This window comes from Filicampus tigris, chromosome 7 (assembly GCF_054856515.1).
Source record: "Filicampus tigris isolate MCC_2025a chromosome 7, RoL_Ftig_1.0, whole genome shotgun sequence".
NCBI classification, from domain to species: Eukaryota; Metazoa; Chordata; class Actinopteri; order Syngnathiformes; family Syngnathidae; genus Filicampus; species Filicampus tigris.
This window is the reverse complement of record NC_141223.1, coordinates 11,171,517-11,243,235: the sequence shown is the minus strand read 5'-3', so window position 1 is coordinate 11,243,235 and position 71,719 is coordinate 11,171,517. Positions and strand designations below refer to the sequence as shown.

The following is a 71,719-nucleotide window of genomic DNA, read 5'->3' as shown; positions in this document are numbered from 1 at the left end:
AGTCCTGCTCACCATTATTGGCACCCATGAAGTCAAAGTACATATTGTGGGATAACTTCAGAAAAGATGAATCAAGTGAAACATTTGATTTTCTATAGAGAACCCATGTTTTATACACAAATGATAAACAACAATTTTAAACAATTAACAATGAAGAGAAGAAAATGGAAAACTTCAAATATGCTGTGTCACTGGTATTGGCACCCTTTCCTGTAAATCACCATGGGAACACATTGTGACTCACCCTTGGTAAATCACAAACGAGAATCATTTCTTTCTAAATTGTCTCTGCCCATGTGACATGAATTAACCAACGAATGATGACTTTCATGTTTTATAAAGCCACCGGTTATCCCCATTTTCTTTTGCCACAATGGTAAAGACAAAGGAGCTGTCTCAGGACAACAGAAGTAGGACAATTTGCAAACACAAGACCTCCAAAGGTCTTAAGTCATCTTCAAAGACCTTGGTATCCCGGTTTCAAAGGTGCATAATGTGTTTAAGAGGCTTGACAAGCATGGAACTGTCAAGAACCTCCCTGGATGTGAAGTGACACGAAACATTTATGAGAGAAGTATTCGAAGGTTGGTGTGAATGGTGGAAAAAAAAAAAACACCACATCAAACATCCAAAGACCTAAAGGCCAACCTGCTGGACAAACCACAATCTTCCTGGTAAAATGTTCTGAGGACAGATGAAACAAAAATAGTGCTTTCAAAAAGTCAAAAGGGGTCTTTACAATAACGTGTTCTATACAACCCCACTCGTCTAAACACGGTATTGTGACTAATATTGCGTTTGTGGGAAATGAATTAAGGAGAAAAATCCACCCGTATTTTTTTTCGAGGTATCTTGGGGGGCGGGCATTTGATTTGCTCCTAAATTCATACAGCACAAACGCAATAGGCAAGGTAAGGCAAGGTAAGGCAAGGCAGTTTTATTTATATAGTACATTTCATACACAAGACAGCTCAATGTGCTTCACACAAGCAAAGACACAACACCTACAAGCATTTACAAACAACAGTTAACAACATTCAAAAGCAAAGCAGAGAAACTAAAGTAGCTTAAAAAAAATTACTAGAATGCACTTTGACATTTAAACACATTAACAGAAAACTTTAAAAACATTTAAAAGTAAAGAAATAAAAGAGGGTTTCTAAAATAAAAAAGAAAAAAAAATGATTCAGAATTGTTTAGAGGACCTACAAATCAGAATGCAGTGAATAGACCAGTGCGCCGCAAATGACAACTTTTGATTTGACTTTCGCTTTAACACATCTAGATGTTAATACCATGAAATAAAAATTGGACTACTGAACTTTTTTCTCATACTCATCTTGATGATTGATCTGAAACCCAAATGTCCTCAATATACAACAAAAACAAAGTAATTTGACCTTGCCGTTCCAATACATTTGGAGTGGACTATATGAAGGTGGGGTCAGATGTATGCTCCCTTCACACTGGCATACAGGAGGTCCTCTAATTGCAGGCTACATGTTGTGTAAAGTTTTTAAGAAATGAAAGAGAGGAACATGATTGACGTCTCCAATGACCAGTATGAGGACGTCAGGATGCTGAAACTGTAATCTTGAGATCCCAGCATGCATGACGTAAGTGACGTCATTGGCTGCATTAAGTGAAGGTTGAATGTAAACAAACGACTGCAGTTTTCTAAAAGCCGTTATTTTGTCTATTGAAGTCTAAGCTCACATTGCCCATAATGATCAGTGGCAGCAACAATTCAAGGAGGAGATGTATTCAAATTGGTCTACAGCAGTGTTTTTCAAACCTTTTGGAGTCAAGGCACATTTATTTGATTGAAAAAAAATCCCGCGGCACACCACCAGCTGAAATAGTGAAAAAAAAGCTTATTTTAACAATATAAGTGTTATATTGTTTATATAAGCATTTTTTTAACATTGAAGAATGACGATATATTATAACGATCCCGAGTAGGAATTGAATAAAACACAAAGAAAAAGTATTTTATAATGTTTCATATTGATACTTACTCAGAAACATGGGCCTATTTGAATAAACATAATATTTAATAGAATATTTACAATATTTCGCGGAACACTCACACAGTTTGAAAAACACTGGTCTACGGTACTTTAGCCAATCAGGATGCAGAATACAATGCGGGGGAGGGGGATTGTATGCTGTAAAAAACAGCATGCTGAATTGTTCTGTAAAAAATACAGGCAGTAAATTAGGACACAATACGAGTTTGCTCTATGTATGCTGTACAAAACAACATACGAAATAGCACTGAAAAAAAAAGGGATGTAGCGATATAGCGAGTCTGCCAAAGGTGAACCGCCATATAGCGAGGGACTACTGTAATCTCTTAGATGGAAATGCCACATTTACAATACTAACAACTTCATTCATATTGTAAAATGACAAGAAAACCATTTCATCACACCGTCTTTTTGAGAATTGAGCCATACGTTATCACATCGCAATCCCATTGAATGGAACCGAAACATTTTATATACATTACATATATATATATATATATACACGGTGTATATACATATACGGTGTATATATACATATATATATATATATATATATATATATATATATATATATATATATGGTGTATATATAATATATATATATTATATATACACCATATATATATACAGTATATATATATATATATATATATATATATATATATATATATATATATATATATATATATATATATATATATATATAAATACATGGTATATATATATATATATGGTGTATATATATATATCCATCCATTATCTGTACCGCTTATCCTCACAAGGGTCGCGGGGCGTGCTGGAGCCTATCCCAGCTGTCTTTGGGCAGTAGGCGGGGGACACCCTGAATTGGTTGCCAGCCAATCGCAGGGCGCACAGAGACAAACATCCGCACTCACAATCACACCTAGGGGCAATTTAGACAGTCCAATCAACTTACCATGCATGTTTTTGGAATGTGGGAGGAAACCGGAGTACCCGGAGAAAACCCACGCAGGCACGGGGAGAACATGCAAACTCCACACAGGGAGGCCGGAGCCGGGATCGAACCCACGACCTCTGAACTGTGAGGCGGACGTGCTAACCAGTCGACCACCGTGCCGCCCCATATATATATATATATATATATATATATATATATATATATATACAGTATATATATATATATATATATATATATATATAGATATATATATAGATACGGTGTATATATATATATATATATGTATATATATATATTTTCTTTTTATATCATTTTCTACTGTGGTTCGAGCCTGTTTGTTCTTTTCTCTGAAGGGAGTAGTACACACCATTTTAGGAAGTCATCAGTTTCTTGGCAATTTCACGCATGGCATAGCCTTAATTTCTCAGAACAAGAATAGGCTGTTGAGTTTATCATGGAAATTCATTTTTTCTGGCCATTTTGAGCTTTTAATGGACCCCACAAATGTGATGCCCCAGACAGTCAACCTACTCAAAGGAAGGTCAGTTTTATAGCTTCTCTAACAAGCTAACTATTTTCAACAGTGCTAATATGATTGCACAAGGGTTTTCTAAAATCCAGTGTATATATATATATATATATATATATATATATATATATATATATGCCAAATTCACTTTGATATGTCACCATCTTTTGACTTGTATGCACACAAAACCCATAAATCCATGATTAATGTAATGAGGCCAGGTTTGATGGGCTATTTAATGCTGTGCACTTTTAGTCACATGGAGTAATGGGGGCCATTCATCATGTTGTTATACATGAGATTCTCATTAAAATAAATGGTGGTGCTTTGTGAGAGATGATCGTAAGTAGAACTGGACTCAAACATTCAAGGCAACGCTCAATCATCAGAAATATCTTTTTCTGCATGTAGCCTGCATTTCGACCTACAGTTCATGTAGCGTGAGACAGCCAATGTTCGCACACAAGCAAGCAGCGGTACGCAAAAAAATTGCCGTTTGCTTTTTCCTCAGATCTGAAAATTAATGAGAGATGAACGGAGGAAGAAAAGAACAAAGGAAAGTCTTTTGCTAGAGGAACACAAGCAGAGAGGAAGACTACAACAAACTTATGTCGTATGACTACTGAATTGTACGTGTGCGTGTTTAACATCAAGGAAGCACATGCGTAAAGATATGCCAAGTCAGCATTGGATGCACATGCTTAGAAAGACGTCCAGTACCTTACATATAGCCCAGAGTCATTCATACTGTTAACATTGCATACAGTACATTAAGTGTAAATATGTTATGTTTGCCAAAATGAACCACACATATTGTATTAGCCTCTTGTTCATCTTATCCATTTTACGATATTCATTGCACTCCCATTTGTTGTGTTCTGTTTACTTTTGGCACGATTAAACATCATACATATTCACAGCCGCACTGAAAACAAAACAGAAGAAAGAAAAACAAAGCATATGTGAGTCATGGGGTTGCCCATGCATGCATGGACATTTTGTGGCATTTTCTACACTGTTGATTTATCTAATTTTTCTTCCCTGGTTCTCATCGGGATGAACAGTGGCCAAGAAGTGACAGTGTGTCGCCCTCCATCCTGAAATTGGTGTTTTCCGTTTTCTCTCCCGGTGAAGAGTACCCACAAGCCTCCGCAGTTGCCTCCCCTGATTGTTCGACCTTTATTCTGAGTTTTTTTTTTCCCATTCATATGCTTGGGCTATTTCTTTCAGAGCTACTTGTGTCCAAACTGTTTCGACAAAGCGGTTGGGGAGTAGGTCACGAGTCAGTCAAGATCTTCTTTGTTGACTCTAGTACACTGCCTTCCATTGCAAAGTCACTGTGGTTTAAACACTTTCGTCAGGTGGTGCATTCATCTCCTAGAAATTACAATACCAGAAATCATGCTTGAATGCTCCACCTGTATGTAAATTCCCCCCCCCCCCCCCCTCTAAAAGTAGAAAAATAATTAAACAATCACCTGTGGCTTATTGACAGGGTTGTCTGTCACATATTGCAGAATTATTTTCTGTGTATGAATTCATGTGAATTCTACCCCCACAGGAAAAATAAGTTTCTCTCTTTAGTTTGAAAAAAATCATCAGTAAAGATGGAGCCATATCAGGGAATATACTTCAAAACAATGTAGTGGATAGTGATCCATATGCCAAGCCTGTATGTAGTGCTGTAAGGCTGCTACGGAAATAACTGGAAAACTGAGAAGACACTGCGAAGACACTGAAAATGACTGACGGCGACCATAACAAATTTGTTTAAGTTTGAGTTGATTAAAATAGTTCTGTTCACAATAGACACTGACTTGAAGAAATGATTTACAAAGTCAATGATAAAACTACATTAAAGTAAAAGCATGCCTAAAATATGTCTAGCTTCTCGATAAGACCTCTTTTGTCCTGCCTAGAGGACATCAAAGACTGAATTTCTTAAATTTCAATGAAAGGAACAGAAGTTATGGTGTTCGGTCCCAGTGACTCGTCTACATCCCACCTTGTTGACCTGGCCCCCCTGGCTTCATATCTAAAACCAACAGTCTTAAACTTGGGTTTTAAAATGGACAGTGATCTTAAATTGGACCAGCAAATCAGTGCCGTTGTAAAGTCGAGCTACTTTCACTTTAGACAGCTGGCGAAGGTAAAGCCCCTCCTCTCCCATCAGCACTTAGAAACAGTCATCCATGCCTTTGTCACATCTCGGCGAGATTACTGCATGCACTTTATTTCTCTCCTACTAACTGGGGCTCGGACGATGGAGCACATAACACCAATTCTGGCCTCCCTTCACTGGCCCCCAGTGCATTTTAGGGTTAATTTCAAGATGCTTCTATTTGTCTAAAAATCATTAAATGGCCTCGGCCTGGCGTACCTCTCCGAGCTCCTCCACTCCTACACACCATTGTATATTGTATTATCATACTGTCCTTAGGTTTTGGTTTTTGAATATGATTATCTATACACATGTATGCTAGGGGCATGTCTGTTTGTATTTTCACTTTGTTTCTATTTATAGAGTGTGCAGTGAATAATGGGTCTATACGTCACGCTCATGCATATTTATTTGAACATATGTAAAAAGAAGCATTGTTTTTAGTTTTATATATATATATATATATATATATATATATGAATAACCTACTTGTGTATTAACATAATATGATTTCTAATCACTTATAGAGAACAACGGGTAGGACTTACATTTTCTACTCCCTTTGAACATCTAAACTTTACTGAATTAAGATATGTATTGATCTTTGATTGTGGTTTTTTTCATGTCTTTCATGTTGTGTTTATTTGTTCAATTAATGTATCTCGGACCCACACACCTTTTACAGTCTTCTGTAGCTGATTTTTGTTGTTGATTTTGTTTCTGGGCACACAATGCAGCAATGCAGTCACTGTGGGGACACAGCTGAAATGCTATTGATAATATATATAGGTATATGTATATATATATATATATATATATATATGTATATATGTATATATATATATATATATATATATATATATATATATATATATATATATATATATATATATATATATATATACACTGTATATTTGATGATTCTTTTAAAACATTTACATGTGAATGTATCCTAGGAGAGTTAGAAGGAAGGTGCAACATAGGAAACAAACTAGGAAAACCCTGTCTGCAGTTCATACAACACCCATAAAGATTAGTATTGATGTTGTTGGTCATGGCATGTCAAATAATGATCCAGCAGTGGCATACTGAAATTATTTCCCAATGATTTTCTATTTTCCTTGAAATAAATTAAGCTCCAGATGGTTGATTGTACAGGAAAATCAAGTAAGCCATTGATTTCCTCACTTCTCTGTTTTTCTTTGTTTTTGTTTTGTTCCTTCTCTAGGATCCTGCTGACAGTGGTTGTGATCTTCCGCATCCTGATCGTGGCTATTGTAGGCGAGACGGTGTACGAGGATGAGCAGACCATGTTCATCTGTAACACCCTGCAGCCGGGCTGCAACCAGGCATGCTATGACAAGGCCTTTCCAATTTCCCACATCCGCTACTGGGTATTTCAGATCATACTGGTGTGCACGCCCAGCCTTTGCTTCATTACCTACTCCGTGCACCAGTCGGCCAAACAGAGGGACCGACGCTACTCTTTTCTCTATCCAATAATGGAACGGGACTACGGGGGAAGGGATGGGGCACGAAAGCTCCGCAACATTAATGGAATTTTAGTCCAGCACGGTGGTGACGGCGGCGGCGGGAAGGAAGAGCCTGACTGCCTGGAAGTAAAGGAGATCCCCAATGCTCCGCGAGGCCTCACACACGGGAAGAGCTCCAAAGTACGTCGACAAGAAGGGATCTCGCGTTTTTACATCATTCAAGTGGTGTTCAGAAACGCACTCGAGATTGGATTTTTGGCGGGCCAATACTTCCTCTATGGCTTTAGCGTACCGGGGATTTTCGAATGTGACCGCTACCCATGTCTGAAGGAGGTGGAGTGCTATGTGTCGCGGCCCACGGAAAAAACGGTTTTCCTGGTATTCATGTTCGCGGTGAGCGGCATTTGCGTGGTGCTCAACCTGGCCGAGCTCAACCATCTGGGTTGGCGCAAGATTAAAGCGGCCATTAGGGGCGTCCAGGCCCGCAGGAAATCCATTTGTGAGATCAGGAAGAAAGACATGGCGCATCTGTCCCAACCGCCCAACCTGGGGCGCACACAGTCCAGTGAGTCAGCCTACGTCTGATGATGAAGAGCAGAGGAAGAGGAGTGGGATGAATGTGCGAGTGTGAGAATGAAGTCATTATGATTTGAGTGTAACGAAGATGCCGCAGGGGTCAAACCGAATGAATTACTCTCTGTGATGACGGAATGACAAGCAAGCAGCTATCTTGGTCACTTGAAGAGTGGTGTCAGAAACCTAAGACTGAAAAGATGCATCAAGACAGAAATCGCGATGAACACATTTTAAATCTCATTTTCGAGAGATCTTCTAACTGCCATTTTTTTTACTAAAAGCTCCTCAGCCCTCTTGTCTCTCCTCACCGGGAGAGACAAGTCCTCGCAGGGCTGGACAGGGAACAAGCAAATGCGGCTGCTTTGTGTTATTTGGGGATACCGAGGGAGGGAGGGAGGGAGGGAGGGAGATGATGGCAGTCTTTTGACGCATCCCATGGTGCTTTTCTGGACTATGTCAGCTTCACTGAAAAAAAGGGATGGGACAGAGACGATGAGCGGCAACAGCACAAAAAGAAGGAACGGAAGACCTGTCAGAGGCACGACAGGAGAAAGGAGGCGAGTTTGTGAGAGCGAGAGACTAGGAGGGGGACACGACGCTCTGGCAAAACATGTGAAAGAGGGGAAGAGAAGGAGCGTGGCTCAGTCGCTTCCTCCCGCGGCTGAAAGTGAAGCCAAGCGAGAAGGAGCTGCTCCTGATCATCGTCACCCCCGTCCGAGCCAAAGCCAAGAGAAGAAGAATGATGGTGTTTATGTTTTGTCTCTTGGCAAAATATTATTTTAACACAAACACAGCTAGTACCGTGAACATTTTTTTTTTTTTTTTTTTCTCGTTCCGCTTCTTGCTCGCTCTTACGCCAGAGCTGGCAGCTACGCAGAGCCAAGGGTGCTTCGGATGACAGTAATGACCCTCGCTGCTCTTCTTCTACGTAGATGTTGGAGAGGAACTAATGAACACATGGACGTGGTGTGTAAATGTTTGTCTCTCCCAAAGCACAAACCAAACGTTCCTCTTGGCGGCATTCCAGGGTGCTGAGGGCCGAGGGAGATCCCGTGCAAAAAGACGACGAGTGGGAAAAGGGAACAGAAGGAGAGCCGAGGACTTGAACTCTATTCCAAATATCACAATATGTTATCATTTTCTTTTAAGAACGCAATGGTGCCATCACTGAGAGACCGATTTATCGCTGAAAAGATGAATAGAGTATATGAGTGACATTTATCCATTTAGAGTATATCCAAATAGATTTATTTGTCTTTATGGGTGGAGCGTTTGTGGCATCATGTTTTTCTCCAATTGTATGAACTGTCTTTTTTTTTTTTTTTTTTTTTTTATGTTTTATTTTATTTTTGTCAATCTTTTTCACTGATGAACCTGTTTACCGTCACGGGGAGTTTTGTTTGTTTGTCAGTCTTTTTGAGGATGTGCACCTGATTATTTTTTTTTAAACCTTGCTAATTTGCATTTCAAATGCAGCAGTCAAATTTAACATGTTTGTTTTTTTTTTTTTTTCATAGAGAGCCTTGATTTGCTTTTTCAAAACCAGCTGCACAGCTTCAATCAACCAAGGCCCGGGAGCCATGTGAAAAAGGCATGTTTACACGATGCAATGCTATTTGAGTGATCAAGATGTAGTTTCGATCGTTTTGAGAGTTTTTATTGCGCTTTGATCTTCCGAGCGGATTTCAGCATGCATGCAATGTAAAAGACTAGTAAAAGAGCGCTATGAAAGTATTAGAAAAAAAACATTTGAAAGTGTTGCACCTTGATTTATGAAGACAAGTGGGAGAGTGGTAGACTGAAGGAATTTTGGCTGAGCAGTGTAGTAGTAGGTAGTGGTACCGCCGCACAGGCGAGCGGTTCTGGAATCAAAATCTCAAATTAGGCTTCTTGTGTGGAGTTTTACAATTGATTTCTCCAGCTTCCACCCACATTCCCCAAAACATGCATTTGAGGTTATTTGAAAACCAGAAATGACCCATAGGTGTGAAGGTGCCCTATGGGTGACTACCTGGAGACCAGTCCAGAGTGTACCCAGCCTCTTGCCCAAAGTCAGCTGGCATAGTTCCCAGCTCACCGGCAACTCTAATAAGGACAAGCGGTACAGGAAACCGATTGAACTCCACGTTCTCACTCAGACACACATACACAGGTAACACTGAGCATATGAAACTAAATACAGTGTAGGGGTGGTTCAGTGTTAACCTTGAAAATGTAATTGTAATATATTGCGCTGCTTTACAGGTGTGGAAAGACATCAAATGTACTCAGGTACTTTTGAGCGCTTCATCTGTTAGGAATAAGCTTCAAGAGTGGCTGCAAAGGATGACAAATATAGTTTTACTGATTCTGAGGCAGAGACAAAGAAATCCCTCAACACCATGGTGATTTCGGTTGTAACCAGACAAGTGGAAAAAAAATAAATCCAGATTGCAAATACTTTGTAAGAAAGAGTAGCTGAGGTGAGGCATCAGCTACTATAATTTAGTTTATGAGAATATTGTCTGGTGCTTGTCAGAAGATTTACAAATGAGGTGTGGGCCACACAGACATGACTTTAAATGCCATGAATTGGAATATTGCTTCAAGAGAAATATAAGGACACACACAACAGATTAATAACTACTTGGCACAAATCCACCGGAGGAAATGTGTGACGTGTTATTGCCGTTACGCTCCTGCAACATATATTTTATTCACAATCAGACACATCTGATACAGTGACATGATTTATTAGGACTTCTAATAACATTTCCCATAGGAAATAACAGAAATCCAAGTGTCCGTCTTAAAACATAAAGCACTGCTTTCACTTTGGTAACAAGTGAAGATGTATATGGAGACATTGGAGTGTTGTTGCTTTGAATGACTCAGCTTACTTTTGGAACATAGAATTTGATTTATAGAAGTAAAGCGTCTCAGCGTGTCACGATAAATACGACTTTGTTGGCCTCCTGGAATAAATGTTGCTAAAAAGCCAAAGACAAACCTAAACACGCACATCGTTTTTTTTCATTGATACTCGCCGATGGGAGAAGTATCACACAGTATGCCGTGTCAAATGCCAAGGTTGTGTCGAAATTTTTATGGCCTTAGTGGGCATTCAGCTATTGAAGTTCCACTGTGCTTCTGTTCGCTACCAACAATAGTTGTCCTCAATCCAATAGATCACAAACGTTATATGAAGTCCTTTTTGACAACAACAAATGATAAATTCAACACCCATCGTCCAACGTCCATTAAAATCAAGAGCGCACACTTAGCGCTGTTAGAGTTAGCGTTGTAAATCTGCGTCATAACATAACATAACATAACATGGCCTTCTCATGTCAACAAGCACAAGCTCCAGTCTGTCCTGGAGCGACAAGAACAAAGGATGAAGCTGACAAAAATCCCCATAAAATCTCTGTTCTAAACTCACTCCCACTCTCATAATCTCTCTGATTCTTTCAGGTGATTATCCCCAGATTTAGACTCTCGCAAGCATCTTTGATGCTCCTCATTTGGAATTGATGTGTTCCACTGAATGTGCTGGCCAGATACACTGACACGACACTCCAGCATACCTAATAATAGAGTTTGAGTCTTGGCTTCCTCCTCAGTTAGAGCTTGCACTCGCAGAAAAAAGGCTTATCACTGACCTTGAGCCTTAAAGCCAAGCCAATGTTCTGTACTATCTGCAGCTCCTTCTGCAGTCAATGCCCAGAAGTGCTCTCACCTCCACAACACAGGTCATTGCTGGGGTTGGACTCTATTTTTAGAAGATGGCGGCCACACATGTTGTACTTGCATGCAGCTGCCCAAGATTCTGTCATTGCGTGGATATAGAAGGCCACACCGGGGAAAATGTGTCATTTAGAACACTTGACTCCTCTCTGGCGAACCACTGCAACACAACAGTCAGTGGTCCACCACTACCCAAAGCAGGCAAATTTCTTCCAACATTCCACTACTCTCCACACACAGTCTACTTTTCTATTTGTCAATGTGAAATGTTGCAACTTTTTTTTGGGTTATGTTTTGGACGTGTGGGTTCATTTTGTTGTCTGTTGCTCTTTTTGTGAAGTAACATGTCAAAAAAGGAACGTTTTTGTATGTAAAAGAACAAAAGATACAAACAAGAGTCGAGAGCCTAAAAGAATATAAGTTACATTGCCTCCCTTTGCCAAAGCGATATGCAAAATTTGATTTGTTTTTTTAACTGCATGTGTAATGGATAGATTAAGCATGTTTCTGTTTCCTTCCACAATAACTTTTAAATACCTTTTTTTTTTTTTTTTTTTTTTAGCAAGCTGTTGCGTCTCAATGCCAAGTGTGTATAAAAAAGACCAAGGTGTCCAGACAGTACAGACACAATTCCAACTCAACAGACACCCAGAAGATTTGGATAACCCCAACACAGTCAACTTTTTACCTTCGGATGCATATGAAAATACCTTTAAATATATTGTACAAGAGGTTCAACTTTACGAGCCAATAAGTCCAGCAAAATACAGGGTATACAGGACTATAGGCATGCAAACTAGACCAGAACATTCCAGGGTTCAGATCCCAGCACAATGTCTAATTAAATATACAGTTTTAAAACATTTGTTGAATACAGGTCAATCTTCAGTGAAATCATTTTTCAGACTCAGGAAAAAAAGAGGTTGTGATCTTTTGAAACAAATATCACTTTTATAGAAATACAATTTATTTGTCATCTTATACTTGGGAGTAAAAATAATGACTGATGATTTTTAGTCTACTGGTGCTACTGCGTTTAGACTTCACCAAAATACAGACATCAATGTAGACTCAATCATTTGTTTTTCCCGTTTACAAGTGCTAAGCAGGTGCGCTTATCAATCCAAATCAAGCTCTTTCTCTTGACTGTTAGAAATGACTAACAACACAAAACACTTCACCAATTTTATAATCCACCAAGAAACAATCAGATTCCTCAGGAAAACTGCACGTGTCACTAACATAGAGGTGCACTATCAGTTAACATGTTTTTCTTTATACCACTGCCAGAAGAACCTGAAAGCCGTTTTTCCACCAAGCAGTTCAGCTTTTGTCCATTTTCAAAATTCATGAAGACATCACTGTTTTGATACCCTTCATGGTATCAAAAGGGGTGCGAGTGGGGCCCAATACGTCTGTTGGTTGTACTTATTTGCTAGCTATATTAGATATAGCGTTACGCGACGGGGATGCTAGCTTGTTAACATTCGTGTGCATTTCAGGGACCACTCGGAAAAAATAAACTCAAAGAATGTTACGGTGCATTTAATATTTGCGTTACGCGACGGAGACAACTTGCCTTCACCGTCAGCAGGGGTGCGTTCGCTGCGACCCGGTCCGCGGCCCGGTCGTTGGGGACCCCTGCTTTAGATGATTTTAGGAATTACATTGCCGGTCTTCAGGATCGTCTGCCCATGAGCCCTGCTCTTACACCCAAGGGCTTTTGACTTTGATACAAAATTAATAAAGCCATAGTTTAAGGGGGAAAATTTTTACTTTGGGGTGGTAAGGGTGCTAAGCCAAGGACGAATCACTTTCATGTATAAACCTAGATACCTTGGTTAAGATTTTATTAACTGAATGGGGGGGGGGCTATTTAAAGCACTGTACTGGCGTTTCAACTGTAGGCCAGATTAGATCTATTTCAGAATTCACAGCTCACTAATCTATTAGAGTGACAATAGTGATTACTTTATCTAATTACAGTGAGTGGAAGATTCCAGCACAGGTGGATATGATTGAGGACCCCTATGCCACAGTGACTCAGGCTCATGAACTTGATTGTGACCAGCAGTCCTTTCAATTTCAAGACTTTCATTTGTACAATAAACAAATCCAAGTGAGGAAATGAAACAATTTGTAATCCCCCGTAGTTTAAATCCACTACTTGGACCACCATTGTCTCATTACTATACATACCTGTACACTATGGGAGCGGCTTCTCTTACAGTGAGGGGTATGAATACTTCTCCTTTCGCCAATATTTGGCATCCCACAGGTCATCAATATGTAATAGGATATAGCAAATGACAAAAAGTCAAAACAGTCAAGCCCTTGAAATGTGAGCATAATTTTTGAGACCGTTATGTGCGACACATGTACAGAATTTAAAAAGGTTCAATCAAAACTGTGACCACGAATCCAACATACAAAACACATTCTTTGTGCTCTTGGTGAAAATCTCTTGAACTGCAGATTCTAAGGTGTACTGTATCTGAAGAACCTTGGAGGTTACTGTATATTTCTGACTGATGTTCTGTATGTAAAGACTGAATTAAACCTTGAATGTTACATCATGCCCAGTGCTGTGTCTGATTTATGACTTGTGTGTATCTGTTAGTCACTCTAATGTGTGTATGTGTGTATGCGCCTATGCACCTATGCTTTTGTGTGCGTGTGTATGACTATACCATACCCATATATTATTTATGCAGCGCTTGGATTGATGCCTGCGAAGCAGTGAGGATTGAAAGTTAAATAGAGCAACATTCATAGCTTTTGCCCATAATGTTTCAGATATTTCAAAACGGAATAGGTGACACTAAAACCTTTCACCAGGATTAAACGCCATGGCACTGATGAGACCAGAAGAAATATAGCCTATGTGTTTGATGTCAATCCAACTTTCGTCACATTTACTTCACACACTGCTAAGGTACTATATGTTGCAAAAGTCCATGTGATCTTGTGCAATATTGACACGAATGCATGTATGCATTGTATTCCATTAGCTGTGATATAGTATGTTTGTGTGAGTGCCGAGTCCGACACCGACCCACCATTCCTTCCAAGGTCACATGGTGGCTGTGCTGGGCTGGGATTGAAGGCTCGTTGCCACGGCGATAAGCCAGCCGGTAATATCTCTAAACACAGGCAGGATTAATCTTCTGACAGATGGCTGGCTGCTCAGCGTCACTTCCTGAAAACACACACGTACACACAAACACACAAGTCATATTCAACATCACCATTCTCATATAGTGTATTTTACTGTCTATTACCATCACCTTCAGCCTCCAGCTTCACGCAATGTGCAACTATCTGTGACCGGCAGTTTGTCTTCTGATGGCTCCCTGTCATCATTAGCGGCATAATCTATCGTCTCTCTTCTCATCCATTACCACCATGTGAAGCACCTTGGTCATGACTGAAAACTGCAATGGGTGTCATAGTCTGTCTTTTGAGTTTGGTTTTTGACTTTAGTTTCATGTTTTTCCTTGTGTTCCTTTGTCTGTGTCTCTTTAAGTTATTGAGCCCACCTGTGCTTGTCCTCCCGGTGTCCCTTGTGTTAGCCAACCAGCTCCCTCTTACTCTCTGTTTCTTGTCCAGGTGTTCTTCGTTGTATCATCAACTTGTCTGTATTTAGTTCAGCACTTTCTTTCAGTCCTTGTTGCTTCGTTGTGGTTTGTCATTTGTCAAAGTCAGGTTAAGTCAAGTCCTAGTTTAGTTTGTTTTGGTCCTTGTTGTTTTGGTATTATCCCAGTACCTTGTTTGCCTTTTTATTTTCTTTAAATTAAATACTTTATACTAAACTTTATTTTTGCCTCCTGCTTTTGGGTCCTCCTCCACGTGATTGATGACAATTGGCATCAATAACACAATCAGCTCTGATCGTATCAAATTTCCTCTTCATAGGTTCTGAATTTCATCCCTGTAAACACTGTAGAAACTCTAAATTGGAATTTGAGCAATTTGTAATTCAATCAACAGTTTGAGAAAGAATATGTCTCAAGGGTCAAACAAATGATACAGGTCAAGTAACAGTTTGCATTAAAAGGAAGAAAAAAAAGCATACAGTGGTACCTCTACTTACGAACATCTCTGCATACGAAATTTTCAAGTTACGAAATGCCTCAACAGGAAAATATTGCCTCTTGTTACAAAAGAAATTTCAGGATAGGAAAGGTAAAAATACAGCATGGGCTGCTAGTCATAGCTCCGGAGTTTCCTGAACGCAACAAATACTCATAGCTGCTCTGCTATTGGCTATTACCTAGCATCTTCCTGGCATCCCATTGGCTAAGAGGGGCCTCTACCGTATGTGTGTATGTGTGTAGATAGACAGGTCGAGAGATATATATGTGATAGATATGTCTATGCGGCGTCCTCGTCAGTCGCCCCTCGGGCCATGAGGTGTTTCAATAGAAAATCAGAAAAATAGCAGAAAATCAGTTTTGTTTTTGTCCATACAAACAAAGCAATATATAATAGAAAAGTATTGAAACAGGGATGAGTTGGGTTGATCTCGCCAAAGAATATGACCGTAATGTATCGACAGTTGCCACGTTATTAAATCAGTTCTTTACAAAACGCCAGGCAAAAAACACTTCTGAGAGAGAACATGAACCAAAGAGGGCAAAAAGCGATGAGGACAGCAATTAAGAAGTAAACGACCATCGTTTTTATCCTTTACTCTTTTCTTTGTTTTTTACATTATGCACAACTCTCATTTATTGTGCAATTGTAACATGTGTTTTGATGCATTTTTATGCTTTATAAAACATATATGTCTGAATATTGGGGGGCTTGGAAGGGATTAGGGCATTTACATGGAAAACACGTCTCTACTTACAAAATGTTCTACTTAAGAAATTTCTTCCAAAACCAATTAATTTCGTAAGGAGAGGTACCACTGTATTTTGGCTTTTAGGAAAGTGGAGCACACGCCTCTGTCCAGGTTCAGTGTACAAAAGTCGAGGCAATATCAATGTACACTGGAGCTGTATTTACCTTTACATGAATAAAAATAACTAAGTTAAATAAAGAAATAAGAAATAAGTTAACAATAAATCAGCACACTCTATTTCTCTTTAAACAGTTGATTCAGACTAAAATGAGAATATCAAGTCGTTGGCCACAAGTTAGCCCAATAGAGTCTAATGTGTTCCATCAGCGGACTCGATACCTCTGACGGTGTCAGTAAAAACTGACCGCGATTACTTCATGTGAAATGTGTATGTATGTACTTTATGAGACATTTTTGATAAAGCTCTTATTCAATTGTGCAACTCTCTCTTATGTGGACAGTGATTGCACTTGTTTTTTTGTATGATATGTATTCACAAAAAATTCATTGTGCACTCACTGGACACGTTTTTAGGAACAGTTGCATGTCTGCAAAATATTCTTTATGTATTTACATGGCTCAACCTTGCAGTGACTGCAAAACTAAAGATGCTGTTACAGTGAAAGCTGAACAATGAAGGTGGACCACAAGTCAGAATATATTCTTTATGGTTAAGTGCATAAATTATTCAGCACTAATTATCAATGTTCTTATTTGTTGCATGGTATGCAGGTCACTGCATAAAGCAATGTTTTCAAATATGTTACATGTTAATTATCTCTTGTGTGGCAGCAATATTTACAACAATAATGGTGGAGTGAAACTAATTTGAGAGAGTCAGCCACAGCCAGCTTTGGCCAGCATCTTCACAAACAGGCTACTGGAGGGATAAATATAAATTGTGCAGCTCAGTTCTCCATTTGTTTTTTTTTCATGGTGTAAATCTGTGCATTAATTCCCTAATAGCCTTCATTTTAAAACCCACTTCCATATCACACAAATTCTGTTCTTTTGTGAGTGAGGCGACACATGTGGATAGTGTGCAGAAAAGAGAATTTGGGTAATTATTAACAATGTATTTAATTAGATATATTCCTCCACTTTGTAGATGATGCAAAATATTTGAAACGGCTCAATGCGCAATAATATGATGAAAATAATAATCGTGCTGTGATATGAATACCTCTGAATCAATCTAAATGGAGCAACATTACTTTTGTCAGAGCAAGATTGTCTAGGTGTATGGAAAAAAAAACTAACCACATCCGAACTAAGCAATTTAAAAAATAATAAACCGCTCCCATGTTCCCCATGTGCATGTTGTGGGCATTTAATATAGTGGTAATGACCAGAGGTGAGAGAATAATGAAGCACTAACAGCTTCCCACTACATTTTTTAAATGAAAGCATGTTTGGTTATGTTTAGCCATTTTTCTACGTCTCAAGTGATCCACCGGCTCTAAAAATGCTGCTGAACATGATGTGACAGGGCCGTGGGCAGAGTAAGGTTGCGGGCAAGTCATTACCATATACATCAGCTATTATGTGACACTGCATGTGAGAGGAAGAAGAGAATCACTTAAGACTGTGTAAAAATAAAGAGCACAGAAGTGGTGGATTGTTGGCGATGCTCTGCAGGAAGCTGAAGGAGTTGGGAAGTCTTAACAAGAGGAGATAGGAAAGCTTGAGGAGGGACTACCGGTGGAGAGGGTAATTGATCTGACACACATTGGTCTTCCTGAGTCCAGGCCATATCCTTCTTTTCTGGGGCTCCCGTGGAAATATTTGGAGATCAACTGCTGCCACAGCTAGACTGGGCCCACCGTAGTCCGGCCGCCAAACCTCGACAAGGAGACAAGACCAGGCCGGCGATCATGTGTTTTCACTGGCATCAAATCAAGGAGCTATTTGTCCGGTAGGCCTGCAAATGACCTGAAGTACCGTGACTTGCAGGTTCGTATTTACGAAAATTACTCATCTGACATCTTGGAGCAACCCATGGCCTAATGCAAAGTCATGACTAAGCTATACAACTTTGCTCTATCCATCCAGCTAGACTTCAAATGATAAAGAAAGATGGTGATATAAACGCAGTAAAATGGGTGCCATTTTCAGATTGAATTGAGGTTGGCACACCAAATTTGGACAATGTGAATATGTATTAACCAATTAATCACCTCAGCAGATCTTGTTGTCTTACACGGGATTGCCGCAATAGAGTTCAAAATGTGTTCATTTAATAAATAAAATTTTAATCTGGAACATGGATTTCATAAGCAACACACAATTTTACTATATATATATATATATATATATATATATATATATGCTAACATTTTCATTTCAGGTGTCAAAAAGTGGTTGCGGCTCCCAGTCTTTTCCTTGTAAACCAGGTCAAAATGGCTCTTTGAGTGTTAAAGGTTCCCAACCCCTGGTCTATAACCTGACATTGATCATTATTATTTCATTTGATGCAGGTAAGTTTGCTGCTTGATTCGTGTAGTTTACATCAGGTATGTTTTTTATCAGCTAATGGGTTCCTAATAGCATGCCGGACGAGTGCTGCTATTTTTAGGCCGTGTGACGTCACATCGTGATCCAGAAGAGGGTCAACATAGCAGCGCGCTCGCAGACGACTCCTGTTAGTACTGCTTGTATATTGCCCGTTTATCTCAGAAAGAAACATGCCAAGTAACCAGTGCTGCTATGGAACTTGCAGAAACCACTCCAGACACTACAACCATCCACATACGAAGGATGTATTCTTTATTCATTTCTAAAGCCAAAAACCCAGAGGGATAAATGTGAACGATGCGTCAACTTGTACAGACGTCCAAAAAGCCAGTTTAACGCCAGCAAGGTGAAGCCATTCACCTTTATATGTAGTCAACATTTCATTGAGGGCCATACAGTCCTACAGATGACAATTAATCCTGATGTCTTGCCGGCCATTTCCTGCATCGAAGAGGTAAGCCATTTCGATCATTTTCTTTCTTTTTTGCTTGATGTTTGGCTCTCCTCCTGCCTGACGATAATAAATGATGAGGAAAAATGTTCAAATATCTCTGTTGCTGTTGTTTGAACCTGTCTTGTCAACCATCATTTTTTTCTAGCCTAACACATCAATAGTGATATGCGGTGAGACGCATGAAATGTTATCAGTAGGGGTTAGTAGAGTTTTTCAGGAGATTTGTAAAGAATTATGGTTTCTGGTCTGGACTGTTCTCTACGACTGTGTCCGGCCACGCTCTTTGACTTGAGTGCCTGTGTGGATGAGGTGCTCCAGCGAATTCCCCAAAATTCCCATACAGTCCAAGCTCTCCGCAACAGTGCACAATCTGTTCGACGATTACTTTTGTTTTTTTTCTAATGGGTGATAGACACGATAGCAGAAGAAGGTTAGAGGATTATATTCATGAATGAAATGCATGACATCCACTACTCATATCCGCCGAACACCAATTTGTCTGCCAGCTTCTCGATCAAATACACCAAAATCATGCTTAGACCGCCTGCGTCTCAAATTAGATGTGCTTTTTACGAGTCTAAAATCTCGTCTGCTTCTTGTAACCAAATTTATAACCGATGAACTGCCACCACAAAAAAGGCCACACTATAAAGAAAAATGCTGGGTCCGCCCACAACAGCTCAAACTAAAGGTGTTGCTCCAATTAATATTGCTGAGATTAAATGAATTATTTAGGCGGAAGCAGGCTTTTCACCCTATGCATAATAGCTGCCGTCGAGGTTGTGACCCATATTAAATAGTTTGCTTTCCAGAGCTGATTGTTTCTTCAGTAAGACTTTGGTAAATTTTTTAATGTTGTGATCTGCTCAGATAGCTAAAAGATGCCCTGACCCCCACCACTTTTTTTCTTTTCTCAGTTTGGTTAATAATTATTTGCTACTTTTATTGTATATTCCTTTGTTCAACTAAGTTTTTATACATTACAGGTTTGCATGAATGTTGATGTTTGAGTGGATGTTTAACGCTAGTTAGGAAGTGTTTATTAAATAAGATTTTTTGTTGTTCTTACTATGTCTCTTGCGATGACTGTTTGTTTCTTTGTTATATGAGATGCCCTTGGCTGTTGAGTACTTTGACGATAATGTATGTTTGGTGAAAATTTCAAATAAAAAGAATTATACAAAATGGAGGCTTGAGGAGGATGGAGACAAGGATGGCCTTCAGTAATGTTTAGCAGGGTCGGGTAAGGCTCAGACGCTAACACTAAAATATGAAAACACTGGCCAAGAAATGCAAAGAAGGAGGAGGTGGAGGCGCGTGGCACAAGTAAATTTTGAAAGGAGGATTGCAACCATGGTAATAGAATGAAAGTGGGGCAATATAATGAAGTGATGTTGCTGCATTACAATTACCATAAAGGTAGTTTTTAAAGCATTTTTAAATGATTCATTAAGCGTTGGGACATGATTACAATACTGGATTTGTTAAAGTAGAATGTTAAATATCAAAACAATGCCTCCTTTTACTTTCTTCATAAATCTTGATGGGATGAACTGTAGCTGACTTTGGGCGAGAGGCTGCGTATACACCCTGGACTGGCCATTTGCACGGAGAAAAACAACCATTCACACGCACATTCACACCTATCGACAATTTAGAGTCTTCAGTTAACCTTACGTTCATGTTTTTATACGTGGGTGGAAGCCGGATTACTCAGAGAAACATCACCTAAACATGGGGAAGACGTGTGAACCCCCTCGAGGAAGACCTGCCTTCATACAGTATTTCAAATGAGAGTCTCTCGCCGTGAGGTGGCTGTGCAACCACCATTCCAACACGCTGCTATGCCAAAACCAGTTTACCACTCCGAAATGCGGACTTTCAGACAGACAAGTGGTGACGAGCACAGGGAGTTTAGAAATATTTCTATAATAGCACATCATAGACAACGCCGGGGAAACACGCTGGCCGTTCTGCCTGGCTGCCTCTCCTCTGTCTTCAGGGAGAACAGCTGAGGATGAGGAGAGGACGACGAAGAAGGGAGAAGGAGGAGGGGGTGAATACAGATGGAGAAAGGAAGACACTGGAGAGGCAGTAAAGGGAATTTGGGAGGTCGAAGGGGAGATAAATAAGTAGTGAAAGATGATGAGACTCTTCCTCGAGGATGATGAAGTGGCTGTCAAGCTGTTAAGTCCAAAGTGGCCTTCTGAGAGTTGAGAGGTACAGTGAAGAGATACAAATGGATGGCAACTGTGGAGGAAGCATCACCAAAGTGGAACTAAAAGGGTAAGACAGAAAAATAAGGAGGCATGAGGGTCAAATATTTCCAAGGCAAGCATAAGAGGCACTGTATGACAGAGAGGGTTTCAGGAGAGGAGCAGAGAAAGAGCGAGAAAAGAGTAAAAGGAGGAGAAGGGAAGGGGATCGTGTGAGAGTGATTGTGAGATGGCGAGGCAGTAGCTCAGGGCAGGGTGAGAGGAAGTGATGCGTACACTGAGAGGAAGGAGCAGATCTCGGCGGCACGCGCCAATCAAACACCAGCCTTCCCCTCGTTGACCGCCAGCACACACACACATCGTTACCAGCATGCACATTATGAATCAGTCAAGGGTAACCTCCAATACACATCGCTCGCATGGACACACAGGCGCGCGCACACACAGGTCACTTGGCAGCCTCGCCGTGGCGTGACACTGAGTCCATGTCTGGTCTTGTCTGAGAGCGCCACTGAAACACGACCGCTGTCACTGGAGCCTACATAATACACAACTCAGAAGTGAGAAGTACATGCGGACTTATGAGTTTCACATGAACTTTATATCACTCACCAAGAGTCACAACAACCAGCGCTGACAGCATGAAGTACAGTACTTAACCCATTAAGACCGGGAGCGCATAACCGCGTTTTTACCACTAGAGCCGGGAGCGCTGTTGCGTCTTTCTACCTTTCAAACCGGGAGAGTGGATACGTCACTGTCCTTTTTTAATCCAAGTCTCCGTCTCTTAGCCAACTTAATACATCAGAATATACACGTGACGGTGTCGCGAGACCGCGGAGGATGTCGTGGATTTTTTTCCAGCCGTAGGTAGGCTAATGGTGGACGCCGTCGATCGCCGGGAGCTCTGATTAACGTAAGTAACGGCAGTGATATATAGACGACGTGCACGACCAGTGGAGCCAGTCGAACGTGATATGATATGGTTTGCAGACAATTATGATATTGACGTTTTTGTAACAGAATAGAGAATGGTAATTACCACTCGATTTTAAAAAAAATCGTGCTTCTCTTGCACTGACACATTATTTTTACATCTTCGATTGAAACAGTCAATAATAATAAATTCTGTCGGAGTGAAAGCCACACGTCTAAGCTCTTTAATTTTTGGGGAATTATGTTTCTGTCTGCTACAGGGCTGAGATATTAATCATTTTGTAAGTGTTGAATTTCTGGGAGAACTTCAGGTTTTCAAGGGTAATTCCAAAGATGACCTTAGGTTTTGGGGAGCTGTTGAGAAAGGCGCTTTAGGATTTAATGGGTTAATGTCCTGTATTTGTATCTGAATTGGAAGAGGAACTCACATACTCTCCTGTCTATTATGCCAAAACTGTTGTACAAAGAATGACACAGATGATAGAAAGAAAGAAAAAAAAAAGTACAGTACTTCCAGTTTATTTATTATTATTAAAGGTTTTATTTTGAAAAGTGACCGGATTCTCTCCGTTACATCCATCTATGACTGACTCTTAATGCCAGGGGCGGAGCCAGATTGCAGACTGCCCACACAGTAAGATTCATGAAAAAATATATACTTTTACATTTTTTGTAAATTATTGTTAAATTATTTTGGCATTTTGTTATGTTATTGAATATTAAGAATGGCAATTGTGGTTGTTTAAGGAAGATCTGAACTTCATATTATTCAGTTTGTCATTTTATTTGAATATATGATGTGTCGGGACAGGAAGATTGTGCTCAGTGAGAGAAATATTCAGGCCCACCGTGATTTTTCCAGGCCCACGCAATAGACACGTTCTGGCATGTCAAATTGTCTCCGTCGCGTAAGGGTAAATTAAATGCACAAGCTAGAAAATGAGTACAATAAACAGATGTACAGTATTTGGAACGTTTGTAATCGTAATATTTATGTTCATCCTTAATGCTCATATAATGCACATATTTATGAATCATACACGATGAATTCTTCCTACTTTTTTAATTTAATCCACCAGTATGACCTTCGTGTTGCTAAACAGGCGTCATATGGCTCTTTGTGATGACATAAATATCACATATTCAACCTGACATGCCCTTTAAAGCAGTCTCGTTCTATAAGTGTCTCCAACTGGCTGGTAAAGTACATACAGTAGTAGTAACATCAATGCGCACATTGTTGTTGAGCTGCAGTTTTCTTTTCTGGTTTAGTTAAAAAGAAAAAGAAAAAACGGACCCAAGTATCTTTATCAGTCATCATTATTATTAGGAAGTACGAGGGCGCAAAACGCATTCATTCATTCTCTATCCTCAAACCACTCCGTTTTAAAAAATGTCTCAACGAATTATTGACAATGACTGTCAGGCAGTTCTTTGTTTTGTCTGCAAAGTCAAGTCACCTTAGCATTCCCCCCATGATGGCCAGTGGATAAAAGGGTGTTATAAATGGTAGAAATTATGGTTAAAACTTCATTTCAAACCTGGGTTGAAAATTTTTTTTAGAATGCTCAAAAATCAACATTTGAACAATATTTGCACGTAAGTGACATTTATTCGGGATTCGAACTCTCGCTCTCCAGGAGACGAGCTTCCTCTCGCGAGATACCCGTTTATCGCGATGGTTCGGGCGTGCCCACTATCCGCGGCTGGCCGGAACATGGGGACAGTGGATATTGGACAGGAACTGTGCTTGCTGCTGCTGCACAGTGTCTGGATGCTCTGGTGACGTATCGTGACAAGCACACATATACAAACCTCCACACGGACGTATACTGTATATATCTGTATACTTGTGCATCATCCACTCAACGCTATCTCTTCTTACTTACACGTTTCCAGTCCCAATCACATCCTGTCCACAAACACATATCGCACAAATGTACTATGTATCCCTTTCCTTATGTAATCCCCCAACTAGAGCTCATTACCAAGGCTTTAAAGCTCCTATCCGTCACTTTAACTCCAACCCCTGCCACTTTGTTTTGGGTACACTGACGATGATGCGCAGGTTTGTACCATTGAACGTGCCAGGAAAAGTTGCTGTCACTTTTTCCTTTCGGCATCTACCAAACCAACACGGGAATGTTAGATGTCTTTTCAGCGTGCCAATCATTTTCTATACTGCGTGTCTTCCTTAGGTTCTGAGGGTGAGGCTATTCCAGCTGGTTTTGGGCTAGAGGCAGTGGACACCCGGGACTGCTCATATAGATGAACAACCATTCACACGCCTGTCCTATTACCTTCTTACTCATAGTTTAATCCCTCACGTTTCTTTTTTTAATATAATGTTTCATGTGTACCGTTGTATTTTTCTATAGCCTACTGATATTAATTTTAGTGGTATGATTACTGAACCTATTTTTAGTTTCACATTGCTATTGTTCTGTAAGACTGTATTCTTGATATATGTTTGTTTATATACAGTGTCGTAAAAAAGTATTTGCCCTCTTCACAAATTCATACTTTTTTGCATAGTTCACCTCTTTAATGTTTAAGATTATCAAGCAAATGTAAACATCAGACAAAGATAACCCAAGTAAATATTAGATGCTGTTTTTCCAATTGTGATTTTAATTATTAAGGAGGAAAAACTGTTCAAAGCTATCTGGCCTTGTGTGAAAATGTACTTGGGCCCCTTTGTTAAATGGTGAATTGACTGTAACTAATCACATTTTTTGGAATGCTGAGTTTATTTTCACTGATCACGCCCTTGCCTGACCCTCCAGATCTATTCAGTCAAGGAATCACTCAAATACAACCTTTCTGACAAAATGAAGTCAGCTGAAAGATCTTAGAAATCTGCAAGAAAATTTGTCTATTCAAAGAAATTCAAGAACAGAAGAGAAAGTAATTGACATCTATCCGTCTGGAAAGTGTTACAAAACCACTACTAAAAGCTTTGGGACTCCAACAAACCGCGGTCAAAACCTTGTGGTCAGCCTACAGTCGTGACCCCAAGAGCACAGCAATGACTCATCTGGAATCCAGGACAACATCTAAAGAATTCCAAGCAGAGTTCCATCATCCCAGCAGCCAAATACGGTTGCGGTAGTTTGATGGACTGGGGCTACTTAACTACCTCAGGACCTTCGTGCCGGGGCAATGGTCTAGTTCAGCTTGTTTGTGAATTAGGTAAACGCGCTATGCCTCGCTTGGGTGTTCTGGCGCACCCCCCAGCGCATCTCGTAATTTGGTGGCAAAAAGTAGATTATTTTAGAGTGGCTAAAAGCTACAGCACAGGTGGTCTAATGCAATTTTGGTGTATTTAATTGAGGCGCAGGCTGACAGATTCGGCGCTCTGTGGCCGTGGATGGTCGACCTCGTGGTATTTCCTTCATAAATACGACACCAGCATGTGACAATCCCTCCGATTTTGTTTAGATGCAGACTGGTAGATAGAACTTTAAAAAAAAATCCCTGAAGAAAGTATTTAGAGGTGAAACTAGATAGTACGTCCTGGCAATTGAGTGTAGTTTACATACACTGCGTGATCAACACTATGCTCAAAAGCTACAACAAAACACACAATGCTTAAAAGCTATGACGGAAATCACACGCCAAAAGTATTTTTGAGGCAATGAAGAAGTAAAAAAAAGACTCAATAAAAATGAAAATAGTAAGTACTCACCACTTTTAACCGAACGTACGACAGGTAGGATAAAAAGTTACAAAATTGCCACGAAAACACTTATCGGCGATGTACGCAAGTGTGATGGTAGGACGTCTCGACGGGTAGAAAGGAATTTCAGAACACTGGTCTACCGCCTCAGCCCATTTGATAGCATGACATGACTTATAAAGACAGCTGATTGAAAATAGACGGCCAGTGTGCTAAATGAGGGACTGCCCACCAGCACTCACCCTGGCACTGAAAAACACCCCAAAACAACCTGAGATCAGAGACATGACATTCCCCTTAATCTTCACCACGCTAACACTCCATCCAATCTATTTCCTCCTTTTTTGCCACTACCTACTTGAACCCATTCGGTCACCATTTCATCTTCTTCTGATAATCTGCAGCTTCTTTCTGCCATCGTGATGCAGTCACAGATCAGTCATGGCAAAAATCTGCTTTATTTGTAATAAGAACTTCACCCCCTATCTGACCAAATGCTTATAGGCTCGTGTCAGCATCATGTCACTTCCTCTGGGTGACAATGTCCAAAGATAGACAAGTTATTAAAACAACAAAGCCCCTGCTGGTGACTTGAGGTTTTTTTGCACTGTGTTCTATTGTATAAAATGTAGTCCATTTGAGTTTTCGCTGTATGACTAGAAAGAAAGTCTGCGTGTCAGCAGTCATTTCGCATAGAATGTTGTCATAAGACACATGCCCATGAATAATTCTTCCCCTTTAGGGTGATGGAGTGAAAAGGCATGTAGATGGACATATTCGGAAGGTAAATGGGAATGTCAGAAAGAAGTGCGAAAAAGCATAAATGACGTGTGAGGGTTTGGTCGGATCGCTGAGATTGTACGAAACAACCGAGAGGTATTTAATAAATTAAACTAGTTCCATACATTGCATGACCATTAAAGCAATATGCCTGTTATTTGCTTCGTCAAGTTAAAATAAAGCCATCCATTTTCTGGACAGGATAAGTATCCTGTTCAATGGTCATGGGGAGCTGGAGCCAAGACAGACTCTCTCATTTAATTTATCAAGGCTCTCATTTTGATGCAGTGCAGTTCTACACCTCTGCAAACGAAAACGTCAATTCTAAACATGTTACCCCCTGATCAAAACTGTACTTAATTATTTTAGTCATGACACATATTTCATACAGTTCTCTTGGATCCCATTAGATTGTGCAAGTGGTCATAATGTTGTGGCTGTTTGTTGTACACTGGTTCCTGTGCTTATAAATGGGACATGTGTTTACTGATGCATGTGCACAGATTGCCTGATAGGTGGAGATCAAATAATGTTTGGGCCGCATGAGGTTTGGGGAGTCTTTTCACAGTCTCCAGCTACTGAGAGATTCCAAACGAGTTGTTCACTGTGTTTGCGCTCGTGTGTTGGCTTGGCTGAAAGAAAAAAACTGGGACAGATTTCTGACAGAATTGCTTCTCTCTAAAATGAGTGCACATAATGAATACTAAGTTTGCTAAATATAATTTATGATAACCTTGTCATCTTCATCCCTCCTCTCTATTGGCGTTATAAAGGTCGAATCCCTAATAAGTATATTTAATATAGTTTAAGCCACTGTAGCAATATGCACGGTTTGAGCATTAACTGTGCACAGTTATCTGCCTCATGTCAGAGAAGCCCAACCACAAACAATTCTATGCTTCCAATTTTTTTCAACAGTTTGGGGTAGGCGGCTTTTCTGTTGTAGCCTGACACTTTCACTTGCAATTTCCATAAAACAATGTTTGGATGAGTGTTGTGTGGAAGAACATGAGGGCCCTTACCTCAACAACATCAAACATCCTGGGCGGAGAAAATGGAACAGGAATTTTGCCTTAAGTCCAACATCATTGGCAGCAGTAGATTATGAGTAAAAGAGAGAACTATTCAGAGATGTTTGGAATAATCAGAGTTGAATTAATTAATTGTTGAAAACCAGTCATCTAATTTTTGCAAGCAACCAAGCAAAATAAATGTTTGGGTGACAGCATAATAACATGTCTAAGCCTGGAAGGACGGTGCGAGGTGAGTGAAAAATTAGTGAAGCAAGCGATGAGAGTGGTGGGGCAGAAATTACTGATGGCTGCAGTATGCGCTTCCATCGAACTCCTGACTGGTGCTCGCGTGGCATGAAAAACAGCACTGAGCACTTATTAAGCATGACTCTCGTTAATTAGCTCTCAGCCCACATATTTCAACATCAAGTATGAAGTGTCCTCGCTGACGGCACGCATGGTTTGGAGCAACAGCTGCGGGAAGGAGGGTGGTTTGGGTAAGAAAGATAAGCTCTGATCTGATCCTGAATTCACACGCAATGTGTGTTTTTAGATCGATTCTGTTCTCCACAAAATTGTGTGAAGCACATCAAGAAAGCGATGGAGTGAAGCGGGAAGTCAATGAATATGGTTGAAATGCATGGATGGACGGGTGAAGGGTGAAAGAGCAAACTGAGGAGACTTTATGGGTAATTCAGAAGGAATGAATAAGCAGAGGTAGATGAGTAGAAGACAGATGAAGCTGTGTGGCGAGTTGAAGGATAATGTTTCTCCCGACCTCCATTAAGATGAAGAGTTGTTTTCACAGTCAGAGCAACATGCTTTGTACAATCTAATCTAAGATTTACATTAAATATTCAATTTGTAGTTGCGCCAGAAATACAAGTAGCAACCAAATTACGAGTAGTAAGCAAGTAACAAATGTCAATTTGGTCTCTTATTGGCAGATGTGTTCTGGCCCTCATAATCTTTTTTTTTTTTTTGCATTAAAATCTAAAGCATCAGCAGTAGTACCCTTAATGGCAGGAGAAACGCACTCCAACTCAAGTAGATCAGATGAAGTCTCAAAGTTTTTATAAAGATCCATTAGCGTCCCTTTACTGATGCCTTAGCGTAAGATCAAATTCAGTGAAAAAAACATCATGAGCTGTGTCTTAATTTGGCTTCAAAGTGACTTTCTAAGTTGCATCAAAATAGACCAACTATTTTAAGCGCATTGATATGGAACTTTGCTGCTATCTTGGCAAATAGCTTATTCACACAGTAGATGTGAGTGACTGGTTGCAGCTTTTAAAATCAGAATCTTAAAGGCCTAGATACACCAAACCGATGATGGAGGTCAGGAGGCATCTGATTGGTGTAATGACCACCGTCGTAGCGTCGCAGCCCGTCAGGAAGCGTCTGGTGGGCGTTTACGCATGTTAAATCGGCGTCACCAGTCGAGACATTTGGTCACTCTGATTGGCTGTTAGCTAGCTAATCAGGGCTCGGCCTCAGGTTTCTTAGGTCACTACAGTATTATTTTTAACTACCGGTAGTCTGTCTGCGAGCGTGTGTTTGTGTGTGTTTGTGTGTGTGTGTTGCGTGGGGGTGTGTTTGTGTATGTGTCGATCGATCACTACAGGATCATTTTTGAATCCTGTCGTGTGTTCATGTCTGTGTCCTTGTGGCCAGGTGGTCGGAGGGGTTGATGTTAAATCATGTGAAGCACTTTGTGTTGCCTTTTTTTTGTATAAGAAGTGTTTGATTGATTGACTTATTGATTTATGGCATCGCATCTGTGTGCACCTTATTGTGATTCAAAGGACAAATCAAGGTTCAACTTGGTCTCTAAAAGTCTATGGCTGTCACCTCCAATTGTGGCGCTTCAAAATCCCACCTCTCCTTAATAGCTGATGAGCTCATATCACATGATGGGCTCATTTGTCAATCCTGTCGAGACTGCAAGGTGAATGAAAAACATTAAAGATGTTGAGTGTGTTAGTGTACTGTGGTTTAAAATATATTTCCCTTTAAGAGCAGTTAAATGTAAAAATAAAATTCTCATGTGTTGCAGTGGAATAGAGGTTAGCAGTTCGAAGCTAAATAATATGGCCAATGAGCATTTGAGACCACGTAAGCTACAGTAGAACTTAATGAGACCAGCCAGAATAACAGGCTTCTTTAGAAGCATCTTAATGAGAATGCTTAGTTAGCTAGCGTGAATGTGTGTGCGTGCTTGTGCGTGTGCATGCGTGTGCACACGCATGTGTGTGTGTGCGTTTTGAAAAATGTAAAGGAGAGGATTTTGAGATATTGTCAGCTTTAAAAAACAAAAAAGATTTTTATGGGTTTGATTTAATCATTGATGATAGGTGGGTATATTTCACACCATCGATTCCCCTCGCCCCCAAAAAGGAATTTTCAGAATTATTGAAGCTAACCCAAAAATTTCAATCAGTAGAGTTTGGCTGATCTCCATCAGACTCCAGTTGTGTCTGTGACAGGAGGAAGTTAAGGCAGTAATCAGCTTATCACGTGAAAGAGCAAAGGATTCCTGATTTAGTAGGTGAGATGGAGGGCGGGTGGGGTTTACAGGAGGAGACAGAAAGATTTGGTAGGTTACATAACAACTCTCACTTTCTACCCCTGACTGGATTCCTCCAATTTATAGAGTTTTTTTTAATGAATTGTTGAAATTTGACACATTTTAGACCTATTAATGACTTATACTGCATTATTTATTGACATATTTGACCACTAGGGTAGGGGGTAGACCAGCAATGTTTTAAGGAGACCCTTTCAATTTCAATGAGCTCTTGATGTTTTAGCATTTTGAACAAGAGTGAAAAATTTACAAATTAATTAATTTACGTATCCAAATCCAAGTCAAATCCTATGAGAAATCAATCATTCAGTCAACAAATACAATCAGTCAATCATAATAGGCTAAACAAATGCATTAATTAATGAACATTATTATTAATAATTAATTATGATGCCCCATGAGATAAAACAAATCAGTGAGCTCTGGTTCAACATGTTAGAATTAAACCTAAAAATGAATAAAATAAAAGAAATAACATATCATACCAATACCATAACATGCTGTATATGGTTCTATCTTTCAGGAAAGGTGCATTTTTGTCCATACAAGCCGCTTGTCCTCACGTGTCAAAAAGTGTTTGCAGCTCCCAGTGTTTTCTTTTCCGTGGAAACCGCCGGGTCAAATGGCTCTTTGAGTGTTAAAAGTTTCCGACCCCTGGTCTAGGGTGTCCAATCAACCTACCATGCATGTTTTTTTGGAATGTGGGAGGAAACCGGAGTACCCGGAGAAAACCCATGCAGGCACGGGGAGAACATGCAAACCCCACACAGGAAGGCCGGGCCCGTAGTTGAACCGATGACCTGTGCACTGTGATGTGAGGCGGACGTGCATTTTCAATGTGCTAAAAAAACAAAAGGTAAAAAAAATATCACAGTTTATTTACCCAGTGAGCAAAAACAATGGAAACACATTACACAGTCAAACTGCCATTATCAAATGAAGCCACAGTGGCATGATAGACTGAGAATTGTTCTACACTATGATTGATGATACCAAGAAGAAGAGAAATGTGAACATGTTCACTTATTCATGATTTGCAGCTGTTTCGTGGTGCCATTATGAATTTGCTGTCATCTTGCCATTTTCTCCACCTCTTCTATTTTGGGCTTATTGAAAAGCTCAGATGTATTTTTGCAGTGACTTGTCTCAGTAGTGCTGACAATGGGGACAAGAGGGTAGATAGGGAAAAAAACGTCGATGGAAACCGTCACGACAGCTGAATTTTTAAATTTGAAATCTAACTTGCATGTGCTTTTACATAAGTAGGCTGTTAAATATTGCTGACGTAGGGAAAACAAGGCTTTGAGAATAAAGAAGAGGGAGAACCAAGGAAAAGACTTGCGAACAAAGGTTGATGAGGCAAATGAGAAGTAATGAGAAATGAGAGGATCTTTAATAATCAATAATCATCATGTGGAATGCTACTACGGACATTATTGAAACACTCTCATACACACTACAGGAAAAATTTGCTCTTTGACTTATGTCAAGAGAATTTGTGTAAAATGTAATTCTGAATCCTGTCCCTGACCACACCTCATTCAAAAAAGCCTCCTCGGGGAGATGCGGTAAATGACCAGCCGAGGAGACAAAGGCAAATCATTTACTCTCCACTCAAAACTGACTGTTCGTTGCAAGCAAGAACCCTTCAACCCTTTTATCTCTGTCATCTTTTTGATCTGAGAAACTTCATTCTCCCAGCCCTCCCTTACAGGTCCCTGCATGGTGAATGTGAATGTCCATCCTTTGTGGGTCACCGCTCACCACACTCCAAACTTTATCGGTAAGCAACTACACTAAATCAGCGTATAGTTTTTCTGGATTGTTCTTCAAAGCTAATACTGTACTTCAAACACCTTGTAAAATTAATAACCGTGTGTGTGAAAATCTGTGCTTCGGGGTCCCGTGGATGGTTTGCGTTGGTTTACAACTTGAGTATAATGTATCATAGCTCATGTAACTCTTGCACAGAAAAAATCTTTTATTCCTGTTGAATTATTCATCTGCTGCTATGTAGCTGATACTTTGGGGGGGGGAAACCCTCTCTAGTCTAATGGGAATCATCATACAGTGTGTACAGTTGTTGTTTTTCAAGGGGAAACAGCGGATGAGAAATTCTTTACATAACAAGATTTAGTAAATATAATATATTAAAATCAATTCAATTAATTTAGAACAGACTAAAATTTACATGCTGGTTTAGCATGTGTTTGTGTGGGTGGATGCACATCAGTGTGTTCGAAGGATTTGTTACGGCAGGCAGAAGGGTAACCTTGACTTTTGAACTCCACACAACCGCTCTGGAGCTCTCTATCTGAAAATGCACAAGCCAGAGTTGTTGCAATTAAACCCACTTATATTCTAAATATAAGATGATATCAGAATATGTTCAATCCTCTGACAGTTTATGCGATTTATCGCCAACGTGTTATTCTGAGTGACTTCATCTTGAAAATTAATGGTGCTGTTGTATCCTTGTACAACCTGGAAAAGGAGGAGGGGTTGGTCCAAAGTGCTGCTTGTCTCCATGGTAATGAATTCTGTCAATGGAAATTAGTGCCGATGTGTGAAAAAGAGCGATAACAAAATGATATGCTCTAGGCAGGCGTTCAGATGAACATGTGATGCAAAGGTGTTTAAGTAATGAGAGAAAAGACAAGGGTGACATATATCAGACATCACATTATTAGTCCAGCAGCGGAAAGCACACGTCATTACTGGAGATTAGTTAGATAGTAACTTAGTTACTTTACAGATTACTTGCTTTAACGGGTCACTTAGTTACTTTCAGAGGTGGGCATTCCATCAGATTGACAAAGTGCCTTTTAGAATACCACGCTTAGAAACTGAGAATGAACAAAACAACTGCATGTAGAAACATGAATATGGTCAAATTAAACATCACATCTGCATAAAACAATTTGTCTTGACATGAGAATGGATGGATGGATGAAGGATGAAGGCAATTGCAACCATAACAGTTTTAACAGTCTGAATTATTACGTTTTTAAAACACCGATGGCATTTGTAATGTGAGAGGCGGCTCTTTAAATGCTGCTGATAGTTGCGTTTGTGCTGTGCTCGTTTTCTTTCGATCTGCACCGAGATTCAAATGAGTCATTTTTTACTACCGGTCGGCTACACACATTTGACTCCCACCCCAAAAGTTGAGAATCACTGAACAAAAGCACTTGGGTGACCTTATGCAATCAGGTAGGAGAATGATATGTTTTCATATTTTAGGTAGCAAATTTGCTTTTACATCATCAAATTTTCGATTAAAATGACTGTATAAGTGAAATATGAGCAATATGTGGCATTCCTTGAAACAATGCATTCTCAGGCTAGCTTAAGGATGCAAAACAGCAACCATCCAAATAAAAGGCTCAACCTAAACAATTGACTTGTATCCTCAAAATTCATCTTGAAATTGAACTCATTTTTCACATATTATTGTATTTTTTTAAATATAAGTGATCAATCCTGAATGAGCTGCCATAATTCTATCATGATCACTTTTAAGATGATTAAGCAAACCCAAATCCATTTCCCAGTAGGAAATAATTAATCTAAAATAAGAATCACAACAACTGCTCAAGGCGTGTCCATTCTGATAAGATAATTATTTGGGTAGGCCTATTGTTATTGATCTGAACCTTTTTTCATATTGACGAAATATTAAAAAACTCACAACTAAGTCTAAGATGATATCTTTTCCCACATGGGACTGAGATATTTGCTTTCTGTGATGTTTCTGACACTACGAGACTATAGTGATCTGTTTTTCAAGAACCCAAATGATCAGTACCTCAAAAAATTGATACCATTTACGTCTGTGCATTGTGTTTCATTACTAGTTAATATGGAAATAGAACAACACTCTGTATTCCACTGCCGGATACCCTTCCTTGTAAGTCCGCAGATGTTCACACTGGTTAACTTTCATATGCAAAGCTGTTCTTGGGCCGCTTACGACAAATCCCTGTGGACACAGTATGCTATAAAATCAAAGCCAGTCTGCTCTTTATTCACGTCCTAACTTACCGATGTAAATCTGAAATCCCAGGGTTGACGGCATGAGAAAATGCTTTTAACCATGCAGCACCCAAATTGGAACTATCTGAACCTGACACTCTGAATTTTAAGTTGTTTTTTGCGGTATTTCTTGATAAATGTAACTGCTCACTTTCACAGAAGGTTTTCAAATGGCCCATCGATCCCAGGAAGATGGCCCTTCATATCGTTAGCTGTCACTTCATTAACGATTGTCGATGAGGGCGATCAAACCGGGGGCCAAGACCATCTCAGGGGGTCCTCAAAACAAAATCTTGGACACGTTATCAACAATCAACATCCATTTTTACATGGAATAAAATTTGTACGTGCACTCACGCACATAATCATTAGTAAACATTTTAAAAATATATTTCAAATTTGAAAACTCAATGCCAGTTCATTCGCAACCTATGAATAAAAAGTGAATGGCAGAAATTGCCAAATGCCATATTGAAATGCTGTACGAGTACTTAAACTTTATTTTAAACTTAATTATTGCTATTTTTAAAGTCTTAATAATGTCATTAATTTTTACTTTGAATACATTTGTAAATGAAATCCAAATAGACCAATTAAGGAATCCTGAATTTTCATCTAAAACATTGGCAATACCAGTTACAAATACACAGATTCAGTAGCTACAATGTAAATAATAACAACAATAATAAACTTTTAATTTATGTTGTTTCTATTTAGAAACCACTCATGTATCTTGTGCCGTTAATTACCTTATTGCAATCACATGATAGGATATTCCATTCATCTTCAGTAAGATATACTGAGCAAATAAATAAATAAAAGAAATAATAATAGCATTATATTGCTTTAGTTTAAGATGTGTTTATGTTACAAACAAAGCACTTATTGGCCATTGGTGTTGTGATGTGTCACACTACTTAGATACAGTATTTTGTCTTGTGCTGAAAATCAAACAATAACCGAGAAACCTAAAATCTTTATCTGCACAATGCATTATGGGATATGCTGTTGCTTTTCCAGTTACCATTGGTTTTTCATTACGTTTCAGCTTTCATAATGCTTTTTGCGTAGTGCAGTGGTCACCCACTTTTTTTTTTTAAAGGAGCGTTACCACTTGTGTACTGATTAATGATAAACGTATAAACAATTATGAAACAATACATTTACTCAAATTATTCAGATGAAAATCATTTTCCCTTTTTTTTTGCACTTATTTACATCTCCACGTATGCTATGGTTTGGTCGTGCGCTACATCAGTGGCCTTTGACCCGTGGTATTCTCGCTACACATTCAAATGGCAATACAAACTGGCAAACTCACTAAGGCACTAAAGTGGATAAGGAGCGATTCCGAACACAATGCCAATGTTGTTTGTTTGAAACTGACAACCGTAACAAAGAATGCTTTAAATAATACCAAATACGAGATTGTAGCGACACCCAGTGGGCAAGCATGAGTTGCCTTTTACGCGCAGAAACATATTTGACCCTCGTGAGTTTCTGTAGAAACACATCATGTCTGCCTCCTTGGTGGTAAGTTACCCTTCAGTTTGGGTTTTTTACTTGAGTCCAAAATATTTATCACACGTTTATTTGCACCCGTCGAATGGCACGTTTAGTGACAGTATTTTAACGCTTGTGCTGTCTTCGTGGTGGTGCCGTCCTGTTGGTTTGTGCTATATTTTGCCGCAGTGTATCGTTAATTGTAGGTGGTAGTAATTGTATTTTCTCTACGTCTCCTCACTAGTCTCTACTCGGGTGCTGTCAGCGGTCATCTCGGCTCCTAGTTGCTAGGCGACGATGGAGCTCCAGCCCTGTAAGCGATCCTCCCCTGCACACGAGGCTGCTCCTCTTCCTTACACAGCGTTTCTATGACGTCGAGATGCTCCTTAGCTTGAAGTCTCGGATAAAAAGGAGAAGGCTGCTGAAGAAGAATGCGTAAGAACATGTTCATAACTGTCGGCTACACTATAAGCTTTACAGGTGAACTTAATTTGACCTTCTCTTAAGTTTTGAATACACGTGTCCAACTGTTAAGTGTTTCAGTACTTGTTGCCCAACTTTTCTATAACAAGGAGCTGAAAGGCAAAATTCACAACCTAAGTGTGTTTGATGATAGGCCAACACATTACCTGGTTCAATTAGAATTCATTTTAAACAATCATCTTCATCATGAGTCCGCTGATAGTGTAGTGGTACACACGCCTGAGTTGTGTGCGGGCAGCGTGGGATCGATTCCCGCTCAGTGACAGTGTCTATGTGTGCCCTGCAACTGGCTGGCGACCAGTTCGGGGTGTAGTCTGCCTTCGCCCATTGACGGCTGGGATAGGCTCCAGCAACTCCCCGCGACCCTATATAGGATAAGCGGTTTGGAAGATGACATGACATCTTCATCATGCTGTACAAGGTTTGACATCATGAGACCCAGATGACACCTAAGAATTGAGCAGACCTGCCTAATGACATCAGGTGGCCACAAAGACACTGGAAGAGTCACAGAAGGACGTCCTTGGACATTTGAAAGTATCAAACGCCTGTTGTGAATTTTCATCTTCATGCTAGAAAACAATAAGTTGTGCAAAATGAAACACTGAAACATGGATCATGCACATTGAAAACTTTAGATAAGGTCAAATTAAGTTCACCTGTCAAGGTTCGAGGTGAGATTTCGCTCAAAAGCCGCAAAGTTGATATTGTCTGAATCATGAATCTGTGTGTCTGTCTCAGTTACTACAGCTACACTCAGGACATTTATGGGGCTGACATTGCATCAGCCTACTATGTCTTGTGTTTGAAAGGAGGATTTCGGTAAGTACCATTTTCATTTTGAAAAAGGTGTGTGTGTGTGTGGGGGGGGGGGTTGCAGATTCTGTGTATGTGGAAAGAAGTTTAAAAAAAATCATCTCAATTTTATGGAGGAATGGCTGTATTCTTGGTTACCTTTCATCGAAGAAAGAAAAAAAAAACACAATGGTCACTGAAATAATTTGAAGCTGATAAGACTTTAATTTACCACTCACCCCCGCAAAAAAAAGCCCACTGATGCGCAATAAAGCTTCTAAATGAGACAAAACTCGTTTTTGTAGTTGTAGTCTTATAGCTGTATAATCTATAGCAGATATAATATGTAATGATTTATTTGAAAAAAATGAAGCATCCATCCATTATCTATATCGCTTCTCCTCACAAATGTCCCGGGGCGTGTTGGAGCCTATCCCAGCTGTCTTCGGGCAGTGGGCGGGGGACACCCTGAATTGGATGCCAGCCAATCGCAGGGCACACAGAGACAAACAAACAGCCGCACTCACAATCACACCTAGGGGCAATTTCGAGAGTCCAATCAACTTAGCATGCATGTTTTTGGAATGCGGGAGGAAACCGGAGTACCCGGAGAAAACCCACGCAGGCACGGGGAGAACATGCAAACCCCACACAGGGAGGCCGGGGCCGGGATTGAACCCACGACCTCCGAACTGTGAGGCGGACATGCTAACCAGTCGAACACCGTGCCGCCAAAAATTAAGCATTTATTTTTTCATTATTTTATATTATTTATATATTTAAGTTCAGGCCTCTTTGCATGTCTGCTGTGTCTCCTCAGATTTGTTGACCATTCAGAATGGTTCCGTGCAGACCGTAAGGGCAAGTTCAATTGGGACTTCCTCAATTACAAAGACACACCTCTTGAGGAAGTAGACATGAGCTATACTCTCATCAACTACACTGGACTGTCCAACTTGGGTACTAGTATTAATATGTCTTTCCCCAATTTCCGTTTTTGTCTTTTTAAAATACAACAATGTTTTCCTCTATTATGTGTATTACCTCGAGCTTCATTGGTGTGTTTGGTACTCATTTTCTTTCAGAGGGACAGAAAACTTTGCGGACTCTGTCTGTACGAGGATGCTCTGAGGTGGATGACTGGTTCTTGGCTAGGCTTCATGTGTTCCAGGACTCTCTGAAGGAGCTGGACATCTCTCATTGTCCACAGATCACCACAGGCGGGCTGGCTGCCCTGAGGAATCTCAAGTAATTGACACTCAATTTACTTACTGTAAATATTAATGATCACTCCTTTTGTGTTAGTCCTTTTTTGTGCAATTTTCATGTTGCAGGGGGCTGCGGCGTCTGGACGTGTCAGCCCTTCCAAGGATTTCAACACCTGGCTTGGTGATCATCCTGCTAGAGGAGATGTTACCACAATGTGAGGTCATTGCTTCTGGTTACGATCACAGCTTAAAGCCAGAAGAAGTTGAGGAAGAGCGCAGTCAAGGCTAGGAGGAAAAGACGATTTTATTGGAAGTTAGAAACATCCAATATGAGTCAAGAATAATCACAAGCACTATGAAACATCTTTGTTGGTTTCAATCCATATTAGATTATTCAGATTTGACCTACTGTATGTCTTTGCTTGTATGAAAGAAGGATTTTGTCTCCGGGTTCGGGTTAAAATAAAGTATCTGTTGCTAAACTGTGTATACAGTATGTTTTCAATAAAGGCTGATGTGATTTGATTCATTATATTATCTGTAATTGTATGACCTTTGTCCGCGTGAGGACAAATCAGATTGCATGTATAATTGCAGGCCACACAATGAGAGCTGTGTCATAAATCCTCATTCGAAAAAGATAACAACACTCTGTTTAGTTCAACACTGTCTGAGGGTTATAACGTCTTTACTGTCATTGCTGTAAAGTATGTATGTTGCATCGTACTGAGTTATGTTATTTTGCAGTGTGTGGGGGCAAAATACTCGTGAACACTTCAGTAGACTACAAACAAACCATGACAATAAATACATGTGTATTTCTTGTCAATTTCATTTAATATACGCTGCCCTCCATAATTGTTGGCACCTGCGGTTAAGATGTGTTCTTAAGATTCTCATAAATTCCGTTTTTGTTCTAAATAATGTTAGACCAAAATTAAGAAATGGGAAAATCCAACCTTTAATTTAAGTGCATTCATTCAGTGGGGAAAAAAATCCCACACCAAGAAATCATTGTTTCCCTTCAAATCATGTGTTCCACAATTATTGATGATGTTAATACTTTGTGCAACCCCGTTTGCCAACAAAGCAACACCTAATATTATTGTATAATGTTTCCCGCGAATAAAGAATGAAGGGTATTCGACCATTCCTCTGCAGAATCTCACTGAATTATCTAGCTACCTGGGTCCTCTCTTTTGCACTCTCCTCTTTATCTTACTCCACAGGTTTTCAATGGGGTTGACGTCTGGGGACTGAGATGGTCGTCGGTGGATTCTGTGTCTGGTGAGCCATTTCGACAATTGTCAATATGAGACTATGCTTCTGCAATAATAATAATAATAATATTAAAAAAACACACACACATTTATGTTAACGCTTTTAACACATCTTGACCAGCGGTACCATGATTATAATCATGGAGGACACTGTACTCCACACGCATACATTAGGTAATAATAGTTAAATAGTAGTTAGGGAATTCAGTGCCTTGTTCAAAAAAATAATACACTTTTTTTAGGTTGGGTGGGGGGGGGGCTGTATGCATAAATATACAATAGTCCGACTCCTTAGAATATCAGTCAAAAATGGGCAATACAAACAGCTATTATTGGAAAGGATCCAAGTATCTAAGGTTTTGGGCGGGTGAACTATTTTATATAAATTCAAGATTAGAATTTGCTGAATGTATTTCACGCGTGACATTTGTTTAAGTGTATTTAAATACATGCTGCGTAGCGTGTACATACAGGAACTAATAGACGCCTGTTGTAGCACATGCACGGAACACGGATGATGTTCTTTGGCGGACAACAACATAGGCGAAGTTAACTAGCCGATGTCGAAGTACCTGAATTGAACCCTGTCACGACGGTGTAAAAGCTGTTTCGGGGTTTAAACTAGTTATCATTTTTTAGACCCTTGTGCTTGAAAGGGTTCCACAGTTGAATAAATGTCCAAAGCATCAGGTAGGATGAAAAACTAATTTCAACACCGGCTAGCGTTGTTTCGTCCCTACTAGCTCGCCACAGCGTTAGAACTGGCGAAATATCATTACAAACAAGTTCAATTTGAATGTTTGGTTTGCATTTTTAGAACCTCCCAAAAACAAAGAGGAGGGGGGAAGTACATCTCAACCACCAGAGGTAATAATAATAATTAAGTAAGAAAATGGAATTATTCTGTGCTCGTTGACAGCTGGGCTGTCAGTAGCTAACGCGGCTAACACCTGACCGCACAGATTATGAGAACAAGACACTTTAATTTCAACAACGGGAAAGATGGAGAGTGAATTTTTACTTATTCTACACAAAATATACAATAGATACAACAGAATTTGCCCATCTTGAATCACTGACAAGCTATTTAATCCGAGTCGTGTGATGAGGCGTTAAGGCTTGGACATTGTGTTTCTTGGATGATCCGGTGTAAACATATTAGTAAATGGTTTTAACGAACTGTATTTGCTGCAGTTGCAGTCACTGGTAAAATGTCAGTGTTTTTCCTGATAGGAGGAATCTGACGACACCAGTGAGGAGGAAGCGGCTGGAAACTCTGAGAGTACGTCATTAACAACTTGTTCATTTCCTGGTTATCAAATGTCATTCTTGTCATGAAATGGTTATGATTCATAATTTATGGAATGTTAGTGTAATTACTTCCCAGCCTACATTATTTTTATTCGCATTATTATTATTTATCATACATATTTGTTTTTTTCCCCTCAACAGTTTATTAAAGAAACAGTGTGTATAATTTAGTGCCATCTAGTGGTGAACTAATAAAATGCAACGACCTAAATTTGAAGCGTATGCATTTTGAAACACAAACACTACAGTGCCTCAGAGACAACACGTCGCAAGACGACCACCAATTTTCTCAGTTGATGTGCAAGAAAAATGTCATCGCAAACAACTTCTAGTATTCCCTTAAGTTATGAAGAAAGTGCATTGCATTTGTTAAACATGCTGTAGTCATGATTTTGAGGAACTACGTTCGTTAAGTTTGTCTCCTTCAGGTATCTGTATATTATTGAAATTAATAATGTGTTTTTAAAATGAATGAACATTGAAAAATCTAAACATTCTGCACACTGTCCCTTTAAATTTATTATACGAAGGAAGGGAGGAAGGAAGGAACGAAAGAGAACTAGACCACACACACGTAGGCATGCAAAGAGTACAGGTGACCAGTCGATTAATGATCTATTTATCATGCCAGTGGACTTCTTGCGGAACTTGTTTTCCCGCACTCTGGGCATCGGCTCCCCAGAAAAGCATTTGGATGACTTGACTTTGGAAGGCGTGGCCAAATACATTCTGAGTGGCAAATGTGAGTCTCCATTTAAGCACTTGCACCTCAAATACCCTTTTTGAAGAGGTTTACTGAGATGTGCTTCTTACAGGTAAAAACATCATTTGCATGGCTGGAGCAGGCATATCCACATGTGAGTATCTGACAGAAAGAAAACATTTAGTAGTAGTAGACAAACATTTGATGATAATGTGCTTTAAGTACATTTTAAATCTGTTCAACTACAGCGGCTGGGATTCCCGATTTTCGCTCACCTGATACTGGGCTATATGCAAACCTGCAGAAATATAATCTGCCCTACCCGGAAGCCATCTTTCAAATAGATTACTTCAAGGTCAGTTTGTTTATTTTTTTTTTAAGTTAAAAAGAAGCAGATACAACATAACTTTACAGGAATTCAGAAAATTAGATAGATAATTAGAATAATGTAATATGTCCACTGAGACCATATTATTCTCTCACTCACAGTTAATCGTTATGTCCAGGGGTCAATATATGTTCAGTCTCCCCAGTTTCTTTTTTCTGTCCTAGAAACATCCAGAGCCCTTCTTTGCCCTGGCCAAGGAGCTTTATCCAGGACAGTTTAAGGTAGAGCATACTGTATAATGCTCTAAAGGAGTCCACAATAAGTACTAGAATATATTCTAAATGCTTTCAATTATGTTAGCAATGGAATGGAATATTATGGTGTTTGTTCTCTTTTGTTTGACCTTTGTATTAGCCTACCATGTGTCACTACTTCATGAAGCTGCTGAAGGACAAAGGCCTCCTGAGACGCTGTTACACACAGGCAGGAAAATCAACTCACTCAGTCTACTCTTCACTTTACAAACTGCACTTCCCACCCTGTTTCTTTATTAACATTGATGTTTTGGTGATCATTTAGAATATTGACACGCTGGAGCGAGTGGCCGGGCTTGAGAGCGGGGACCTGATTGAAGCCCATGGAACCTTTTTCACATCCCACTGCGTCAAATTCACTTGCCGCAAAGAGTACAACTTGGACTGGATGAAAGGTTTCTTTTTTCCACATTTGAATATGATAATTTACACATCGGCTTTCAGGAGACCTACGGACACTTAACCTTTGTTACTTGAGGCTGACTTTCAACCCTAAAACCTCTTTCTATTGTTTGTAGAAAGAATCTTTTCCGACGATATTCCCAAATGTGAAAAATGCAACAGTCTGGTCAAACCAGGTCAGTTTTGTTCCTCTTTTGTCTATTACCTAGTCTTCTCTTTATTCCTGTTGTCCTCTTCTGTTCTCCACAAACACTTTTGCTTGTATGAATTTACATGTCACTTTTCTACAACGGCCATACACTCCGTGGCAGTGATTCTCGAAGCGTGGTGCGCATACCACTGGTGGCACTGGTCAACAGCAAATTTTAATGAGAAATTCTTTTAAAGTTGAATCTATTAAATGTTGCGGGGTTGCGCAATACGTATTTCACCAAGCGATTCAATTTCTAGCTATGACATTTCAGAAACAAATTCCACCTGTCGCTGAATTTAACCCTTAATTCATAAATATTACTGAATACTTGGAGCGGGAGAGGAAGAGCTCAATCCACACTGCTGAGCGATGAATACATGACTATCATCTCAAACGTACTCTCATATTCTTAGAAAAGGTTTGAGTTTACCCACTAGCCTAAATGTTCATAAAAGAAGAAAAAATAGAAGTTTGATTCATAATTGACATTATTTGATATTACTGTACAGAATACAAGACACTGTAACATTATACAATTTACTTTCCGCTCATGGCTTCATCTTTTCTTTTCTATACCAAGATATTGTCTTTTTTGGAGAGAGCCTGCCAGTACGGTTCTTCACGTCAATGAAGATGGTGAGCTGATGTGGTGTAGCTGCCAAGTACACGCACTGTTTAGACATGATGTGTTGCATTATGGCTGCATTCATTTCCTTTTTGCACATCCAGGACTTCCCACGTTGTGATCTTCTCATCGTCATGGGAACATCTCTGCAGGTCCAGCCGTTTGCAAGTTTGGTTAGCAGGTACTAGATTTAAGCTTCCTCAAAGGGAAAGTCAACCCAAAATATTTTTTTCCAGAATATGTTCTATGCAGGCCCACTAGTTGAAATACGGCATTCTGATTGCGAAGTTAAGTGCAAAATGCACCCACTTTTAGCCATCTCAGGGGGCGGCCATTTTGTCACTTTTGTCGACTGAAAAGGAAATCACAGTTGCCCAGGGAACGACCAATCACGATTCACCAGTTATCTGAAGCTGAGCCATGATTGGTCGTTATCTGAGCCCTGAGCAACTTCGATGTCATCTTCAGTCAACAGAAGTGACAAAATGGCGGCGCCCTGAGCTAGCTAAAAACGGGTGGATTTCTCATGTTTCTTTAAACTCAGCCTGCATACATTAACTTTGAGGCATATTCTATTTTGTAATAAATAATTACATATATAACTTTTGGCAACCTCCCTTGCTTTGTTTGTTCTACTTAGGGTTTCAAAAAGCTGCCCAAGGTTGCTCATCAACATGGAAAAAACAGGCCAGGTGAGCTCCGCTCCTTGGGCGGGGGGTCCTGGCTTAACAGGGGGCTTACCTTCCTATGGTGACAACGTAACCTGAATTTATAGTCTATGTGGTGGTCTATCACTAAATATGCAGTACCAATGTCATTATTACAATAAATGTTTGTGTAAAGCACTTCTAGGCCAGAATGATCAAACAGTCAAATTAAACCCAGTACCGGGTAAGTATGATGGTAACTGAGCGTACCTTTTAGTGCACAAACTGGTTCATTGGACGCCATATGTGACCGTGTCGAGGCTGTTGCGTACCGACGACCGCATTTACAGTATATATTTATGTTTTCCTTTTTAGTTTTAATTGTTTGCTATTCTTTGAGCAAAATATTTTTTGGTTTGCAGGCTGATCCTATGTTAGGTCTGCTGGGTTTTGGAGGAGGAATGGATTTTGACTCGGACAAGGCTTACAGGTAACGTGATTGTGTCACCATGTTTTTCTGTTAACACAAACAAGCACTCAGAGAAAGCAGCTCACAGAAAGCTGATACATTCAAAGAATTATCCAAGTGTCCAAACATGTAAATTGGATTCGTCAAGGCAAATTTGATATGGATCAGGTTTATATCTTTATCTGTTTGTTTGTTTCTTTGTTTGTACCATCGGCGAGTGTTCCACAAATATCATAGGAGAAATTGTGGAACATAACTGGCAAATCACAACAAAATCTAGAATGATACGTCCAAAACTGTGGACGGGAAAGTAACTGGAAATGGCTATGAAAACATTTTCACCCTGCTGTTTTCTGGTGTGTTAGTAGCATTCATTTGTGTTTTAATTTAGTGCTTTCACTGTCTTTATTGTTGTATTATTGCTATTTCATGTTATATGTAAAGTGCTTTGCTACAGCTGCAGCTGTTGTGCAATGCGCTATATAAATGAAGTTGTATTGTATTGGTGGAGGTAATCATTTAGTATTTAACGTGCACATTGTAGTGTATACCAGCAGAGGGCGTCAAAGACAAAGATTCAATCAGCTCTTTACTACCGTTTCTCCAGAAAGCTCATGTTTTCCAAGGGCTGGGTTTATATATATTTTTTCGAACACATTTAACACAAAAGAACAAAAAATGCCTCGTTTTTATAACTTAACAGTTAGATCAAAAAGACAAAAACAGAAAACAGGCCGTGGGACTGAATTCGATTTTAACTTTTAATTGGTTGCGTTTAATTGCCCTAACGGCAATTATTAATGATACGTTCACTTGCTAGCTGCCACAATTAGTCCGGACCAGGGGTTGCGCCGCAATCTTGGTCTGTCTCTGTGCAGCCCAGTATCAAATGGCCTGCGCCCGGTACTGGTCTGTGTACCTGTGTGGTTGGGGACCACAGGTATAGATGATATATTGTGGGCTTTTCTCCTTCATCAGAGATGTTGCTCATATCAGTACATGTGACGACGGCTGCATGGCACTAGCTGACCTGCTGGGATGGAAGGTAAGTTACCGTCTAACTGTAATATCAATTCTTGTACCTCCCCTTTTGTTTTCATTTCTCTTCTTGTTACTTTGAACCTTTTTCTGTATCATGTTATGTAAGCTAAATACAAGAGGACCTTTACTTATGATTCAGGCTGGGAAAAAAAGTCGACCAACTCGGTTGGGCCGACCACAAAAATTGAGCAACTGTCACGATGTACTTTGACCGGGGCAAAGAGTTAAACACAAATTCAAAATGAAAACACTCACAAGGAGCTGCTGTAGGCCATCAAGTCATGCGTTGATGCTCACATGCACACTAACGGGTGAAATGGGGCCAACCTGACTCTATCTTGCCCCTGATGTCGCTCACTAGGCCACACCCCTTCAAGCTACACATACACCACACACATACTACAGTAGTAACAGCAATTAAACTTAGCAAAACCAGTTTTTACTGTACTCTATTATGTTTTATATACAATGCAGTGCTAAGGTACTTAAAAACACATCACATATTTTAGGGGGATTTCATTGGGGAACGTTGATTTGCTATTCAATTGTAAGCGTTGTGAGGGAATTAAAGTTGAAAGTCAAGGTACCGCACTATTTCAATGTGCGTTCGAAGTACACACAATGTCCCGCGCTATTGAATGTTAGTGAAAGAAATGATGCCAAAACGTAAGCACTGTGCCGGTCTCATTGCACCACGTTTTTGGCTTTGTGTGTCAGCATGAGCCACAATAATGAAATTGTCTCTTGTCTACAGGCAGAATTGGAAGAATTAGTGAAGCGGGAGTATGCCAGGATCGAAAGTCAGGACAAGGAGGGAAAGTCAAGTGAGAGCAAAGGTGCAAGCTCTTCACCAGTGGTGTAAAGAGAAGTGCAGTCTTTTGGAATGCTTGGTGGTATTGGAGGGTATTCTTGAAGGTGGAGTAAGAGCTATAGATTACAGAGCTGGGCACTTGACTCTCTTTTGCCGGTCAGACCCCAGCCCTCCGGCCTGGGTACCCTTCCGGCCTGGACTCTTAGGGCTTATTCTAAAAAAGTATCGCCCCCGACCCCGTTCATGACGCCGCCGCAGGAGAGATGCTGACGGCTATTGCCTGCGATAAACAATAGAAATACTGCATGAAAATCATTACATCTAAAACGAGGCAACAAGGGGATTACAGTATACAGTACCGTAACATATGTAAAAATGGATGCGGAAAAGTGGGGGGAACACACATATTTACCTACTAGAGCGTTTTTTTTGTCTAAAATGGCGTCATGAGTAACAACGAAAAAAACTGTAAAACTTACTTATTAAAAATGTATTATCTTACTTTTGGAAGTCATTATCACCACCACTTGTGCAACTTGCGCTCTATTTCCATTTGTTGAAAAATGATTCCATTTTTTTCTGAGCTTCCCCACTGTTCTCTCTGTTTGTTTGTGTCCTTCTCCTCCTCCTTTTTCGTCTCCTCCTCTCCTTCTTCGTCTCATTCTTCTTCTCCATCTTCCTTTTCTTCTCGTCTTTGTGCAGACTGAACGTGTTTTTTTTTTTTTTTTTTTTTTTTAAAGCTTTTTGCAGACCGAATGTGCCCAATGCAAATAAGTACGCAGTCGGTAGTTGCGCATTTGATGTGTTCGCAGGCCATTTTTGTCGTTTTCGCCGAGTAGGTTGAGATTAAGTTTTTGCTGCCTCGCGAGCACATCACACGCACGAGGGCCGATTAGTGGGCCGGACTAAAATCCACTTTGGGTCCAGCCCCTTTTTAAAACTTGTCACCCTCAAAACCCCCGCCCTAGAAATGGGCATCCGGCCAGGCCGGAGAGCCGGACCGGTCTGGCCCCGGGACGGACTGCCCAGCTCTGATAGATTATGATATTTATTGTTTACAGCTGAAGCTTCCAGTGCAGACTAACCTGCTCCCAGAATTCGTCTTTCAAAGCCATGCGTTTGTAAATATGTTGTTTTGCACTTCAATTAAAATAACTTGCTTCTGATTTTGTATGGATGATAGTATGGTATCTCACATCACACAGCTCTATATAAGGTAGCCTGTATGTTTTTTTTCTTTCTGAAATAAACAGTGAGATTTTTCAACTGCTTTTAACAATTTACAGTAAGTTGACAGAGTTTAGACAATGGAGGGTAATACATTTACTACAATAGTGACAAGCTGGTTCTCCAGATCATTTAACGGTTGTTTGTTTCTTCATTTATTATAACCATCTTAACATCGCTTCATTTGGTATGGTTCCACATAATTATATCACGGACTAACAATGTTCTTGTAAGTAAACAGGTGGACTGTTAATATACTAATGCAATATTATGAAGAGCTGAAATTTTGAAATGTTTATTGTTTCGATTTATATTCATTTGCCACGTTGAACAGCGTTGTGTGTGTTTCATGAAATAAAACTCTAATTAGCAGTGACAGAGATGCAACACAAATGGGATCACTGTAAGACTATGAATGGGGTCATCGGCTGATGAGTGAACACAATACTGTATTAACGTGTGTATAAAAAGTCATGAAAACTAAATGTTTGGCAATAAATTTTATCTTTGTAAAACTCATTGATTCTCCCGTCATTGAAGTGTTGGTGAAACTAATTTGGATAATTTGGACCACCTCGCTGGTTTCACAAAAATGTTGGAAATGGTAATCGTTCATCCTGCCAGGACATTTTGGAAAATTCTAGGCTTTCAACTCAGTGGAAAATGTTAGAGGAAGCCCTTTGTCGCTTCTAGCAAGGCTGTTAGTGTTGTGAAAAGGAGTTGAAGCATGCAACCAACTCAAACTTGCTTCAATCTTCACTTCCTCTGAGTATAATTGCCAGGCGTTCCAAAACCTTTGCACCATGTCATGTGTATATCGTGCCGTGTATATCGGTTTTTGTGCTTGTTGAATGTATGAAGTGTAAACTTGAGAATGCTAAACATTTTATAAATAAAGGGGAAATAACTAACGTCACACAGACCCATAGATATTTGTTGATAATGGTAAATGAAAAAAAAAAAAAAAAAGATGACGTTGCTACCTGGAAAGGAAGACCATGTAATGTCACACGTTTCTCTATGACCAACGTGCAGTACAAACTTTTTTCCTCTTCTGCACAGACTTCCAATGCAGGGCTAACCACATGTAGACAGACCACAGCTGAACCGTTTCACATGTTGCACTATAAGTGCAACAATATTCAGAAGCGTTCATCAGTGGAGTTCTTGGAAGATACAACACTGAAGTTCTCATTTTAGTCTCTGCTGAAATAAATTATGCCATACAGACAGGAAGAAAGGATTGCATCATGCGGAGACTTTTGCAAATTGTATAGAAGAGCAAGCGTATCGACATGAACTGAATTTGCCCAACACATGTAAGTAGACGTTTCTTCCCCTTAATATCATAAATAAATAAGTCACTGAATGTGTCTCGTATACATTTGTCATTTATTCGCATGTGCCTGAGTCGTACATTGCCCAGTATGTACAATTGCATGCATGCACTGCATTTATATGTAGGGAGGATCACGATCCACTTAATGGGTCAACATCCATCCCATGGAGGAGAAGCAGGAGGAAAATGTCTCTGCTGGAAGTCCTTCGAGGCTGCCAGAAAGCCTGGTGCCCAGCTGCACCCTGGGACAAAGCGCAGGCCCGTTCAGCCCTCTCTGGAACTCCCGCTGGGGTGAGATGACAAATGATCGGTTTCCCTTCATAAGAGACAATTTAGGGAAATATGTCCAACGTTATGCAGTTGTACAAGTGCAAGGGGAAATGTACAAATCTGACACAACCTCTGTTTGCACATTTATTGTAGATCTACAAATGTTCCGGACACTGCTAATAACACTGGTCAATGGAAAATTCTATTCAGAGATGTCTATACTGTATGTGTCCCTAAACATCTTTTGGATGTTGATTTAAAAAAAATGTCTTGACTTTTTTCTAGCACATCAGGTTTTTGAGATATTGAGACATTTTCATTTCTTGTTTTGAAAATTGACCTATGAAAGCTTTCACATTACAGATTTTACCAAGTGTTGTAATTTATGGCTATGATGTTTCAGAAAAAAAATCCGCGTGTTGCTTAACCTAACCCTCAATTCATAAATATTAGCAGAGCTTCGCATTCCGCCTATGTCCACCAATGACGGACGCCCACTTTGTAGGCGATAAACAATAACCGGGAAACTTGAAGCGGAAGTCAACCCAAACCTTTTTTTTCAAGAATATGTTCCTAGCACACCCACTAGTTGAAACAAGTCATTCTGATAAATATCGCCTTTGTGGAATAAGTGTTTATCCAATCGTTTTTAGCCATCTCCGGGAGCGGCCATTTTGTCTTCTGTCGACTGAAAATGACATCACAACTGCTCACAACGACCAATGACGGTTGACCTGTTTTCTGAATCTCTGAATCTTTCTGATACAGAAGATAAAATGGCAGCCCCCAGAGATGGCTAAAAACAAGTGCATTTTGCTGCTTAACTTATATTCCACAAACGCAAAATTAATCAGAATGCCATGTTTCAACTAGTGGGCCTGCTGGCAACATATTCTTGGAAAAAATATGTTTGGGTTGACTTCCGCTTTAAAACAATAGTCAGACTAAGCATAGTCGGTCGGAAGCCCATTTTTTCCCGTGTATGTAATCGTCTATTTTCGTGGTGATGCGAAGTTTCTGTCACAAGAGCATTATTGAATTGAGTTGTTGGGGAACAGATTTGAGTGAGGGAACAGGCGAGAGGAAGTGACGTTGTCCCTGTTACAGACATTCATCTGAATGCGTCTGAGGCGCGAGGTCCTCAAAGGCACATAAAGCTCTACAAAGGTCCTTAAAGGTGCTAAAAGGAGAAGCATTTCGTCCGGCCGCGGCAAGGTTTCTGTAACAGTAGTATTGTTAGATTGAGTTGTTGTAGCTTGGGCACAGACGGCGGAAGGGCACCCCGGCTGTAGGCGAATTAACCGCAAATTTTTTGTAACATGCCCAGCTCTGAATATGACTAAATACTGTATGTTACATATTATATTATTCTTTTGAAACACATCTTCTGATGCACCTGAACACATCATCAGTCGTGTACCCTGGGGTCCTCGGGTGCTTCGGGTCTTTCAACACTAGTCACCCTCGCCCATGCGACCCAGTCACGGTTGATCAGGCCTCGACTTACGTTCAGGTAGTGCTCGATTGTCCCCGTGGTTCTCCTCTTCAGAGCCAGAGCCATCTCGAGGCTTTCTCAGCTGCATCTGTGATGTTCATGATGGCCCTGCTCCTTGCTGCTGAGAGGGCTTTGTGGAGGGAACGTCCCACAAATCCTCTACTCCCAACCTCTATGGGCATGCATCTTGCCTTCCAGCTGTGTACTCGGCAGTCACTGACCAGGTTTTCATATTTGGCCATCCTTCTTTCATGAGCTTCTCTCAACCGATCCTTGCAAAGAACGGTCAGCTCCATGATTATGATATTCTAGGTTCGGTTTGAGAATATGGGGCCTCAGAGTTGTGCTAACAATGTGCCGGGGGAATTTCAGTTGCTTCTCCAGATCAACAGAGAGTTGCCAGTCCTTGGTTGATGCCAGGATCCCTGCTGGTGCCTTCACCGCTGCTTGTGGATGCTGGGAACCTCATACACAGGTAGTGGCCAGAGTATTCTTGCCTATATGCCACGTTGGTAAATCCATGCTTTAAACTTGCCGGGGAGGCCAGAACGGTTCGTTGCTCTCAACCAGCTGTCCAGAGCGTGGCACTTTGACCGAACTGATGCGTAGCCTTTGTGGCTGCTGGCAAAGACCTTTCCCAAAGTCTTCACAGGGCTTCTCTGACAGTGCTGCGTATCCTCGTACCTTTGATGTCGAGGTGGAACCTGTACGCGTATCTTGCTCTTCTTCAGCGCTATCGAACGGAACTCGGCCATCTTGAATTTCATTCCAGCCCACCGGATGAGTTTTTTCCAGCCCTCGGAGGATCCACCGGCATCCTTGTGACTTGTCTGATCATCCATGAAGGCCCTGACTGGCGGCTGATGGATGCTTTTCTGCTCCAGGTCCCTCGACACTCAGGCTTTGCTGACTTGACAAACATATTCACTGCCAAGGCAAACAAGATCACCGAGCAAGTGCAGCCTTATTGGTTATTCGTGATTATCCCCACGTCCAGTTTGTGCCATTCCAATGTCACGTGTCATGAAGACACTCTCATCCTTAAAATGGTTGGTAATAATCCACGATCAAATCTGCAACATGGTGTTTGCTCGTGGTGGTCTGGACCAGCTTGTAGGGAATGGAGCCATACACTCAGGACTGTAAGGTCTCCTTTCTGTTCACGAGCTTTGCGGATGAGCTGGGTCACCACGCCTGTGAGTTTTAGGCACCCTGCGACCCCGGCGTTCCCTCCCCCGCTGCACAAACGTATCTATGTAGTTGTTACTTAGGAGGAAGCCGGTCAGGTGCCTTACGACTATACCGAAGAACAGTTTTCCCTCCATGCTCAGTAGTAAGATTATCCTGAGCTGATCGATCTTCTTGGAGTCCCTCTTCTTGGGGAGCCAGAAGCTCTTTGCAAATCTCCACTGCTGTACCACCTTCACTCTCCTACACATGACTTTAAGGATCTGTTGATTCAGTTCTTGTCGACCTTGTACGGGACTCCGCTCGGTCCAGGGGCAGAACTAGGTTGCGCCTTACGCACAACCTCGTAGACTTCCTTCAACTGTGACCCCCTGGTGTTGAACTCTGACTGATTTTGCAATGGCCCAGCTCCTCCTATCGGTGAGGGTCACTGTCGGTGTGATGCAGATGTTGATCTACAGTCTATACTCCTTTAAACTGACATTCTGAATCAACGCAAAAAAAAATAATCAAGAACCTTTTTTTTGCATCTCCAATGAAAAAATTGAGCACAAATTTGCTGACCAGTATTACTAATGCTACAAACTGAGAATTGAGACAGTTCTTGTGCCTCCCCCTTCATTGAAACATCCGATTACATTCCAACATTATTTGTGATATGAAGTTAAATTATTTGCCCCCGTTTATATAAAAAGGCCTTCAAAGATCTTAAGTTGTACAAGGGACCTTGCTCAGCCCAAGCTAAAAATGCACAAGCCTCTCTTTGCACTAGTTCCCTTTTTCAGTAGACATCCAATAGCAGCACGCGTTACTTTTTTTGGTTGATAGCAGAAGTCGTGTTGAATGTAGGCAGACTGCAGTGCAGTGCAATGCACGGCGAAAGAAGATGAGGACTTAAACAAGGTACCTATTTAACATTCATGCACCGGTAACTTATCAACAACGAATTTGTCGAATCGTAAAAGGTGCCATGTAAATATCTGTGTATGTAAAGTCATTACAGGTAATAGTAAAGATGTTCTAGATGAATGTTGAAGGAAATATGGGGAGGCTGTTGGCCAGCTATTTCAATTACACACATGGACATATACGGTGTGATTACCCCGCTGTGTCTCTGAACGCACTCTGTGCTTGGTTGCTTGCAGAGGATTCTGTGTTTGTGTTCATGGTGAGCACAAAGCCACTTCCTCTGTATGCGTGTGAGTAACTACAAATTCAGGAAAGTTGCAGTGATGTATGGCAGTGAAGTGAGCGCTGTGTAAATAAGATTGCCGTTGCCTTTTATGACACAACTATTGTTTCTCAACCATTGTTAAACGTTTCAAATCAAGTAAATACAAACACAGCATATGGTGGGACAATGTTGCTCTTAAAAACAATATTCAGACTATTCTTAAGATAATCTCCTTAATGGTAAGTGGTTGTTTGTTTAACTGAAAATGTGTCAAATTTGAAATGCTTGGTGTGGATGCCAACCAGCCTCCATTAGGATGATCGCGTGGAATTTACCCGCAACAATTGTGACATCGCGGCTCACTTTCAAGATCAAATTAACTCCACTCGCTGTCACCATTTTGTGCTCGTCTTCCGTTTTCTCATTGCTCAAGCGATGTTTGTCACGTTTTTCGTAAATGTCGCTTTCAGCCACATTTCAGAGGCTGAAATGAGTCACTGTCTCCCTCTAGAGTTTTGTGGTTGTGAGGGATTGTGTGACTTTCCTGCCCCGTTTCCTGTGTGTGTCTGCGGGAGATGATGAAGCTCTTCTTGAGTATAATATCTCATGCACAGCCACAGGTATGGACAAACTATGATGCTGATCGGATCTGATTGTTAGGAGTATACTGTACTTATCTGTTTGAGCCAATAAGTTCGATTGATGGCCATCACTTTATCCTGAAAAAAGCCCAACCCTGATAAAACCAAATAATCCCTTACGTTCTGTTATTTCATCACTATAACATCTTAAACAGAATGACAACTAAGTAACCACACATTCAGCAAAGTTGCAGTGGCCTCATCAGACACGTTAGCTCTGAGTACTTGAATTTGCAACTGCACTTGCTTATGCCACCTTTTTTCCCAAAAATACAACACAATGGAAATGTATGGTTACTTCATCAAGTTACTGTGCATAAATTAGGTTACGTTATATTGAAGAAATACAGTGCATAGTGGTCCAATACTGCTGTTAACTACATTTGGCTAAATGCTTCCACTGACAGCAAAAGATCTTGTAAATGGTCATTTGTTTAGAATTAATGAATGTTGTGCCAGCATGTATAACAATTTACTCTGTAATCAGCTTTTTAGCTCAAAAAGTTGTTCGTAGAGTCATAATTTGGAAAAAAAAAAAAAGCTTTCTTTGTTTTATCTTGCACAAGATGTGACACTAGTCACAACAGACCCAAAATAAAAGTGTGAAAATACGTGGGTAAGACCTATCTTTGGAACGTCGGCCACTTGACACCTTCATAATTACTGGCACAGTACAATGTTTAGGAAGAATACACACCCACACAAAAAAAAAACAGTTTAGGCTTTTACATGGCCCTTTCTTTCTCTGTCAGTTTTTCAGCTGTCGGAGTCTCGTCTTTCTTTTTCTGATTTGGCTCAGCTGGTGTTCTTCTACTCTTTTACCAGGTGAGCGCTTTTGGTTTCCTTTGTCACTAAACTTACGATATGCTACTCAATACAGATGGATAAGGTAAAAACCAAGACAGCTCTCCACATGTCACCAGTTACAACAATGAGCAAATTCATGAAATCAGTAAGATGGGTACAACAAATTATAATTTAAGATGATATTGCTCAGTTTTGACTGATGCTTTCAAAGAGCTTTTCATTTACCAAAGGTTTGTTGCTATAGTGGCAGTTTACAGTGTTGTGCAACTGCACCTTCTGATAGTTAATAGTTAATATTGCCCACTAGTTGAAACAAGGCATTCTGATTAATATTGCGTTTGTGGAATATAAGTTAAGCAGCAAAACGCACCCGCTTTTAGCCATCTCAGGGGACGGCCATTTTGTCATTTCTGTCGACTGAAAATGACATCACAACTGCTCAGGGCTCAGGTAACGACCAATCACGGCTGACCTGTTTTCTGAAGCTGAGTCGTGATTGGTCGTTACCTGAGCCCTGAGTTGATGTGATGTCATTTTCAGTCGACAGAAGTGACAAAATGGCCGTCCCCTGAGATGGCTAAAAGCGGGTGCGTTTTGCTGCTTAACTCATATTCCACAAACGCAATATTAATCAGAATGCCTCGTTTCAACTAGTGGGTCTACATAGAACATATTCTTGAAAAAAATATGTTTGGGTTGATTTCCCTCTTTGAGTGAATACAGTGTCATTCAGAGGTAAGCATTATTATATTTATACTGACGGTATTCATACTGAAGTCACCTGTATAAGATCTCATTGTATTGTGCCCGTGTACCTAATGTTCTGGCCAGAGTTACTTGATTTCGTGGTTAGGCAAGAATTTATTACTACATACGGTACATACTGTCACATCATAAGGCCTGTGACCCCTTCAAGGTTTCAAAACATGAATATTGAAGAAATCTATTTCAACTGCTTTCCATCCTCTCTGTTAGAGATGTGTTGGCCCTCTGTCTAAGGATTCCTCGTTGGATGGACAATGTGACCGAGAGCACCAAAGTTCGGCTTTCTCAGCTTGATCCTCGTGAGTCTCGCAAACTCGTGCTGGTTTCATTTTATATTCCGACAGCATGCGTTCATTACAGAAGTCTCCGTTTCAATGTCAAGAACTAACTTGAGATAGCTTAGCGACCAATCACATCTTTTCTAATGTATAATATTACTTTTGCAATGTAGAAACCTGGCTCAGCACACCACCTGACCAAATGTCTGATGAAGTGACGCACATGGAGCCAAACACTGTAATGTGCTCCATACAGGTACTATGTTGCTTCGTCGTGTTTTAGTGTGAAAAATCCAATATAAACTCAAACAAAAAATAATCAACTATTAAAACCGCTGTGCGTGTGTGTGTCGTTCCAATATCAAAAAGTGTATCCGTCATGCCCTCTGATCATTGCTCTACGTATGTGAATGTAAATGTTGTTTTCGCATCTTGTCCATAAGCCTTCCGATGTTATTCATTGGTTTGTGTGTTTCTCTAGTTGACCTCCACCAATGGTGCATTGTGCGTCATCAATCCGCTCTATCTTCATGAGCACGGTGACGACTGGCTATCACATCAGGGGACTGGTCGGCAGTGCGTCACACAGACGCAAAATTACAGACGAGAACAACGCCTCAGTTCCACTCGAATGTGGGCCGGAGCGAGCCTGATGAGCAAACGAGCCATTTCCTTGGACCAGGAAGCTTTATTTGCCAGTACTCAGTGCTCAGGTTGATTTTTTTTTGGGTTTGTTTGTTCTTCCAAAAGTCATTTTCATATTCACCTTGTTTGTGTGCTTGCGGATATTTTGTCATTTAACATAATGACCAAACAGTTTATTTATGTTGGGGCACAGCCAAAAGGTATGCACAGCTTGTTTGGAGCACAACCATTTGTTGTATGAGTGCTTTTTGCGTGAATTTAAATGATGGAAATATGCTTGCCCTGCTGTTGACTGGCAGACAGTCCAGGGTGTCTCCCACCTCTCGCCCAAAGTCAGCTGGGGTTGGCTCCAGCTCACTTGTGACCCTAATTTGGACATTTACGGAAAATGTGTGACTGGATGAATATATGGCTCCTTTTACACTGCCTGAAAGATATAATACATACACTGTATATTAGGGCTGTCAAAGTTAAAGAATTAACTATGGAGATTAATTTAAATTTCATAACGCAAAAAAAAAAAAAAAAAAAAAAACTCAGTTAACTCAGTTTTATTTACTTCCTGTGTCAGCTGACCTCTGATCACTGTGCAGACAAACTTAGAGGAGAGTCACTGTGGCAAAGACGGACTTTTACGTAGTTTTACTTTAAAAAGTTGCTCGGCGGCTCATTTGAGAAATCTAAAATAAGTTCCACACCTTGCCGAGCCCAAATTCAAATACCATATTAGTTGTACGTCTTTGGTGTATCGTTCAACTATTGTATTTTTACCGTAAAGGAATTGTATTCAAGGATCAAAGAAAGCTATTAGAACAATCTTTGACTCGAAATATACTTTTATTTTTTTTCCCCACATTAATTCCAAGGTTTTACTCAAGTAAATATCGGTTCCAAGCTTCATAAAAAATTGTATTTGAAAAATGTGATTAATCGTGATGAATTATGGAAAATGTTGCGATTCATTCATTAAAAAGTTGTAATCGCTTGACAGCACTAATATGAATATCTGATTTCTAGATGCCAGGTCACCTGTGTGGAAAGCACACACAGTTACGGCAATTTATTTGTTATGTTTCAAAGTCACCGGTGAATAAATGCCAGATCTTCTACCGTTGAGCTCCTTGTTGGACAACAGCAAGTTGTGCAAAAAGTACTGAAACATTGAGCACTTGGACATATGCATTCATATATTTGAAGGAGGTTATAGTATTTTTTAAAGTCAAATATCCCTTTGTGAATAGTGTAGTTTCTGCTTTATTTCCAGGACTAATCCGAACTAAATCAGAAGAGTCCCCCACATCGGTGTCATCCGTCGAAGGGGGCGTAGTCCTCAGACGCTCCAGCCAAAGTTCCACCTCCAGCCTTTCCAAGAGATCCAGCACAGAGAGCTTACCTCCTTCCGCTGAGCTGCCGAACCGTGGCAGCCCCGGGCCTCCGACCCCTCACAGGGTGTCCTGGATCGAGGACGGATTGTGGCTGCCGCCGGCCCACGGGCCGTCCTCCTTGCTTCAGCCTCCATCGCCTGAGCTCGACTCGCTGTCCGTCAGCAGCGTTGAAGAAGAGCAGGAAGGTCAGCCGTCAAGTCCCGCGGCACACCACCCGTCGGCGCAGCGGCTGGCCGACAAAGTCATACATCGCCTCTCGGCAGTGGGCCAGGCTCTCGGCAGCCTGGTATGTCAGAAGAAGAGGCTGACCAACCGAGTGCAAGACCTGAGCGAGAAGAAACGTGGCTTGTTTGCAGATGCCGTGAGAGAATTTGTGGAAGTGACGTCACAGACGGCACCTGATCCTGGGGGCCTAACGGGGTCAGAGTTCTTACAGGAAGCGAGGTCGTCGCTTACTTCGCTGAGGGAGACCCTCTTGGACTACCTTGATATCCAGGCACTGCTGGACGGAATGACCGACCTTAGTGACTCAGAGATAGGTGAGTGAGTAGTTCGCGGTGGGACTTTTGACTGCGCTCAATGAAATGCACAGGAAAATATTGTACTTTTTTAGAGGGGTATAATATACACTTGATTATCGTTAGTTATTTGTTTCTTTATGTTCAACTCTCGCAATATGTTAATTAGTTGTAGTTTTCAGTAATGTGGAGTTGCATTATGTTTAAATCATACTTTTTCTATAGATGATTCAGCGACTTAAGACACCCCATTTTAGAAAAATCGCTCACTAGAATGCAGTCTGTCTGACCAGTGTGGAAGCCTTCAGATTTTTATTTATTTATTTTTTATTATTTACAATTAAAAATGAACCCTACCAGTTTTTTTTCTTCAACAATCACGCATCCATGCAGCTGCATGTCCAATCACAAACTACTACAACTGCTTCGACTAATCCGACTCCTAATGCTATTCCAACTACTAATAATAACCATCGTCATCATATTCGTAATTATAATGGCAATCATCATCATGCATTAGGGAGGGAATACTTCTTTTGAAACTAAGAAAAGCAACAATTTATATTATATTGTGCATGAACGAGAGGCCACCATTATTGGACATTATTATTGCCTTTTTGAATTCTGTCGTGTAATCTTTCTCTCAATTCGTCATTTCTTTAGATTCCCTGGTAGAGATGTCGGTGCATAAGGTGGCCCTTAAACCCGTGTCAGCCCACATCTACTCTTGCATTCACATCTGGCGCACCAACGACGGCAGTCTACAACGATTGGAGGACAAACAGCGTCTTCTGGAAGACAACGGCGTGGAGGCGCTCGGAGGAGCGGCTGGAGTCGGAGTTCCTGACTCAGGCGCCCTTGAGCGGATCCAGCAAAGGTGGTTGAGTATGCATGAAGCCTACTCTCCAAACAAGAAGGTCCATATCCTGCTCAAAATCTGCAAGAGCATCTACCACAGCATGAGTACCAATGCCAGCTTAGGTAGCCTGGTGTTTTTTTTTTGTTTCTGTTTTTTTTTTTTAAAAAAAAGACGCATGGTTAAGAGAGGAAAATTGTTCCCAGCAAGGTCAAAAATTCCAGTCTCCTTTCTTGCAGATGTGGTATTTGGAGCTGATGATTTCCTGCCTTGCTTGACATGGGTGCTTTTGCGCAGTGAACTGGTCAATTTGCAGATAGACACCGACTATATGATGGAGCTACTGGACCCCACACAGCTGCAGGGAGAAGGTGTGCATATAGTAACACTCACATTCCCACAAAATGCAGCACAGTGCACATGGACTATGGTTGATAACTTTCAGATTTTTTTGGTAAATTCAGATGCCAATGGTGCATTTCTAAAGTTTTATTGTTGTTGCAGATACTGTATGTATGGATTTCAGGTTAAGTTCAGTGATTCTGAACCACTGTGCCGTTTCAATTTAGCGTGCTGTGAGAAAGATATAATTTCACTTTTTTGGTCTGAAAATTATTTTTTAGATCAGTTTGTTTCTTTCTTTAATTCCTGCAAGTATGCCAGCATGTACGAAACCCACACATGAGATTCAAACCCTGAACCTCAGAACTGTGAGGCAGACGTGCTAACCACTGGGCTGTGATAGTTCATTAAATCTTGACCATATTATGCCAATAAAAAGCAATGAAGAAAATCTGAAAATTGGTTCCTTTACCTTAGTTCACGTGCACTGTGTTAGAGGTCCCATTGCTTTTAGAATTGTCACTTTTTTTTTCATCCCCTCATCAACAGGTGGCTACTACCTCACAACCCTCTACGCCGCTCTCTACTACATCAGCAGCTTCCAGCCACGCTTGGCCGCCCGTCAGCTTAGTGTCGAAGCCCAACACTCTCTCAGCCAATGGCATCGCAGGCGCACCCTGCACAGCAACCAATCCCGTCACAGTATGCGCCGACGGACCATTCGCAGACAAACGTGTCCTGGGAAGTCAGTGCAGGCTAGGGTGGCAGAGAGTGGGGACGTAAAAGAAAGTGGGGAAGATGAGCCGCAGCAGGAGACAGAAAGCGAGGCAGAACCTGAAGGTGGAAGCATTGAGCAGCAGGATGGAGATCAGGACCCTGAACGAGGATTGGATGGATTGGAAGAAGAAAGGACATTAGATTAAAAATGTAAGATAATGTGCGCAATATTTGCAAAGGTTGAAATTGCGTACACATTGGATTTAACCATGGGTAACTAGCACATAAAATGTAAACATGGCTTGTTCAGCTTGGATTCCTCTCTCCATAGTGGCCTCTTATAAATATATATATAAATTGAGTTTGTTAGTGAAAAATGAACCATCCTAAGCGGATGATCACTTTAAATGTTCTGAACAGCGGCTTTTGCACTATATAAATAAAGATGTATGAATTCAAATGTGTGTAAAAAGACAGTGAAACCGTTCTACCACTCGGAAGCAGTAATGCATGTATCTAGCCATCCATTTTTATACTTCTTGTCCTCATTACGGGGCGAGTTGCAGGAGGGTTCACCAACGTGGTGGCCCTCAAATAGCACATCAGTAGCCTGAAGGCCTGTTCTAAAAATAACTCACCAGTGATAAAACATTATGATTTCCAAGGAATGTTCCAAGGAGGCCATTTTGTCATTTCTGTCGACTGAAAATGACATCACAAGGTTCAGGTAAGGACCAATCACGGCTCAACTTCAGAAAACAGGTCGGTGGTGATTGGTTATTAACTGAGCCCTGGGTAGTTGTGATGTCATTTTCAGTCGACAGAAGTGACAAAATGGCCGCCCCCTGAGATGGCTAAAAACGAGTGGATTAAGTTGTATTCCACAAACACAATATTTATCAGAAAGAATTGTTTCAACTAGTGGGGCCGCATAGAATGCATTCTTGAAAAAAATATGAAACACTATTAAATAAAAAAATAAAAAATAAAAAAAACATTAAAAAAAAACTCATTTCCCCATACAACCCCGCCAACCTACTTTTTTACCCAGCCCTCCACCACCTAGCAAGTAGCCCCCTATTAGTCATTTCGGAAAAGAAAATGGAAGTACCAGAACACTTAGCAATTTTGTTATCAATCACTATGTCATCAACATTATATATGTATCCAATATACAAAGTACTTAATTTATGCACATAAATTGCGCACAAACACATGTAAATAGTTATACGTAGGGGCACTTATGTAAATGTAACACACAAACAGCTCCATGTACACACATATGGAAACGTCTTATCGCTGAATTCTTAATGACCGAGCCTATCAAATTTGCCTAATGAGACATCTGGCTTTTTGCCTGCATGTTGATGTGAAGCGCCGAAACAGCTGGCAACACACACACACACACACACATGCTCGTACACACAAGAAAACTTTAAGGATGTGTTAAAAGGAGAATTAGAATGAATGAATGATTAGAACTGGACTGGTGTCACATGGTTGCGCCATCATATATTTCATATGCAATATATTATGCATACATGAGTGTGTGTATAAAATCCTCACCACATTCATAAATTAGATATATGACTGTGTGTGTGTGTGTGTGTGTGTGTGTATGGGAGAGGGAGTGTGTGTATAACGGGGGAGTTACCACAGATGGCTGTGCCCTGAGGCATCTGAGGTACTGCAGCAAGATCATGAAGACTGCAAAACACACACATTCGTGTTTGTGTGTGCACACTTACACACTTTTACCGTGCAGACTAGGGCAATGGTTCATCACAAATGAAAAAAAAAAAAAAATCTGTGGGTGACTGAAATTCCTTTTTTTTTTTTTTTTTTTTTATAATTTAATACAATCCTTTATTCAGGAAATTAATAAAGGAAATTATTCCACCTTTGCCCACACACCAAAAGGGATGAAGGGACACTCAGGTGATTTTAATATCTCCAGTTTACCACTAGGTCAGCTCAGACTGAGGGAACCATAGCACAGCGCCAAAACAGTAATTCCTCGTTAATCATAATAATAATCATAACAACAACAATGTATGTTTTTTTTTCCCCTCATCCAATCCGTGTCATTAGCAAAAAGCTAACAGCTGTAGTGAGTATTTATCCGCTAGAGTCAAATAGTTCCATGAGAGGTTGATGTGTAACTGTTCCACATAAAACGTGTACGAACCCATTTCTACTGTGACCTTTCAACGGCTGTCACCATCCGACAGCTTGCCCCTGTCACGTGTGCGCGCACACACACAGACACACAATAAAACGTGCTTTTTGCTTTGGAATCCTCCTCCCCGTGCTGTTTCCACTCTTCTCTTTCATTCAGCTCCTTTCTGCTCTTTTCCTCCGATGCATTGCTCTCTTCCCTTTGTCTTTCCCTCCACCTCCCACTCCCTTATTTACACCCCCCCTCGGAGTCCCTTCCTCACCCTCCTCTCTCACTTGTCTGAACTCTTGACAGGTGTGTAATTGAATGATTAATGACCAACGGAGTGGCCCCTCCACGCACACATGCACCTATTTATGCCCTCAGACATCGGCCTGCATGCACATTACACACAGACATTTGTTTGCCATCAAACAGGCCATTGCCAAGCGGCATATTAAAACCAATGATGGAACATAATTGGCCATCGGAGAATGTTGCTGCGCACTCAAAGAAATGAAAATAGATTCTGATTGTATATTTGTGTTTAATTGTCATAAGTTGTTTTTTTTGTGGTTTTTTTTTTTTTTTTTACATTTGTTAGCAAGTTTCAGGGTCAGTGAGTTCTATTCCTATTCATATAACCTTTCACCTTTTTGCACAGCAAAAACGACAGCAACTGCAGCCACACACAAATGCTACAACATGCGTTAATAGTGTTCATTACCTTCCTCGCCCTCCGATGAGTAGCCTCCATCTGTTCACAAAGGTTGATTTTATGCAGTGCCGTGCAGGTTGCGGGATTAATCTATCGTCTGGTCATTGCATACCTGTCAACCTTGGGGTGTGCTGAATTTGGCATGTGTAATTGTACACATTATACATCATTTTTGAATGGCTGCTGTCACGTGAACGGAAATCTGCAATGTACGGCGTACATGTTTGATAAGGTGTTTCCTCCTGTACAAATTATGCTGAAAGTGTAAACCATGAGAGGTATGCCACTGTATGCTCATACGACACGTGAGTGATCGCTCCACTCGAATAAGGTCTGGTTCAGCTCAGGTTTTCTTTCTTGCAAACATTTCATTCGGATTTTATCGGATCTCTCTGCGTAGAGTGTGGCTCTAGAATAGAGTAGAATAGTTATTCATAAAATATGCACACTCGGGCTGGATTCAGAATCACCCCCATCCATTATATAGTGCTCTATATGGTGAGTTGAAATGTGTAGCTTCTATTGACAATTCCGCTTTCATCAAAATTACGTCACCGTCAGGTCGGTGAAAACCAATTCTCCGCTCATTGAAAAGCTTTGAACTTCCGGTCGCTGTCATTTGATTTGTGAGGATTATTTTGATGAGATGAGATGAAATATCGCTTGACTACTACGCAGAGGCAAAAGTGCAAATTTAACAGGAATCGGACATACCGGTAATTGGTCTAACGTTAGATGAATGTCCTTAGTAACAGCCAAGAGGCACTTGGAAAGAAAACAATACAATTGATCACATTCGAGAATGATTCTTACCACTTAAGTGCACAAAGCACTGTGGTCTTGGTTAGCTTCCATGACAAATCGTCCAGTTCCACTGTCTTCACTCCGTTTTCTCCAACTTTCTGGGTCCACACAGTAATATGAAATGATCCATCACGTTATGGTTCGACGAGCCAACCGCACAATAACATCCAGGAATGATTTTCTGCAAATCAACTGATGTAAACAATTTCAATGTCTCCGCACCACTGCTTGTGAGCAAACAGCTCCAACGGCATGTTTCCGCTTCTGCCATAGAACTTGCATAGCATTTAGATCAGGACGGCCAGTTCAGAATAGTCCAATATTTTAATTCTTAGCCAGTACCCAGGACCAAACCTTTCTGAAATTGGGCACATTTCACTCCAGGATGCCTTGCTTCATTTTATCCAGCACAGATTGAAGACACTCTACGACCAATACAGCAAAGCAGTCCTACAACATAACTGAGCCGCCTCATTGTTTCACAGTAGGCACAGTGTTCTTCATTTCGCCCACAGGCGCAGCGAAAACTCGTACTACTCTCGATAAAAACAACACTGATCACTGAAATAACTTGAAACTGGTGAGACTGGAATGTACCATGTGATTGTGAAGTCACATTATCTCTTGTTAAAGTATGCATAGAATGAGGCATGTAAATAAAAGAACACTGCACGAGATCACTATGAAAATCGGAGGAGGCCTGGTTAGGTTATAGAGCTGGTTTGCTGCATACGGTACAAGGTGTCTTGATTCTGTGCATTGTACACTGAATTCTCAAGACCAGCAAGGCACCTTGTCAGAAAGTTTGATACCTGTTGCAGGTCCACAGCTCAGCAGGTGAGCTGTGATTGGTTGTTAACCAAGTCCTGCAGCTGTGATGTCATTTTCAGTCGACAGCAAGTGACAAAATGGCCGCCCCCTGAGATGAATAAAAACAGGTGGATTTTGCTTCTTAACTCATATTCCACAAATGCAATTGTAATCAAAATGCCATGTTTAGACTATGGTGGTATTGGAATGTTGCATAAGCCCAATTAGCAATTTACAAAACAACTACTTACTCAACGCGTGTTTGTTTTATCTTTCAAGAAGGTATCCAATGTAAATAAAGGCTCACACAAGTCGATTGAATATTCTCATCCGTTTTCTTTTCCATCTCTGGAGTTCAGGAATCATGCACTGATCAGATCTGGGCAGCTTTTCCATCCTCACGAATGCTCTCACCCGAGACGGGCAAGGGCAGAAAAGGGGCGCGGTCTAACATGCACCCCTCACATTTATACTGTCTTCAAAATCTAAACATAATGTGGGCTGGTCTCCTCCCTGGCTGGTCCTGTCTGTAGGGCTGATCCTCTCCAGCCGGTCCCATAGTCAGATCAGGGCACGCTGACTTTGAACTGATTATGCGATGTCCGTAAATGTGTAATTGCCGTATTGGTTTTTGGTCAACCCGTTAGCTAATATAAAGCCATTCATATAGATTTAGATCCTTCAGGGGCTCATACAACATATTATTGTAAAGAAAATATTTGGGGTTGACTTCATCTTTAATGTTTTACATATCACGAGATGCATCCATGCATTTTGTATACCACTTCTCCCAATCAAAGTCCTGCAAGTCTGCAGCTGATCCCAGCTGACTTCCGGCCAAAGGCAATTTACACCTACAACCAGTCGCCAATCGGTCACCGGGCACACAGAGAAGTAAACCACCATTCACACTCACATTTACGTTGCCACTGAGCGGGAAAAATAAACCCACGCTGGCTGCACAGAAATCAAGCAAATGTACCTCTGCACCATCAGTGATGATCTCAACAGATTTCTAAATTACAATCTGTCGAATCTGTAAATGAAAATCGACATCATTAAAACATGTCTTGTCAGAAAGCTTGTGGTTGAGTGAAGCAGGACAAAACTTTTGGATTGGGACAAGCAAGCAGGCACAACAGCGAGGAGGCGAAAGACTGAGTGAGGACGGTGTGTAAGGGAGAACAAGGAGAAATGAAAAGTGTAGGAGCGCCGAGGTTAGGACCTCGGTCCCAGGGAGAAAAGTCATTTCCTGTTGACCTCAGTTTGAACTGTAACCCCTGACCCGCCCCTGCTCTTTTGGGACCCACTGGGGGGCAGGGTGAGGTCTGAGGGGGGTATTCGGGTTTTGGGGGGTGAATGCACGTGTCTTTATGAGGCAAACAAGGGAGGGCGTTTAATTTGAGGGATGGAGATTTTGCCTGGAATCACAAGGTAAAAGGTAGAAAAGTATTCCGATTAAAAGACTCCTCAAAACATGTCTGTGACAAGCTTTCAACAAAATATCCCCAATGTATTAGGGACATTTTTACGCAGTGGTGAAATTGGCTGTGCAGCAACAGCCCAACATGCTGCTGGGCCAATGGCGAGCTTTAGAAAGACTGGTGGGCTGGAAATTGCTCGTTCAATCTGGCACTTTTGGCGGTCTCCTTTTCCACCTTGTATGGCAGTTAGCGTCCCAGCAACGGCCTGTTTGCTTCCACTTGTATAGCCGGAGTAGTGCTGAATAATTCAAAACGCTATTGAAATGGCGTAGAATACAATTTGCACAATGCAAAGGTGGCAAATTGGGGGAAAAAAGCCTCTGGTTCATTTCAGTTGGTCAGCAGCCTGTATTATTATTATTTTTTTTTTTTATATAGTCTATATAAGTTAGTGCAGTCCACACGTTCACATACACCCATTCTTTTGGCAAAGTCACAAATTTGTATGTTATAGTTAGATTTATGATTTACTGACTTTTGGTAATGCCACACTTGCTTGGTAGAATTTTGTGAATAGGCTCTGTCTCAGTGAGTCAAAGTCAAAGTTTTTAGTTAGTTAAGAACTCTAATTAAAGTAGATAAATAAACTGTCTTTCATATTAATCCATGGTACATTTGCCTTTATTGTTAGCGGAAGCCTAACCTATAAGACCAAAACTTTCTCCAAAACACTCCTGCTGACATTTTACCTGCACCCTGTGATCTTATTGTTGACAATTTTAACCTACATCTTAAATCATCATTAGATTCAGTAGCTCCACTTTTAATTAAAACAACAAAAACAAAGACTGTACCCCCGTGGAGAAACAATGCTATCAAAATATCAAAGAGAAAATGCAGGAGTGCAGAGAGGAGGTGGAGAAAAAGTAAACTTACAGTACACTATGAAATTTTATGCGAACAACTGAAATCTTACAATAAAACAGTAAAACTGGCAAGATCTTCCTATTTCTCAAACCTCATTACAGTCAATAAAAACAACCCCAGGGTTCTCTTCTCCACCTTTGAACTTTTAACTAGTTCTGATTTTAATAAGTCCCCACAGAGACCAACAGATGCTCTCTGTGAGGACTTTGCAGACCACTTCAGAAGTAAAATCGATGACATAAGATCCAGTCTTTTAGCCCGTCAAAACACAAGTTTTAATAAACCCGGACAATCATATTTACATGAGGAAACACTGGAAAGTTTTGCCCTGGTTGATGCAAGGACACTTGTTCGAGTTTTCTCCCAGGTAAACCCAACAACCTGCCTTTTGGATCCAATTCCCACATTTCTTTTTAAGACATTTTATGGATTTTTTGAAGAACAAATTTTAAATATAGTCAATTGCTCTCTTCAGACAGGCGTCTTCCCCGCTGCCTTTAAAACGGCGGTGGTGAAGCCCCTTCTGAAGAAGAGCGGTTCTGACCCGAGCGTTTTTAATAACTACAGACCCGTATCCAACTTACCGTTTTTAAGTAAGATTTTAGAAAAACTGGTTTTCATCCAGTTGAATCATTTTTTAAATACAAATAATATTTTTGAGAAATATCAATCTGGTTTTAGGATGAACCACAGTACGGAGACTGCTCTTTTAAGGATCTTAAATGATATTAGGTGCACTGCAGACGTGAGAAAACTCACAGTCTTGGTGCTACTGGATCTAAGCGCTGCTTTTGATACAGTAGATCACCAAATTTTATTAAATAGACTTAAAAATCTAGTGGGCATCTCTGGTACTGTTTTTGACTGGTTTTATTCCTATCTCACAGACCGATATTTCTTTGTAAGTATGGATACTTGTTCCTCTAAAACTCATGAAATCAAATGTGGGGTTCCTCAAGGTTCGATTTTAGGCCCCTTACTTTTTAATCTTTATATGCTTCCCCTCGGGGATGTCATCAGGGGACACGGCATCAGCTTTCACAGCTATGCTGATGACACGCAGCTGTATATTGCCGTGTCTCCTGATGACACAGGACCCATTGATACCCTTTTAAATTGCATTTTAGATATCAAGTCATGGATGGCAGATAATTTCCTACAGCTCAATGAGGACAAGACTGAGGTTTTAGTTATCGGTCCCGAAGGTCAGAGAGAGAAGCTTTTACCAAAACTACACATTTTTAATCCCTCACACTGTGTGAAGAACCTTGGCGTCATTTTTGACTCTGAGCTCAGTTTTATTCCTCATATTAAAAATGTAACCAAGATTGGTTTTTATCACCTTAAGAATATCGCCAGAGTCCGCCCGTTTCTCTCTCAGGCTAACACGGAAGTGCTGATGCATGCCTTTATTTCCTGTCGTTTAGATTACTGTAATGCCCTGCTCTCTGGCCTCCCGAAAAAGAGCAGTTCACCACTGCAACTACTGCAGAATTCAGCCGCTCGGGTGCTGACGAGAACCAGAGGGCGGGAGCACATTACGCCAGTTTTGAAATTGCTGCATTGGCTCCCTGTGTGTTTCAGGATCGATTTTAAAGTACTTTTATTAGTTTATAAATGTGTTAATGGTCTTGGGCCATCTTATTTATCTGATTTGCTTTTATCATACCAGCCCTCGCGGATCCTGAGGTCCTCTGGCGCCGGCCTTTTATTTATTCCAAGGGTGAGGACCAAAATGCATGGCGAGGCTGCATTCAGCCATTTTGGTCCTCACCTTTGGAATAGCCTGCCAGAGGATGTCAGGTCTGCAGAGACTGTTGATATTTTTAAGAGGAAGCTCAAGACACACCTTTTTAGTTTGGCTTTCAACAACTTTTAAATAATTTATCTTTTCTTTTGATTGAAGATAATTCTATGTTTTGCTTTGAATGTTTTAAAGCACTTTGAGTTGCATTTTTATGTATGAAAAGTGCTATATAAATAAAATGTGATTGATTGATTGATTGATGTATAACAAATATGATATTCTTTTGCACATTAATTTTTGTAAAAAAAAAAAAAAAAAATACATTGGGACATCTTGAAAAAATAATTACATATTAAATCGCAATCACAATATGGGGGGGGAAGTCATTCTGCTGAATCAAGCAAGCGCTCGTAGCATAAAGACTATTGAAGCATTTTTGTGCCACGTAGACACATCACCAAACAGACACCCTCCACATCAAGAAAACATATACAGATTGAATGGTGTTATCACTGGCGGTCAGTCAGTGGCAGATATAGCGATATAGCATTTTATCACCAAGCTACCAAATTACTCTTGTCAAACACAAATAGCACCCATGCCTATGTCAACAATCTAGCCGAACATTTTTGTAAGATTTTAATCAGAAGCTAATGCTGGTAGTGGTATGCTGTTAGCTAGCGCACATCTGTGCTAACACTGCAGCTCTGTTTACCTTTCTATCTTGACAGTGCTTCGACAGCCACTTCATTGTGGTTCCTTTTCCCAAGAAACTTTTCCCAGTCTAGCTGCCAAGTGCAAAATGCTGTGTGTGGTGTTTTTTTTTTTTTTAATTAGCCCAACTGTTTCATCACAGTGGTGCGGAAGAGCAGAGCAGCTTGCAAACTGTTTCAGAAATAGACAGGCAACTTATGATTTACTTACTGTAACTGTTTACTTTCACATTTGGTGGGTGGGCAAAGACTTAACTATTTGTATACAAACAGTAAAAGTCAGAATTCCTTTGGGATATGTAATCTACACTGCATCATTTCATATGGCAAAGTAAGTACATTGTGCTGATATAAATGGATGTACAGTATGAGAGGAGGACTTCAGCTAATGAGGTAACATTTGTGACTTCATCCATTTTGCGTTCTGCTTTGCTTATCCTATTCAGGGTCGTGGGGGAGAGTGTAGCCTAACCCGGCTGACTAATGTGCCGTGTGCATCATGGACTCTTCTTCAACCATACGAGCACAAAATGTGCATGCCAAGAACAAATGGCGATCCAAACCTGTGATTTTTGCTTCTAGAAAAAATGCAAATGCAAAAAGGCCAAAAAGAAAAGCTGAATAGCCTACAACATGCTGAAAGATGACCCATCCACATGTGGTACAAAAAACATTTTAATTCTTTGACCATATCATTCATTCGGAAATATTTGTCAATACAGTCCGAGCAGAGCAGAGTTGATCGGGAGCAGAATGTTTAAAGTCCTTTGGCTGCAGCTCCCGTCTCACTGCTGCGACACACAACATGTATGCAAATGCTTGAAGAGCTTGACTCATCAGTGTTTGTGTGTGAGTGTGCGTGTGCGCGCGCGTGCAACGGACACCTGTTGGTATATTAAGGAGGTAAGTGTTATGAGAGCGAGGCAGACTGGAAGTCATTCATCGTGTTTAGCTTCATGCTGAGGAAGAGCACTAAGATTTCAAACAAGCTTGTGTCAAACTGCAACTGCCATGAGCGTCTCACATAAATACAAAAATAGAATAAGTACAAACTCAAATCAGCCTTAAATAAAGTGTGGGAGAAGGGTGTGTGTATGTGTGTGTGTGTGTGTGTGTGTGTGTGTTTTTCTGGGCAGTCACTTGTGCAGGAAGACAGAGCTTGAAGAAGGCATGGTCACAGGATCAAGTCCCATCCAGTAATGTCTTTGTCATGTGTCTGGCGATTTTGGTCTTGTGTGTCCTATCGTCTCTTCCGGTGGTCCAACAACACGCACGGTGGGATATGGAGGTTAAAGCATTGGTCTCATCCACGGGACACAGTGGACATGAAGGGAGCGGAGGAAGCACTTTTACTCAGAGAGAGGTATGGCTTAAACCAGTGTGTGTGTGTGTGTGTGTGTGTGTGGGGGTGTGTGTGTGTGTGGGGGGGTGTGTGTGTGTGTGCACGCGCGCGAGAGCTACATTGAGGTCATTGTCTTTTGGTAGGGAATGTAAACTCTTGGAGCAATAACTCTTGTTTTCTTTAAATAGTGTGTAGGAATCAGCCCACTCACACTCACTCACAAAGACGCCCTCCACAGCTAGTGTGCATGGATATCCAGTCCTTGTGCAAGGAGGGGCTCTGAGGGGTGCGCGTGTGGCGGCGGGTGAAGCAACATGGCGGCGTGCGGGTGTGGACCCGGGTAAGGGTGGAGGGAAGGTCCTGGGTGGGCTGGGTAAGCTGCTTGGGACAGCAGCGCCCCGGGGTAGTCCCCCTGCAGAGATGGCATCCCTTGAAGACCTGCTTGAGGGTGCAGAACACCATGGAACAGATGTTATCGTTTTAATCACAACTTCCAAATTTCTCCAAATATCAAGTACACGCAAGTATAGAAGACTCAGTCTACATTTCTCGAATTTGTTGTTGATAAGCCCCCTCCAAAAACATTGACGTGAGTAAGGCCATTCTTCAAATCCAAACGGCCATATTTATTCTACACATATTTTGTAGGCTTCTGCCGTAGTTGAAGTAAGTTGGTCGACTTAGAGACATTTTCAGATCTCAGTCTTTTGAAAATAGGACTCTTTAGCAAAGAGTCATTGCTTATTTGTCACAGGAAAATGATACTTGTATTTCTGGATTTGTCTTTAGAAGATTTGTCTG

General features: G+C 40.6%; 5 protein-coding genes across 15 annotated transcripts in view; 4 read left to right on the top strand and 1 right to left on the bottom strand.

Annotated features, from left to right (window-relative positions):
* Nucleotides 1–8,096, top strand: part of gjd1b (gap junction protein delta 1b) — a 29,374-nt gene extending 21,278 nt beyond the window's left edge. The window contains exon 3 of the mRNA XM_086035762.1: nt 6,889–8,096. Coding sequence (XP_085891888.1) covers nt 6,889–7,738 — 850 coding nt within the window. The 3' untranslated portion in view covers nt 7,739–8,096. The remainder of the gene's footprint in view (nt 1–6,888) is intronic.
* Nucleotides 8,097–32,167: 24,071 nt separating this feature from the next.
* dmac2 (distal membrane arm assembly component 2) lies at nt 32,168–39,651 on the top strand. Of its 2 annotated transcripts, none has more exons than XM_086036906.1 (6): nt 32,168–32,263; nt 36,263–36,453; nt 37,243–37,323; nt 38,117–38,256; nt 38,382–38,544; nt 38,631–39,651. In XM_086036906.1, exons 1-6 carry the CDS (start codon nt 32,216–32,218, stop codon nt 38,791–38,793), a joined length of 786 nt encoding a protein of 261 aa, XP_085893032.1. In that variant the 5' UTR covers nt 32,168–32,215; the 3' UTR covers nt 38,794–39,651. The 2 variants fall into 2 exon arrangements, with proteins under 2 accessions (XP_085893032.1, XP_085893033.1); XM_086036907.1 differs by lacking the exon at nt 32,168–32,263 and adding an exon at nt 35,902–36,048.
* A 636-nt stretch (nt 39,652–40,287) lies between these two features.
* On the top strand, nt 40,288–48,374 carry sirt2 (sirtuin 2 (silent mating type information regulation 2, homolog) 2 (S. cerevisiae)). Its single transcript, XM_086035594.1, has 16 exons — nt 40,288–40,474; nt 40,602–40,651; nt 41,018–41,066; nt 41,727–41,837; nt 41,911–41,952; nt 42,047–42,153; nt 42,351–42,407; nt 42,541–42,609; nt 42,706–42,835; nt 42,959–43,018; nt 43,616–43,671; nt 43,765–43,841; nt 44,301–44,352; nt 44,730–44,797; nt 45,755–45,821; nt 46,572–48,374. The coding sequence occupies exons 1-16, from the start codon at nt 40,459–40,461 to the stop codon at nt 46,677–46,679; spliced, it is 1,119 nt and encodes a 372-aa protein (XP_085891720.1). The 5' UTR covers nt 40,288–40,458; the 3' UTR covers nt 46,680–48,374.
* A 469-nt stretch (nt 48,375–48,843) lies between these two features.
* rinl (Ras and Rab interactor-like) lies at nt 48,844–60,735 on the top strand. 6 transcript variants are annotated; one of them, XR_015087447.1, is made up of 11 exons: nt 48,844–49,174; nt 49,320–49,485; nt 53,833–53,941; nt 54,715–54,787; nt 55,745–55,833; nt 55,986–56,068; nt 56,294–56,525; nt 57,722–58,381; nt 59,024–59,237; nt 59,456–59,587; nt 60,108–60,255. XR_015087447.1 is itself a non-coding variant. In XM_086035589.1 (11 exons), coding segments are annotated over exons 1-11 (2,238 nt in total). In that variant the 5' UTR covers nt 48,853–49,172; the 3' UTR covers nt 60,482–60,735. The 6 variants fall into 6 exon arrangements, 5 of the variants coding, with proteins under 5 accessions (XP_085891715.1, XP_085891717.1, XP_085891719.1 ...); XM_086035589.1 differs by having other exon boundaries at nt 48,853–49,174; nt 59,024–59,341; nt 60,108–60,735; XM_086035591.1 differs by lacking the exon at nt 53,833–53,941 and having other exon boundaries at nt 48,856–49,174; nt 59,024–59,341; nt 60,108–60,735.
* Nucleotides 60,736–70,266: 9,531 nt separating this feature from the next.
* The window catches only part of meis3 (myeloid ecotropic viral integration site 3), a 25,111-nt gene continuing 23,658 nt past the window's right edge, over nt 70,267–71,719 (bottom strand). For 4 of the 5 annotated variants that reach the window (XM_086036642.1, XM_086036641.1, XM_086036643.1 and 1 more), the window contains one exon: nt 70,267–71,359. In XM_086036642.1, the coding sequence (XP_085892768.1) occupies nt 71,157–71,359 (203 nt within the window). In that variant the 3' untranslated portion in view covers nt 70,267–71,156. The remainder of the gene's footprint in view (nt 71,360–71,719) is intronic. The other variant, XM_086036645.1, reaches the window with a different exon arrangement.

What these genes read in the sequence shown, in the direction of transcription:
- dmac2 (XM_086036906.1), top strand. Translation starts at nt 32,216, where the DNA reads ATGTCCATCCTTTGTGGGTCACCGCTCACCACACTCCAAACTTTATCG. An exon ending in CACTGGACTGTCCAACTTGG is followed by an intron (nt 38,257 to 38,381) that starts GTACTAGTATTA and finishes ATTTTCTTTCAG; the next exon opens with AGGGACAGAAAACTTTGCGG. An exon ending in GCTGCCCTGAGGAATCTCAA is followed by an intron (nt 38,545 to 38,630) that starts GTAATTGACACT and finishes TTCATGTTGCAG; the next exon opens with GGGGCTGCGGCGTCTGGACG.
- sirt2 (XM_086035594.1), top strand. An exon ending in AGCGGCTGGAAACTCTGAGA is followed by an intron (nt 41,067 to 41,726) that starts GTACGTCATTAA and finishes TTATCATGCCAG; the next exon opens with TGGACTTCTTGCGGAACTTG. An exon ending in CAACTTGGACTGGATGAAAG is followed by an intron (nt 42,836 to 42,958) that starts GTTTCTTTTTTC and finishes TATTGTTTGTAG; the next exon opens with AAAGAATCTTTTCCGACGAT.
- rinl (XM_086035589.1), top strand. An exon ending in GCTTTCTCAGCTTGATCCTC is followed by an intron (nt 55,834 to 55,985) that starts GTGAGTCTCGCA and finishes TTTGCAATGTAG; the next exon opens with AAACCTGGCTCAGCACACCA. An exon ending in CTGTAATGTGCTCCATACAG is followed by an intron (nt 56,069 to 56,293) that starts GTACTATGTTGC and finishes GTGTTTCTCTAG; the next exon opens with TTGACCTCCACCAATGGTGC.